The sequence below is a fragment of the Lolium perenne genome, chromosome 1 (assembly GCF_019359855.2).
Source record: "Lolium perenne isolate Kyuss_39 chromosome 1, Kyuss_2.0, whole genome shotgun sequence".
Lineage (NCBI taxonomy): Eukaryota > Viridiplantae > Streptophyta > Magnoliopsida > Poales > Poaceae > Lolium > Lolium perenne.
Genome location: NC_067244.2, coordinates 225,248,211 through 225,318,642, shown reverse-complemented (window position 1 = coordinate 225,318,642; position 70,432 = coordinate 225,248,211). Strand labels below are relative to the sequence as shown.

At 45.4% G+C, this 70,432-nt stretch overlaps 5 protein-coding genes and 1 non-coding gene across 9 annotated transcripts in view; 3 read left to right on the top strand and 3 right to left on the bottom strand.

Moving 5' to 3' along the window:
* Positions 1-21,004: 21,004 nt before the first annotated feature.
* On the top strand, positions 21,005-21,091 carry TRNAM-CAU (transfer RNA methionine (anticodon CAU)). Its single transcript is given in 2 exon segments — positions 21,005-21,042; positions 21,056-21,091. It is a non-coding gene; the product is annotated as a tRNA-Met (tRNA).
* A 3,945-nt stretch (positions 21,092-25,036) lies between these two features.
* LOC127327230 (NADH dehydrogenase [ubiquinone] flavoprotein 2, mitochondrial) lies at positions 25,037-28,735 on the top strand. The gene is made up of 10 exons (XM_051354003.2): positions 25,037-25,209; positions 25,300-25,368; positions 25,462-25,527; positions 25,909-26,025; positions 26,773-26,850; positions 26,938-27,043; positions 27,161-27,207; positions 27,376-27,453; positions 28,050-28,115; positions 28,258-28,735. The coding sequence occupies exons 1-10, from the start codon at positions 25,120-25,122 to the stop codon at positions 28,363-28,365; spliced, it is 825 nt and encodes a 274-aa protein (XP_051209963.1). The 5' UTR covers positions 25,037-25,119; the 3' UTR covers positions 28,366-28,735.
* A 607-nt stretch (positions 28,736-29,342) lies between these two features.
* Positions 29,343-35,338, top strand: LOC127327231 (multisubstrate pseudouridine synthase 7). The gene is made up of 20 exons (XM_071824592.1): positions 29,343-29,577; positions 29,676-29,873; positions 29,959-30,230; positions 30,498-30,570; positions 30,661-30,717; positions 31,168-31,247; positions 31,317-31,379; positions 31,611-31,698; positions 31,789-31,892; positions 31,982-32,084; positions 32,198-32,271; positions 32,650-32,714; positions 32,870-33,033; positions 33,114-33,181; positions 33,280-33,340; positions 33,657-33,694; positions 33,906-33,974; positions 34,206-34,530; positions 34,933-35,025; positions 35,115-35,338. The coding sequence occupies exons 1-19, from the start codon at positions 29,404-29,406 to the stop codon at positions 34,960-34,962; spliced, it is 2,106 nt and encodes a 701-aa protein (XP_071680693.1). The 5' UTR covers positions 29,343-29,403; the 3' UTR covers positions 34,963-35,025; positions 35,115-35,338.
* Positions 35,339-35,880: 542 nt separating this feature from the next.
* On the bottom strand, positions 35,881-38,426 carry LOC127327232 (uncharacterized). Of its 4 annotated transcripts, none has more exons than XM_071824601.1 (6): positions 38,171-38,426; positions 38,007-38,081; positions 37,073-37,250; positions 36,880-36,975; positions 36,738-36,801; positions 35,881-36,599 (listed from the first exon to the last, which is right to left on the bottom strand). In XM_071824601.1, exons 1-6 carry the CDS (start codon positions 38,356-38,358, stop codon positions 36,103-36,105), a joined length of 1,098 nt encoding a protein of 365 aa, XP_071680702.1. In that variant the 5' UTR covers positions 38,359-38,426; the 3' UTR covers positions 35,881-36,102. The 4 variants fall into 4 exon arrangements, with proteins under 4 accessions (XP_071680702.1, XP_051209968.1, XP_051209966.1 ...); XM_051354008.2 differs by having other exon boundaries at positions 37,076-37,250; XM_051354006.2 differs by having other exon boundaries at positions 36,880-36,981; positions 38,171-38,425.
* A 3,237-nt stretch (positions 38,427-41,663) lies between these two features.
* Positions 41,664-45,351, bottom strand: LOC127327234 (signal recognition particle subunit SRP54 2-like). The gene is made up of 9 exons (XM_051354010.2): positions 44,969-45,351; positions 44,773-44,872; positions 43,853-44,006; positions 43,620-43,770; positions 43,298-43,446; positions 42,774-42,874; positions 42,540-42,697; positions 42,247-42,361; positions 41,664-42,166 (listed from the first exon to the last, which is right to left on the bottom strand). The coding sequence occupies exons 1-9, from the start codon at positions 45,197-45,199 to the stop codon at positions 41,832-41,834; spliced, it is 1,494 nt and encodes a 497-aa protein (XP_051209970.1). The 5' UTR covers positions 45,200-45,351; the 3' UTR covers positions 41,664-41,831.
* A 24,366-nt stretch (positions 45,352-69,717) lies between these two features.
* LOC127327233 (signal recognition particle subunit SRP54 2) overlaps positions 69,718-70,432 on the bottom strand; it is a 3,926-nt gene continuing 3,211 nt past the window's right edge. The window contains exon 9 of the mRNA XM_051354009.2: positions 69,718-70,383. Coding sequence (XP_051209969.1) covers positions 70,049-70,383 — 335 coding nt within the window. The 3' untranslated portion in view covers positions 69,718-70,048. The remainder of the gene's footprint in view (positions 70,384-70,432) is intronic.

Below are 70,432 nucleotides of genomic sequence, written 5' to 3'. Positions count from 1 at the left end.
CGCAGCCAGCCCACCCGGGTTCGAATCCTCATCCGCGGTAATTTCGCAGGAGGGGCGAATAAACCGGGTTATCATCCATCCGCGTCCATCCGCGGGGAGAGTCTCATCCTACCTAACAACGTATAGCCAAGGGAGGGATCATTCCCCCGTTGGTCAACGTTTTAAGACTAAGTTCAGTTATCTTAGTTCTTTTCTTAATTGCAGGGATGAACTCAACATTGTCAAATCATTTTAGTCAAGCTTGCCTATTGGTACCTGGGTGAGGTGCAAATTTGAATTTGAAATGATTAACAGGCCAGTTGCAAGTTTTCTTATTATTTTTTTGACACGTATGTGCGTATTTAACTTAATCCCAGAAAATCTGTTGCCAGTTGCAAGCAAGTAAGTTTTGCAGTCATCGCGCAACGGGTAGTGGCGCAGTTGGCTGGCACGCAGGTCTCATGTCTAAAGCGTGAGTGATTAATTCCTCTTGAGTTGGTACACGCAGGTCTCATGTCTAAACCGTGAGTGATCCTGAGGTCGAGCCTCTCTCACCCCAAACTAATATGAGGCCTTGTAATGATGAAACGCTATGTGACAACTTGGGTCGTCACATTTCCACATGAATGTTCAGGTGACACCGAGCAACTCTGAACTTGGCCTCCTTTTTTTGTTGTTCCTGCTACCATCTGTGATGAAAACCTCTGCAACCACCTCGGAAAAAAAAAAAACTCTGCAACCATTTCCACCTGAATCATCAGGTGAAACTGAGCAGCTCTGGCCTCTTCTTTTTAGGTTCGTTTCAAATTTTTGTGTTGCTGTTACCACCTGTAGTTGATTTACACAACGAAGTTCACTTCAATTCTATGCATGTTTTACTTAATTGATGTACGAGCCTATGATTTGAGGATAACTACAACTTGTATAAGCTGGTTATATGATGTGCAGTTCCTGGGATCGAGAGTTCCAACCTCTCGCACTCACCCCAACAATTACCGGTATGACAGTATCTGAATCGTCTTTCTCTAAGAAAGATGCATACCGTTACATCATTACAAGTGCTGGAATGATTTAGCTGCATTTCTGTTACAGTATACATCAGTGCAAATAATCAAGAACTTGAATGGTCAGCAAAAGGTTTTAAGTTGAATTGAGGGCGACGGCCTGTATAAACTCATACAATCTGATTGTACGTTCTAGAAATGCGCCTATATGTGACCTCCGACAGAGAAACTTGCTGCCCTCTCCTTTGTCCCCCGCCGCAGAGGTCGGGAATGGCGACGCACATGCTTTCCTGGACTTGCGCCTCTCTGTTTTTGTCTCGTTGTAGTATAGTGCAAGAGGACCTTGTCTCTAGTGGCTGCATCAGCTAAAGTGTCCTGCAATTCGTTTGGCCTTCTTCATCCTGTCTCCACCTCGATACACCCCTTGTCGTTTATCGCGCGATCCTGGATCCTCTCTCATTCCTTGGTCCGTTGGCTTTCTTGTATTCCAGGTTGGCTGTGATCGCCAACTGCTTGGGCTGGTTGGCAAATATCTCATGAGGTTGGCTGTGCATGCCCATAGCGCCTATGATCGTAGTATATATATGGTGCCTCGGTACCCAAACTTTTCACACCCACAGTCAGACCGCAGTTGAGTAATTAGCTCTATCGCTGCCATCGCTTGCTGCTTCTCCCAGTCCCCCACAAAGCAAACACAAGCAATGGCTACGTTCAGCTCCACCAAGGTCACCCTTGCCGCCACCGCCAGGCCGCCGCTGTGGGTTGCCAGGGCCGGGAAGTTCAGGTGCGCCGCCTACTCCAAGGATGGCGTGAAGGCGTGTTCGGCTATGAATCTTTCTCTAGCGCTCCTCAAACACATGGAGGCAATGGAGCTCCGGTCGTTGGGGCCATCATGGGGCCCCGGAGTGGTGGAGGAGCGGGTGGACACGGAAGACACGAGGGTCCGGAGATTGTCTAGGGCTATGAACCCGGAGTCGCAGTGGGTCGTCGCGTGTGTCGTGAGATACATCTTCTTCAACTGTCGACGATGACCGCAAGTCCGCAACCATCTTTCTTCTGCATGCCTAAGTCCAGCGAATTTTTCTCGCCAGCTGTTTTTAACGCGAATCTTGTTGCCAGTATGAAGCGAGTTCGCGTTCGTGTTAATCTGTTTTAGCTCCGTTAAGGGACTTCTGTTTAACTGAATCACTGAATGGGGCGTTCGAAACAAGTGCATGTAGGCCACTCGTGTTAGAAATGTGGCCTTGTAATGATGAAACACTATGTGACAATTTGGGTCATCACACGGACACCTGAATCTTGAGGTGAAATTGAGCAACTCTGAACCTGACCTCCTTTTTTATCAGTCTCAGAGCTCGTCGCATGTCCATTCATGTTTGTCAACCCATGTTGGATCTCCCCAGAGCCCGCTCCCTATCCAACCTTCCCGCTTTCAGTTTTTGGTGTTCTACTTTGATCTGCATTTGATTTACCGACATCGCGATGATTGGTTCGAACCAAGCTTGTGTGTCATATATGACTCTTGGATCAATTAAGTTCCACCCCGAACCGAGGAAGCTGGATTATCTGACTACACAACTACACACCAGCTCCTTCAGTTGGTGTGGTACTCTCTCTGGGCTCTTGCTGTAAGAGCACCTTTGTTTTAGTTATTTTAGGAACACCTTTGCCCCCCACCCCCCCCCCCCCCCCACCCCCCGCGTGAACTAGCTAGTTTTTTGTGGAAAACAAGGAATAACCCAACCCGGCGAGCTAGTATTGAACTGTCACTATGCAATACCATAAGTACAAGACCGAACCAACCGAACATGCATGCATGGCCCGTGTACAAGACCGAACCAACCGAACATGCATGCATGGCCCGTGACTGCGTGTATTCAGTACTCCGCTTCTTAAATCTTTGTGAGGTTCTCTGATTATAATTTTGTATAAACCTTTTCAGATTAAGGAAGATATGCATATTAAGCCTTCAAATTATATGGCGACATAAATAATCAAGAAACAATCAGTGGTTTGCATGGTGTTGGAGGCAAATTATCTTCACGCGTAGTCGTATGGAGGAGTAAATCAACTTGTAGGTGGATAATCTGATTCAATTCTTGATGAATGTCCATCCTGTATTCTCAGTTGCACTTCTGTATGCTACAACGCTAGGCTTATCTTTACTGCTGCTGCTCAGAAAGGTCATTAGATAGTTTTTTCCCTGCACTTTCACTACATGGTCGTAGTGCAGTTGACCACCGACTTATGCTCTTAGTTAAATAAACCTCCAGAGCTGGAGGCTCGTAGCAGCACCACCGCACGAGAATGTTCTTGTTTTGATCTGCATGGATGAAAATGGTGCGTTCGCAATCATTTTTTGGGCAATAGTTTCACACAACAATTAAAAACGGGAAAGTTGTTATAGCTCTTTTTCGCCGTTAGATCACAACAGGGGTGGTATCCTGGTTGGTTAGCTGATCTCGATAGCCCATAACAGCGAGGGTTCGGACCTTTCTCGGCGTAACAGTTCCCAATAATGATGAATCGCTCGGTGATAACTTAGGTCGTCATATCTGCACTGTATTAACAGGTGAAAATCGAGCAAATTTAACCTGGTATTCATTTTTCTTTTTCTCCGCTACTGCTGCATGCGCTCTCCACCATCTTTCCGACGCGGTTGTTGTGGTGGATGTGCCACCTGCGAAAATGGCGATGCCAAGGCTTTCCTGCACCTGAATTAACACTCTCTCGGCGTAACAGTTCCCAAGAATGATGAATGGCTCGGTGATAACTTGGGTCGTCATATCTGCACTGTATTAACGGGTGAAAATCGAGCAAATCTAACCTGGTATTCATTTTTCTTTTTTTCCGCTACTGCTGCATGCGCTCTCCACCATCTTTCCGACGCGGTTGTTGTGGTGGATGTGCCACCTGCGAAAATGGTGATGCCAAGGCTTTCCTGCACCTGAATTAACAGGTGAAAATCGAGCAAATCTGAACCTGGTATTCATTTTTCTTTTTTGCCGCTACTGTTGCATGCGCTCTCCACCATCTTTCCGACACGGTTGTTGTGGTGGATGTGCCACCTGCGAAAATGGCGATGCCAAGGCTTTCCTGCACTCGCGCTTGTCTGCTTGTCTCGTTGCCAAAATCTGGTATATTACCTAGCCAGTGCAAAAGAGTCTGTGGCTACAGCTAAAGGGCACAACTCATTTGTCTTTCTTCATCGATCCTTTGTCACTACCTACATCCCTTGTCGTGTACCCATGGCTTGCAATCCTTGAATACTCATGGCTTGGTTAGTTGGATTACCTTTGAGGGACACATGACGTTGCTTCCTGGTTTCTTCCTCCAGGATTGTCTGTGATCGCTTGCTTGGCCGGACTTCCTTGCTCATGCAAAACCTCTGGCGAATTTTACAGCGGGAATCTTTGATGTCAATGGTGGCAACTGCTGAAGTACATGCAGCACTCACATGATCGACCAACAGTGTATAGACGGTGCATGGGTACACAAACTCTCCTGACCCACTCACCAAAGTTCAGTTGGCTCTCCTGGTTCCAATCGCTCGATGACAACTTGGGTCGTCATATCTGCACCTAAATTAACAGGTGAAAATCGAGCAAATCTGAACCTGGTTTTCCTTTTTCCTTTTTCCCGCTACTGCTGCATGCGCTCTCCACCATCTTTTCGACGCGGTTGTTGTGGTGGATGTGCCACCTGCGAAAATGGCGATGCAAGGCTTTCCTGCACTCGCGCCTGTCTGCTTGTCTCGTTGCCAAAATCTGGTATATTACCTAGCCAGTGCAAAAGAGTCTGTGGCTACAGCTAAAGGGCACAACTCAGTTGTTTTTCTTCATCGGTCCTTTGTCCGCTACCTACAGTCCTTGTCGTGTACCCATCGCTTGCAATCCTCAGATACTCATGGCTTGGTCAGTTGGATTACCTTTGAGGGACACAAGACGTTGCTTCATGGTTTCTTCCTCCAGGATTCAAGTTGTCTGTGATCGCCTGCTTGGACGGACTTGCTTGCTCATGCAAAACCTCTGGCGAATTTTACAGTGGGAATCTTTGATGTCAATGGTGGCAAGTTCTGAAGTACATGCAGCACGCCCATGCATATGATCGACCAACAGTATATAGACAGTGCATGGTACACAAACTCTCTGACCCACTCACCAAAGTTTAGTTGGCTCTCCTGGTTCCAACCGCTTGATGCATCATTCTCCCCACAGAGCACACCCAAGCAATGCCAACAAGCAGCGTTACCACCAACGTTGTCGTCTTCATCGCCAAACGGCCGCCGTAGGCTCGGCTGAGAGTGGCAAGGGCCGAGAGGCTGTGGTGCAGCTACTCCAAGGAAATCAAGAATGCTTGTTTAGCTCTGAATCTGTCACCGGTGGTCCTCATGGAATCAAGGGCATGGGGCTCCGGGGCTGGTCGAGGAGCGGATGGACACGGAGAACACGAGGCTCCGGCGGTGGTCGACGGCTCTGAATCCGGGGTGGATCCTATTGTATGTGGCCGGCCTCATCTTTCTCCGCCCTCGACGTCGGCGATGACCACCAGAACTGCGGCCGGCGGCCTCACGTCATGCTCCGAAAACCACCACCACTGTCTTGTTCCTCCCTGATCCGTGAATGCTTCCCTGTACGGGTCTTAAGTAAGATTAGAAAGCATGTGACAGTAGAATATCAAGGCGGTGGTGGAGTAGTTGGCTAAGCCTCTCTCGCCCCGAACAAAGCTGGTCCTATGTTGTGATGAAACGCTTTGTGACAACTTGGGTCGTCACACACCCATTCGAATCCGATTCATCGGGTGTGAAATGAGCAAATCTGAACCTAATCTCCCTTTTTTGTTACGCGATTCAAACCTCCATCTTAATCCCTTTTATTGTATTTTGATTTTTGTTTGACAGTGAATCGGAGGTGCTCTGCTTTTTCATTGAATAAGAGAGAAAAACACCACACTTACAAAATAGTTACAAGATACTAAGATGTACTCTTCTTGCTCAAGGGTGTGAAAAGAGCAAATCTGAACCTGGTCTCCTTTGTTGTAATGCGATTCAAACCTCCATCTGAATCCCTTTTTTTGTATTCATATTTTTTATGGTGAATTGGAGGTGTTATGCTTTTTCATTGAAGAAGAGGAAAAAATCCCACAATTACAAAATAGTTGAAACATCCAAAGATGTACTCTTGTTGCTCGGGTGTGAAATGAGCAAATCTAAACCTGGTCTCCCTATTTTTGTAACACGATTCAAACCTGATAGTTGCTCGAAAGCTGATCAAGGTCGTGTTCCATAAATAGAATCGTATTTCTTGCTTTATCAAGGTCGTGTTCCATAAATAGAATCGTGTCGTCGATGTATTGAAGGATAGATAACCCACCATCCACAAGATGAGGAACCACCCCTTCAATTTGCCCATCAGCTTTAGCTCGCTCTATCATGATCACAAACATATCTGCCACCATATTAAATAGAATAGGAGATAACGAATCACCTTGCCTTAAACCTTTTTTGTCTGAAAATATCGACCAACTTTGATCTGCATAACCAAAAGACAGTATCATAGTTCCATAGTTTTTGCACGTTGGCAAAAAAATAAAATTGAGCAATTACTTTGACGGTACAATTACGAAGTGAAGTTCATGTTTATTCACAACAGGGTTCTGGCGCAGTTTTGCTAGCGTTTAGATCGCTAAGTTGGAGGTAAGGGTTCCTCTCTCACACCGGCAAGTTGCCAGTAACGCTCTGTGGTAACTTGAATCTTCAGGTCACACTTAAGATAATCTGAACCCGGTTTCATCTTTTTTTATTTTGGTCGCTAGTGGGTGACACTTAAGAGCATCTCTAGCAGATCTCCAACAATTTAGAGGAGGAAACGCCACCCTAAAATTTAATTTCTCATATTTGCTCCTCTAAATTTTTTGCGCTAGAACCGAAGCCTAATAACTTAGAGGAGCAAACTTTTTTCAACATAATTTGTAAATTTGAGCATATTCATACATAACAACATTAACCTAAGATGATTCATATGTAGGATAACGTTGCATAGAAAACAAAAAATTTCCTACCGCGAACACGCAATCCAAGCCAAGATGCAATCTAGAAGATGGTAGCAACGAGAGGGTATCGAGTCTCACCCTTGAAGAGATTCCAAAGCCTACAAGAGGAGGCTCTTGTTGCTGCGGTAGACGATCACTTGCCGCTTGCAAAAGCGCGTAGAAGATCTTGATCACGATCGGTTCCGGCGCCACGAACGGGCAGCACCTCCGTACTCGGTCACACGTTCGGTTGTTGATGAAGACGACGTCCACCTCCCCGTTCCAGCGGGCAGCGGAAGTAGTAGCTCCTCTTGAATCCGACAGCACGACGGCGTGGTGTCGGTGGCGGTGAAGAAGTCCGGCGGAGCTTCGCTAAGCTACGCGGGAGATATGGAGGAGAGGGGGGCGGCTAGGGTTTGGGAGGGGGTGGCCGGCCACTTCAATGGGGCGGCCAGCTTGTGGTCTTGGGGTGGCCGGCCCCCTCCCCTTGGCCCCTCATTATATAGGTGGATTCCCAAGAGTTGGTCTCCAAGTCTTCGAATAAGACCCGAACCAAAAACCTCCCATAAAAAGGGGAAACCTAGCCCAACTAGGACTCCCACCAAAGGTGGGATTTCCACCTCCCATATGGGGGTGTGGCCGGCCCCCTAAGGGGGAGTCCACTTGGGACTCCTCCCCCACTATGGTTGGCCGGCCATGGAGGTGGAGTCCCATGTGGACTCCACCTTCCTTGGTGGTTTCTTCCGGACTTTTCTAGAACCTTCTAGAACCTTCCATAGAACCTTCCGCGACATTTTAATTCACATAAAATGACATCCTATATATGAATCTTATTCTCCAGGACCATTCCTAACTCCTCGTGATGTCCGGGATCTCATCCGGGACTCCGAACAAATATTCGAACTCCATTCCATATTCAAGTTCTACCATTTCAACATCCAACTTTAAGTGTGTCACCCTACGGTTCGTGAACTATGCAGACATGGTTGAGCACTCACTCCGACCAATAACCAATAGCGGGATCTGGAGATCCATAATGGCTCCCACATATTCAACGATGACTTTAGTGATCGAATGAACCATTCACATACGATACCAATTCCCTTTGTCACGCGATATTTTACTTGTCCGAGGTTTGATCTTCGGTATCACTTTATACCTTGTTCAACCTCGTCTCCTGACAAGTACTCTTTACTAAATCGTGGTATGTGGTCTCTTATGAACTTATTCATATGCTTGCAAGACATTAGACGACATTCCACCGAGAGGGCCCAGAGTATATCTATCCGTCATCGGGATGGACAAATCCCACTGTTGATCCATATGCTTCAACTCATACTTTCCGGATACTTAATCCCACTTTTATAACCACCCATTTACGCAGTGGTGTTTGGTGTAATCAAAGTACCTTTCCGGTATAAGTGATTTATACGATCTCATGGTCATAAGGACTAGGTAACTATGTATCGAAAGCTTATAGCAAATAACTTAATGACGAGATCTTATGCTACGCTTAATTGGGTGTGTCCATTACATCATTCATATAATGATATAACCTTGTTATTAATAACATCCAATGTTCATGATTATGAAACTAATCATCCATTAATCAACAAGCTAGTTTAAGAGGCATACTAGGGACTTCTTGTTTGTCTACATATCACACATGTACTAATGTTTCGGTTAATACAATTCTAGCATGATATATAAACATTTATCATAAACATAAAGATATAAATAATAACCACTTTATTATTGCCTCTAGGGCATATCTCCTTCAGTCTCCCACTTGCACTAGAGTCAATAATCTAGATTACATTGTAATATACCTAACACCCATGGCATTCTGGTGTTGGTCATGCTTTGCCCTAGGGAGAGCTTTAGTCAACGGATCTGCTACATTCAGATCAGTGTGTACTTTGCAAATCTTTACTTCTCCATCTTCGATGTACTCGCGAATCGAGTGGTAACGCAGCTTGATATGCTTCAGCCTCTTGTGTGACCTTGGCTCTTGTGCATTGGCGATGGCACCCATGTTATCACAGTAAATGATTAATGGGTCCAATGCACTAGGAACCACACCGAGCTCTACAATGAACCTCTTCATCCATACCGCTTCGATGAAGCCTCTGAAGCCGCTATGTACTACGATTCTGTTGAAGACTTCGCCACCGTGCAACCGCTTCGAGCTTGCCCGACTTATCGCAGCACCATTCAATATAAACACGTACCCAGATTGTGACTTAGAGTCATCAGATCGGTGTTCCAACTTGCATCGGTGTAACCGTTTACAACGAGCTCTCGGTCACCTCCATAACAAAGAAACATATCCTTAGTTCTTTTCAAGTACTTCGGGATATTCTTGACCGCTGTCCAAAGTGTTCCATTCCTGGATCACTTTGATATCTGCTAGTCAAACTAACGGCATGTGCTATATCCGGTCTAGTACATAGCATGGCATACATGATAGATCCTCTTCGCCGAGGCATAGGGATTTTACTCATCCTTTCTCTTTCTTCTGTAGTAGCCGGTCCTTGAGTCTTACTCAAGACTTTGCACTGGTAACATAGGTAAGAACCCTTTCTTACTTTCGTCCATTCTAAACTTCTTTAGAATCTTGTCCAGATATGTACTCTGTGATAGCCCTATTAGGCGTCTTGATCTATCTCTATAAATCTTGATGCCTAATATATACGATGCTTCACCAAGGTCTTTCATTGAAAAACTATTATTCAAATAACCTTTAACAACGCTTAATAGTTCTATATCATTCCCGATCAACAATATGTCATCTACATATAATATCGGGAATGCTACAGAGCTCCCACTCACTTTCTTGTAAATACGGGCCTCTCCATGACCTTTGTATAAACCCGAAGTCTTTGATCACCTTATCAAAGCGTCGGTTCCAACTTCTCGATGCTTGCTTCAGTCCATAGATTGAACGCTGAAGTTTGCATATTTTGTCAGCATTTTTAGGATCGACAAAACCTTTGGGTTGTACCATATAGAACTCTTCCTCAATGTCTCCATTAAGGAACGCCGTTTTGACATCCATCTGCCAAATCTCATAATCGAAAAATGCAGCTATTGCTAACAAAATCCTCACAGATTTTAGCTTCGCTACAGGTGAGAAAGTCTCATCGTAGTCAACACCTTGAATTTGTCGGAAACCCTTTGCGACAAGTAGAGCTTTATAGACAGTAATATTACCATCAGCATCTGTTTTTCTTTTGAAGATCCATTTATTCTCGACAGCCTTTCGGCTATCAGGTAAGTCTACCAAAGTCCATACTTTGTTATCATACATGGATCCCATTTCGGATTTCATGGCTTCTTGCCATTTGTTGGAATCTGGGCTCATCATCACTTCTTCATACGTCGCAGGGTCCTCATCATTGTTATCCACAATCATGACATTTAGACAAGGATCATACCAATCAGGAGTGGCACGTTCCCTTGTCGATCTGCGAGGTTCGCATGGTTTCCTCGTTTGAAGTTTCATGATCATTATCATTAGCTTCCTCTGTTGCCGATGTAGGCGGTACAGTGTACAACTTCCCATCTTGCGCTACTGCGATCCAACGAGTATAGATTCATCAATCTCATCGAAGTTCTACTTTTCTTCCAGTCACTTCTTTAGTGAGAAATTCTTTCTCAAGAAAGGTTCCGTTCTTAGCAACAAAGATTTTGCCTTCGGATCTGTGATAGAAAGTGTACCCTATAGTTTCCTTAGGGTATCCTATGAAGACGCATTTCTCTGCTTTGGTTTCTAGCTTGTCCGGTTGTAACTTCTTTACATAGGCTTCGCAACCCCAAACTTTCAGGAACGACAGCTTAGGTTTCTTATTAAACCATAATTCATACGGTGTCGTTTCCACGGATTTTGATGGTGCTCTATTTAAAGTGAATGCGGTCAGTCTCTAATGCATAACTCCAAAATGATAACGGCAAATCAGTAAGAGACATCATAGAACGAACCATATCTAAGAGAGTTCGATTACGACGTTCGGACACACCGTTACGTTGAGGTGTTCCCGGCGGTGTCAATTGTGAAAGTATTCCGCATTTCTTTAAATGCATGCCAAACTCATAACTCAGATATTCACCTCCACGATCAGATCGTAGAAATTTAATCTTCTTGTTACGTTGATTTTCTACTTCACTTTGAAATTCCTTAAACTTCTCAAAAGTTTCGGATTTATGTTTCATGAAATAGATATACCCATATCTACTCAGATCATCTGTGAAGGTTAGAACATAACGATAACCACCGCGCGATGCTACGCTCATTGGTCCGCACACATCGGTATGTATGATTTCCAATAAGTCGATGGCTCGCTCCATCATACCAGAAAATGGAGTCTTTGTCATTTTTCCCATTAGACATGCTTCGCATCTATCAAGTGACTCAAAGTCAAGTGATTCAAGTAATCCATCAGTATGGAGTTTCTTCATGCGTTTCACTCCAATATGACCAAGACGACAGTGCCACATATAAGTAGAATTATCATTCAATTTAATTCGCTTAGCATCAATGTTATGTATATGCGTATCACTACTATCGAGATCTAATAGAAATAAGCCATTCTTTTGTGGTGCTCGACCATAAAAGATATTATTCATAAAAATAGAACAACCATTATTCTCGAACTTGAATGAATAACCGTCTTGCATTAAACAAGATCCAGATATAATGTTCATGCTCAACGCAGGTACATAATAGCAATTATTTAGGCTTAAAACTAATCCCGAAGGTAGATGTAGAGGAAGTGTGCCGATCATGATCACATTGACCTTGGATCCGTTTCCAACGCGCATCGTCACTTCATCCTTCAGCAGTTGTCGTTTATTCTTTAGTTCCTGTTTCGAGTTACAAATATGAGCAACCGAACCAGTATCAAATACCCAGGTACTAGAACGAGAACCAGTGAAATGAACATCTATAACATGTATATCAGATATACCTTCTTTCTTCTTCTTGACAAGGCCGCTCTTCAGATCAGCCAGATACTTGGAGCAATTACGCTTCCAGTGTCCCTTCTCCTTGCAGTAATAGCACTCAGCATCAGGCTTAGGGCCGTTCTTAGGTTTCATAGGAGGCGTGGCAGCTTTCTTGCCACCCTTCTTAAATTTTCCCTTAGACTTGCCCTGTTTCTTGAAACTGGTGGTCTTGTTGACCATCAACACTTGGTGCTCTTTCTTGATCTCAATCTCAGCAGCTTTTAGCATGCCAAAGAGTTCAGGTAACTCCCAAGTCACTGAGTTTCTTCGCATGCCCGGTCATGGCGAGCATGTGCTCACTAACGGAGCTGCCTTCTTCCATCATACAGCTGAAAAAATGTTTCGATGCTTCATAGCATTCCACGGCCGCATGAGTTTCGAATATAGCTTTCAGCTCATTCATCAACTCATGAGGATCATGGTGCTCAAAACGTTTTTGAAGATCGGATTCCAGACTGCACAGGATGGCACACTGAACTTGAGAGTACCGAGTTTTCCGAGTTGCGTAAACAGCTTTTACTTCATCGGTTTCATCTTCAGGAGGGTCACCTAGCGGTGCATCTAGCACAAATTGCAGATTTCCGCCAGAGAGGAAGATCCTCACATGACGGAACCAGTCGGTGAAGTTGCTACCGTTGCTCTTAAGTTTCTCTTTCTCTAGGAACTGATTAAAATTGATTGGGGACGTCATCTCTACAACATATATTTGCAATAGTTTAGACTAAGTTTATGACAAATTGAGTTCAAATTTTAATTCAACATAATTAAAAACCTAAGTGAACTCCCACTCAAAACAATATCCCTCGCATTGTCTTAGTGATTACACGAACCAAATCCACCGCACCTAAACCCGATCATCACGAGAAAAGGTGTGATTTCAATGGCGAACACTCAAAGTGTTCATCATATCAACCATATGATTCATGCTCTACCTTTCGGTATCACGTGTTCCGAGACCATGTCTGTACATGCTAGGCTCGTCAAGGCCACCTTAGTATCCGCATGTGCAAAACTGTCTTGCACCCGTTGTATGTACTTATTGAATCTATCACACCCGATCATCACGAGATGCTTCGAAACGACAAGACTTGGTAACGGTGCTACTAAGGATGAACACTTTATTATCTTGAGATTTTAGTGAGGGATCATCTTATAATGCTACCGTCGCGATCTAAGCAAAATAAGATGCATAAAAGGATTAACATCACATGCAGTTCATATGTGATATGATATGGCCCTTTTGTCTTTGCGCCTTTGATCTTCATCTCCAAAGCACGGACATGATCTCCATCATCTTTGGGCATGATCTCCATCATCGTCGGCGTAGCGTCAAGGTCAATGGCGCCGTCTTCATGATTGTCCTCCATGTAGCAACTATTACAACTACTTTGAAATACTACTCAACATGAAATTTAAAGACAACCATAAGGCTCCTGCCGGTTGCCACAATACAATAATGATCATCTCATACATATTCATCATCATATTATGGCCATATCACATCACCAAACCCTGCAAAAACAAGTTAGACGTCTCTAATTTGGTTTGCATATTTTACGTGGTTTAGGGTTTTCGAGAGTGATCTAATCTACCTACGAACATGAACCACAACGTTGATACTAATGTTTTCGATAGAAGAGTAAATTGAATCTTCACTATAGTAGGAGAGACAGACACCCGCAAAGCCTCTTATGCAATACAAGTTGCATGTCGAACGAGGAACAAGTCTCATGAACGCGGTCATGTAAAGTTAGTCCGAGCCGCTTCATCCCACTATGCCACAAAGATGCAAAGTACTCAAACTAAAGATAACAAGAGCATCAACGCCCACAAACCATTGTGTTCTACTCGTGCAACCATCTATGCATAGACACGGCTCTGATACCACTGTAGGATAACGTTGCATAGAAAACAAAAATTTTCCTACCGCGAACACGCAATCCAAGCCAAGATGCAATCTAGAAGATGGTAGCAACGAGGGGGTATCGAGTCTCACCCTTGAAGAGATTCCAAAGCCTACAAGAGGAGGCTCTTGTTGCTGCGGTAGACGATCACTTGCCGCTTGCAAAAGCGCGTAGAAGATCTTGATCACGATCGGTTCCGGCGCCACGAACGGGCAGCACCTCCGTACTCGGTCACACGTTCGGTTGTTGATGAAGACGACGTCCACCTCCCCGTTCCAGCGGGCAGCGGAAGTAGTAGCTCCTCTTGAATCCGACAGCACGACGGCGTGGTGTCGGTGGCGGTGAAGAAGTCCGGCGGAGCTTCGCTAAGCTACGCGGGAGATATGGAGGAGAGGGGGGCGGCTAGGGTTTGGGAGGGGGTGGCCGGCCACTTCAATGGGGCGGCCAGCTTGTGGTCTTGGGGTGGCCGGCCCCCTCCCCTTGGCCCCTCATTATATAGGTGGATTCCCAAGAGTTGGTCTCCAAGTCTTCGAATAAGACCCGAACCAAAAACCTCCCATAAAAAGGGGAAACCTAGCCCAACTAGGACTCCCACCAAAGGTGGGATTTCCACCTCCCATATGGGGGTGTGGCCGGCCCCCTAAGGGGGAGTCCACTTGGGACTCCTCCCCCACTATGGTTGGCCGGCCATGGAGGTGGAGTCCCATGTGGACTCCACCTTCCTTGGTGGTTTCTTCCGGACTTTTCTAGAACCTTCTAGAACCTTCCATAGAACCTTCCGCGACATTTTAATTCACATAAAATGACATCCTATATATGAATCTTATTCTCCGGACCATTCCGGAACTCCTCGTGATGTCCGGGATCTCATCCGGGACTCCGAACAAATATTCGAACTCCATTCCATATTCAAGTTTTACCATTTCAACATCCAACTTTAAGTGTGTCACCCTACGGTTCGTGAACTATGCAGACATGGTTGAGCACTCACTCCGACCAATAACCAATAGCGGGATCTGGAGATCCATAATGGCTCCCACATATTCAACGATGACTTTAGTGATCGAATGAACCATTCACATACGATACCAATTCCCTTTGTCACACGATATTTTACTTGTCCGAGGTTTGATCTTCGGTATCACTTTATACCTTGTTCAACCTCGTCTCCTGACAAGTACTCTTTACTCGTACCGTGGTATGTGGTCTCTTATGAACTTATTCATATGCTTGCAAGACATTAGACGACATTCCACCGAGAGGGCCCAGAGTATATCTATCCGTCATCGGGATGGACAAATCCCACTGTTGATCCATATGCTTCAACTCATACTTTCCGGATACTTAATCCCACTTTTATAACCACCCATTTACGCAGTGGTGTTTGGTGTAATCAAAGTACCTTTCCGGTATAAGTGATTTATACGATCTCATGGTCATAAGGACTAGGTAACTATGTATCGAAAGCTTATAGCAAATAACTTAATGACGAGATCTTATGCTACGCTTAATTGGGTGTGTCCATTACATCATTCATATAATGATATAACCTTGTTATTAATAACACCCAATGTTCATGATTATGAAACTAATCATCCATTAATCAACAAGCTAGTTTAAGAGGCATACTAGGGACTTCTTGTTTGTCTACATATCACACATGTACTAATGTTTCGGTTAATACAATTCTAGCATGATATATAAACATTTATCATAAACATAAAGATATAAATAATAACCACTTTATTATTGCCTCTAGGGCATATCTCCTTCATCATAATGTATATAAAGTCACATAAATTGATAGCATCATCTAAACCTAACAAATTAGAAGTTTTGAAATACAAATTCATAGCATTAGTCATCTTGTTCCTCGAACCTCCTCAACTAGTCATCTTTCTCTTGAGACATCTTCCTGTTGCAGCGCATGACTAGAGTCGACCACCTATTTGTTATCGATGGCAAGGATCGACCATCTCCACTTGTTCTTTGGTTAAAGTTTACATTAACCCTTCCCAAAATTTCTTCCATGGCTTCCTATGGGAAGTATCTCAAACGAGTGTTTGATCATGCCATGTGAAGTATAAACCATTGTCCTCATCTTCAATCACTTCTCTCTCTTCTTCTTTTTGCTACAAATTTAAGTGAACAAACATCTTGTTCATCCGCCGAACTTCACCAAGTTCTTTCCAAACAAAAAAAGGGTTAAAAAAACATACCTTGCGGGTATCCAATGATCATCTTCTTCATCCGGCTGTGAAGGCGGGAGCAGGGGCAACGGCCGCAACATGTGCTGGAGGTGATGGCGGTGCGGTAGCCGATACCGGTGTCGGAGCCGGTGCAGCGTGAGCCAGAGGGGATGGCGGTGCCCACACGAGGTCCTTCAACCCTGAATCCGGCGACTAGCTGCGGAGCGAGGAAGAGGAAGCCATACCAGAGGTACGCGGCCGCGTGAATCCGGTTGTTCCTTGACAAATCCCGGCGGATTCCGGCGGTGGCGGCAGCGGTTTTGCTCGAGGCTGTGACGCTCGATTCGGTACATATAGGCTACCGGTGGCTACGTAGAGAGGGTACGAATGTTGGGGGAGCCTACGCGGAGGCGGTGGTGACCAGTTCTAAGTTCCAGACTGGTCGAGGAGCAGTCGGTGGCAGCGATGCGAGGCTTGGGGGAGGGGGTGGATGCGAAGGTGGATGAGGAAAATTATAGGAGAGCGGCCACGGGCGACGATATTTGACAACCGCGAAGGCCAATGAGGAAAATTTATGCTCCGCTAAAGCCTTTGGGGTATCGGATAGAGTCGGTTCGGGCGGTATGCTCTAAGATAATATGAACCCGGTTTCCATCTTTTTTTTATTTTTGTCGCTAGTGGTGCGCTATCTCCTCAGTCCCTCCACGAATGGACAGTTTCAGTCCATCGCCTCTCCGCCACAGAGGTCGATGCCACCACAGGAATGGCGACGCCAGGGCTTTCCAGGAATGTTTCGTCTCGTTGTGTGCCTCTAGTATATATCTAGCTACATAGTGCAAGAGGACCGTTGTTGGCTTGAGCTAAAGGCGCCAAATTGACTCGTTGCTTCCTACAGCCCTTGTCGTGTACTTATGGCTTGCAAACCTCTGATACCTGTGGCTTGGTCTGCTGGCTTTCCTTTAATCCAATTTGCTTGGGCTCATCCCCCCTGTGCAAAATCCCTGCCAAATATCTCAGGGGGAATCTCCCCATTACACCCATGATCATGGTTCATGCAATATAAATACGGCACCAGCTGAGAACCAAAACTCGCACCGACAGACCACAGTTCATTTGGCTCTTCTGCTTCCATCATCTACTGCATCTCTCCCCCCCCACATAGCACGCATAAGCAATGGCTACGCTCAGGTTCAGCGCCACCACCGTCGCCAGGCCGCCACCGCGGGCTCTGGTGAGGGTGGCCAGGGCCGAGACGTTGAGGTGCGCCTACTCCAAGGAAGGCCTGAAGGCGTGTTCGGCTATGAATCTGTCTCCAGCGGTCCTCAACGGCCTGGGTCTCCGGCGGATGTCGAGGCCTTGGGGATCGGAGCTGGTCGAGGAGCAGATGGACACAGAGAACACGAGGCTCCGGCGGTTGTCCAGGGCTCTGAACCCGGAGTGGGTTCTGGCGTGCGTGCTGGGCTACATCTTCTTCAACCCCGGACGCCTACAACGACGCTACAACGATGATCGAACAAGTCATGCGGCCTCACGCTCTGAACAATGAACACCACTATCTCCGAATCTCATTTCATTAAAGTTATGAAAGTTCGGTTATGTTCATCTGTCTCACCCAACTGTTTTTGAAGAATACCGATGTAATCAAGATCCGAAAGCACCAGCAGCGCACCTTACTAATTCTAATTCTAGGTGTGTTAAATCTCTCGTACAGATGTTCATTGTTCAATGACTTATGATTAGAAACAATAGGGGATAAGCCATTCGTGTTGCAGCTACTGCTCACCACAGAGATTTTGAAAATCTTAACAGCCTTATCTATGAATTGTGGTGTATGTATCGATTCGCTGATCCTGCTAACGGTAATGGTTGTTTCACCGACATAACACAAAGGGTTGGTGGCGCAGTCGCTAGCGCGTAGGCCTCATAGCTAATGAAATGCTCACTGAAAACTTGGCCGTCACCTCTCACCTGAATCATCACGTGAAGTTGAGCAAATGTGAACATTGTCATTTTGTCATTCTTTTTTTTTTTTGCTTAATCACCACACGACCCAACAAACGCAATTCAAAAATGTTGCCTAATCATATATATCATAATATCTCAAAAGAAACGCAATCTAAAAATCATACCCAGGTTCTACACCATATTTTCGATGAGCTATCTCCTTATATTAGGAGCAACGTTTAAAATAGAGTGCTAAAAGAAATAGCGCTGTCCCCCTCCAAACGCTATACACGTTGTATCCTGCTAATGGCATGCTATATTTCAAATACCATTTTGAAAAGAAACCAGGTATAACTTAAAAATAAAGTATTTCAGTCCAAAAGTGATAAATTCAAACTTACATAATCACATAAAAAAATAGTTCTCCAGTTTTTAGAAGTCTAGCATCAACATTCCACGATGCAACGACATATAGTATAAACTATTTATTAAGAACAATCATCATTAGTGATATTGCCTTCCCATTCAGAAGAGGACCAACAAATTGACGTTCATCACCATGAGGTGGCGCAATGTACTGGAAAGAGGTGGTCGTATATGTGTCGTACCGGCGGCTAGGGTTTGCCTTCGTGCTTATATAATGCGGTTTAGGAAGGTAGTGGGACGCAACCCACGTTCGAGTCGGCGCTGTCACGATCCAGAAAAACCGAATAGAAACGGCTGCATTAATGCGTTCGTTAATGACTCGTAATAAAATTTCTAAACAGCAAAATATTAGCTCAGCTTAACACGCGGCGCGCGTCGTGGATGAGAGGCGGGCGACGGAGGAGGAGGCGTGCGCGAGGGCTCTCTCTCTTCTCACTCACTTACTAAGACTAGAACAACTCACCTTATATACCACTCCAACTTTCTCTTAACTAGCAATGTGTTACTAAACTTTAGTCCCACCACTTGTCCTACCCACATGGGCCAAGAGAATTTCAAAATTTGTATTGGGCTATGGAATAAGGCCCCCAAGGCCAAAATTTCAACAGCTATATCAAGCTAATAGTGTGTTCTATTTTAAATAACATTTGAAAGAGAAACTGAGACATAGCCTAAAAATAAAGTATAGGGATGGAAAACTCAGATTTTTCAGATTTTTTTTATAAAGCTTAAAATACAACATATTTTCCTCGAAATTTCTACCTTGCCTTCAGAATGTTTATATGTATGTTCGTTTTAACTTCAATTTTTTGGAATCCCAGAAAAATGTTTTTCAAAAACCGGGAGCACTGAAATTTAATCCTAAAAGATTCTCATGTCAGGTGATCAAGTTATTTTACTTTAGTGGAACTTTAATCGTATTTTTAGGCTTGTAACAATTAATCTGGGCTGCCTTCCAGGAGGAAATAAAACAATGACTACAGTACCTAAGAAATTTGAGCTATCATTACAAGCTACCAGTAGAATTGCTAGCTTAGGGGACTCTTCCTCGTCTACATTGGACATCTGGGTGGAAGGTAAACGTTTAGTTGGCAACTGCTAATATTGTCTCAAAGTGATGGCTGATTGGTAGGTTATTGAGTTATTGCTGATTGGTGAAGTATGTATCTATTGCAGAATTGTTTGTATTGTTGTTTAAGATCGCATTGTCTAACATCAGCATCTTGTTTGTAATATGTAATCAGGATCTTATTTTTTAACATCACATTGAGTTATTAACTTATTATTTAAGACCAATTTCTTTCATCTTTCTTTTCTTGTTTGTAGGAATGAAGTTAACATTATCAAGCCATTTGCATCAAGCTTGCCTGTTGATACAGGGTGAGTTGCAACTTTTATATGATTAACAGGCCAGTCGCAAGTTTTCCTATTTTATAATTTTCTTGATGTGTATGTGCTGCCACTCGCAAGCAAGTTAGTTTTGCAGTCATCACACAACGGGTAGTGCCGCAGTTGGCTGGCGCGTAGGTCTCATGTCTAAAGCGTGAGTGATTCATTCCTCTTGAGTTGGTACATGCCGAATCTTTTCCTGGAACTCGTAGCATGTATGTCTAATGGAATTACAGAAACCCGCAAAAAAAAAGTCTGGCCAAACTGCTCAGTTTGCATTCCTTTCTGCATCCTTTGCTTGCTGTTATGCCAAATCTGTATGTAGTCCTTGTTGTGTACCGTGCATGCAATCTTGTGATATTCATGGACATATGGCTTTCTTTACAAACCCAAGATGTTCATTGTTGCTTCCTCCAAGAGTCCAGTTTGTTGGGATCGTTTGATTGAGTCAAGTTGGCTGGGACTTGTCCTGGTTGCTACTGACGCTTTGCCCAGCTTGTGAGTAATGGAATGCGTGCCCTGTGTTCCCTTTAGAATGAAGATATCTCACCCAGCTGTTTCAGGGAGCTCCGTTTAACTGAATGGGAAACAAATATGATGGGAAGAAACAAATATATATCAGCCACAGAGGTACTGGTCTGGATTTAGCATATCAGATATTCGCTTCTGTTGCTGCTAACAAAAAAGGTTATTATTGCGCTGCATTACCCCAACGGGTGGTCGCGCAGTTGGCTTGGGCCACCGCATCCCCATCTGATGAATCCCTGCTCGGAGCACCGCTTGAATGTCTGATCCGTGTAACTGACAGTTAATCTGTCACGCATGGATGGACGCTGAGTTACTGTAATCACTTACGAGTCACCGAAGGAAAGCTGAAACATAAGGCAGTTAGCTATGTCAGTGTTAAGCTGCTGGAATTGTTAGTATCTCACTGCCAGTATGAAGCGATTTTGGTTATGTTAATCTATCCCGTCAGTGAGTTCTGTTCAACTGAATGGGAAGGAACAAATACATGTAGGCCACTCGTGTTGCAGCTACTACTCAACATTTATGGATTTCCGGATATTAGTGCTAGGATAGCGTATCTTCGCTGCTCCTCGGAACTAAAGTGGTTATTACGTTGAGATAACACAACGGGGTGCTGGCGCAGTTGGCTAGCGCGTAGGTCTCATAGCTATTGAGAGTGATCCTGAGGTCGAGAGTTCGAGCCTCTCTCACCCCAAAAAAACCTGTGGCCTGTAATGATGAAACGCTCAGCGACAACTTGGGTCATCGCATTTCCACCTGAATCATCAGGTGACACGGAGCAACTCTGAACATTGTCACACTCTTTTTGCTGGTTCGAAAATCACGGCCGTATCTCGCATATTTGATTCCGCGTTTTTAATTCCACGTTCTCTGAACGTCTGAACATTGTCACTCCTTTTTTTGCTGGTTTAAATCATGTTTGTATTGCTGAATCCAGGGCCCTGTCTCGTATATTGATTCTGCGTTTTAATTTCCACGCTCCCTTAACTTCAATGCTTGTTTCAGCCGGTGGTTCATTAATTCAAATACACCAATATTCATTCGACATTTGGTTCCCCAAAGCCTGGTTAAATTCAGTAACACGCTATGCTCGCTTCTACCGAGGAAGATGAACTATTGCTACACTTTACCATCTTACGATGTGTGCCTCCGCCTTCGTGTTTCAGTTGATGTTGGTGCTCTCTCTTGGCTCTTGCTGTAAAAGCACCTTTGCTTTCCCCGGTGAGCCACTTTCACTATGCAAATCCTTATGTTATTGCAGGATTATACTCTCTGTCGAGGGTGTACCAATGTGTTTTAGTTGCCTTCCAACAGAGCGGCACAACAGAATGAACATGACCCGTGACTGCGTGTATTCAGCGTTGGTGCTCTACTTTCTAAATCTGAGTTAGGCAGTTGTTCATACAACTTTTCAAATTTGGGAAAACATGCATATCGCTCTTGAGAGTTAATGTCACCCGCGGTCACACAATTTGTCCCGTATGTGCACTTAAATCACACATGTTGCAAAACAAACTAACCGGTCGCACAACTTGCGAAACGTGTGCACCAAGGTCACGGAACGTTTGATGTCCGGCTTTTGGCAAAAAACGGTCACGCGCGAGCCACGTGAGGTAGACGGGACAGTCAAAATGTACACAAAATCCCCTACATCTATTGTGGGCAGCAGCGACGTAAGGCCAAACCCTAGATATTGGGGGAGGAATTAATCTTACCATGCACCGGGATCTCCTTCTAATCTAGCCTGAGACGAGGAAGGTCATCATCCAGCGTCGTCTTCACTGATTGCGGCGTCGTCGACGAGCTCGCTGTGGTAGCAGGTGCAGCGGTCGCCTCCTCCATCACTGCCAGGAGCAGCCACATCGACCGCCAGGTGCAAAAAGGCTGGACTAAAACGAATGGGTATAGAGAAGAGAAAATTATGAGGCGTTGGTGTAAAATTTGACTGAACCACACACCTCACGTGGCCTGCGTGTGATTGGTTTTTGCCAAAATCCAGTCATCAAACCGTTTTGTGACCTGGGGTGCACACGTTTCGCAAGTACTGTGACCGATTAGTTCGTTTTGAAACATGTGTGACTTAAACGCACATGCGGAACAAGTTATATGATCGCGGGTGCCATTAAGTATTGCTCTTGAAGTTTAACATCAGTGCAAGTCCTGTAGTGATTTTTTTTTGAGGTAAAGTCCTGTAGTGATTTAACTGCAAGCATAACGGTAAACATCAGGAGAAGGATTAGTTGATAGCGAACCGTTTTTCCCCTGCTCCTCTCTCTCAGCGGAGGGTGGCCAAATCCCATCTCCATCGGCGGGAGCTTTTGGCCCCTCTTCCTCCGCTTGCCGCTCCGACGGCAGGAGGGGGAGGGGACCTCGTTCCTCTGTTCTGTAGTTAGGGCTTGTCTGCTGTGGTGCGTCGTTGGGGTGGTGGGAGTTGCGCCCGGGCAAATAAATCTGCCTCAACTCCACCCCCACATCGGCGGCGACCTTAACGGTGGCGATTCGGAGTTGTTGACAACATGTGCTTGTCGATCTTTGAGGTCGGCGACTTGATCTCTCATCGCTCTTGAGATCTGTCGAGATCTGATTCTTGACATGTCGCTGACGTTTGTCGTTGTCCACAACGGCGCTGTGGATCGGGGCGAGGTGGATACTCTGGAGTAAGGATGTTGGTCCGAAGGTGATGGATTTGTCATTATTTCTCGACTTCGTTGATGGGATGCGGCGAATCTTGATCCAAGATAGCACCGGAACGTCCCCCAGTTAGAGCTGCAAGAAAAGCTCGAGGCTCGTGAGCGGCTCAAGATCGACTCGCTTTTTAACTCGATTCAAGATCGATGCGAAAAGAAATGAGCTGAGTATGAGTTGTTTTCTGTAGCTCGAGTGGAAAACGAGCTGATCTTGAGCGAGCGCCAGCTTGCTCGATTTTAGCTCGATAACTCGAAATAATATAATTATGTATAATTATTTGATATATATATAAAATAAATAGGATAATTTGCTACCTTATATGTTGTGGACATATTTTTTTCTTTCCTTCTACATGCAACCAAATCTGGAAGGTTTAAGCGATAAAATTTAGAAATTAACTGTACGTGGTAACCATCACGTGCTTATCTTTCGAAAAAAAATATTAGCACGTTTTTTTTATTGAAGACGTAACTTATTGTGTTCTGCTATGATGTCGTTGTGATTTAAAGTATATAATAAAATATAATTACCTAAGAATATAGGAATATCACTATTTTGCTTAGCTCGAAACTCGCTCGAGATCAACTTGAGATAGTTTTTTTTTTTGAGAACACAGTACAACGCAGACGCTCACAAACACGCACGTACAAACACCCCTATGAACGCACGCACGCACACCCTACCCCTATGAGCACCTCCGAGGGACTGAGCCGGCATATCTTGAGGTTGACGAAGTCACCACTGGCGCCTCGCTGTTGACGGGCACGTCACCTACCACTGAAAGCATAGCGCCGGTTAAATCCTGGAATAAATCCAGGTAAATGCAAACACCCATGTCAAGTCTAGGACTTGAACCTGGGTGGGCTGGTTCCACCACAAGGGACCTAACCACCAGAGCCAAGCTCTGTTTTGCGATCAACTTAAGATAGTTACAAGCCAAGAATGAGCTAGTTTTGTATCTCGACGTTAAACTCGACTCAGTTTGAGCTCGCTCGAACGTTTACACAAGCTGAGTTGAGCCGAGTATAACTCGGTCGAGATCAACGTGCCACAACGACATGTGCCTCGCTATTTGCAGCAGCCTGTTCATCGACTCACAAAGCCTCATTGAGAATGGTGCTCTTTTGGATCTGACAAGGGTGGAGGCTCAGCGTTTCTTACAACGGCTGTCTAGGCGGCGTTGGAGTTTGGCGGCAGCCGCTTGGTTCGGCGAGTGCAGGAAACTCTAGGGATAGTTTTGTATATTACTATCCTTTAGAGTTTTTTCTACAAAGTTTTCAGAGGTCTGCCTGGTTTTTTCCACGTTTATTTACTCATGTAATTTAATTTTCGATTAATAAAATACTACCTCTGTATGGGTTTAATAGATGCGCACGTAGTTTAAAAATTTGCTTTGACCATTATTTTAGTTAATAAAATATAGAATATATACCCGGAAATTCAATTCGGCTCCCGGGTGCGTATGCTCCCTCTACCAAAAAATCATATTTCGAAATGTTAAAAAATTTGGACAAAAAATTCTGCATGTACATCTCCATAATATACGTGTGTTCATCAAGTTTCACGAAAAACCAATATTTTTTGTGGTCTATATAAAAACGAGAAATTTTATCTTGTGAAAAAACATTTTTTTTAGTACTGAATTTTGTCTTTTTTACACACGTCACATGATAAGTCGATTTTTTATGAAACGACATATAATTTATATTTTATTCACAAAATTAATGGTCAAACTTTATCTTAAACTGCGTACGCGCGTGTTAAATCGATACAGAGGGAGTACGTGGTTACTCTCAAAAAAAGTAAACATCAGTGCAGGTAAACAAGAATTTGAATGGTCAGAGAATTTGAACAGAGACCTGCTGCTTCAAACGCATTAGAGGCTTATTGGGCTGGGCCTCGACACGACGGCCCAGCAGGCCGGTTTAGCCATTTCATTACCGAGCAAGAGGGTGTCTCCTTCTCCTGCCTCGCAGGGCTCACACACAAGCGACCACACGCCGACCACCACCACCAGCTACCTCGCCGGCCGCCATGGCCGCCCGCCTCGCGGCCCGCCGCCTCCTCGGTCTCGCCTCCGCCTCCGCTTCACAGTCCGCCGCCCGCCGAATCGCTCCTTCTCCGGTTAGCGCGTCTCTCCCCCCTCCCGAATCCATTCCCCTCGATTCTCCCAGGTCAATCCTCTGATCCCGTTCGCCGAAATTTTCCGTGCAGATCTCCTCCCCCGCCGCCGCAGCCGCCACGGGATACTTCTCCAGGACCTTCTCCTCGGCGCTTAACTACGTGAGCGCTCTCGGATCCGCTTCTACGCTTTGCCTGATCTGTTTTGCCTCCGAGGAGGATTCAGCTAGATTTATATGTTGCCTTGTTCTGTAGCACATCGATTCGCCGGAGAACAGCCCGGACATGCCGTGGGAGTTCACGAAGACGAACATGGAGAAGGTACTGCCCTTCCCCTTTTCTGGGATGCGCTTGTAGCGGGAGGACTGTTGAATCAACTTGGCTAGATTTGGACTTGTGTAATCAGATGTTCAGACAGGGTTCTTAGGATACCATTTGCACTGCTAATGTTGTTCGTCCAGTAGATAATGCTCTTGAATGACAGTCTTCAGGTTAACTTCTATTGTCGTTAATGCAAAGGGCAAAGTCTTGTTGATGTTGTGTATTCGTGTGACACCTTGAGAATAAGTAAATGCACTAACGTTAGCTTAGTGTTTCCATTCTTACAGGAGAAATGATCTCAGTGAATACTGTTGGTGCGGACTATGGACACATTTCAAGTCAGTTATTATGTGGACTAAATTTTCTGTTTTAATGTCCCAGGTCAAGGAGATTCTATCTCATTACCCAAGCAACTACAAGCAATCTGGTATCATCCCAATGCTTGATCTTGCACAGCAGCAGCATGGCGGATGGGTCCCGGTTGCAGCAATGGATGCTGTAAGTTAGAATTTGTGCAAATTTTTGATAATTACCTTCCAACTTCAGCATGCTATTTTGTATTCCATTTTCATCTAAAGGGTGAAATTGTTATAACATACGTTTGCTTATAGCTCATGTAACTTCTTTAGTTTCAAACCTTTATCTACCTGTAGAAAATATGCAGAGCCTTGTTGCCCATTGTTTCATGTTGTATCTGTTGTTTTCAGCATACTCTTGCCTATTCACTATGCCTGGAACACTTAATCAAATTGTGTATAGGTGCACAGGAAAATAGCATGTGCATATTGAAACATTTTGAAGTGACAGTTGCCGCCATTGGATAATTGCAATGTTATTCTGGATTTGATGTTCAGTAAAATTAGCCTTATTAAGAGACCTGGAGTCATTGTTTTAAGTAAGAAAGAACATGTTTGTTAGCCATGTTAACATAGTAATTGAAATCTCTTATGATCTTGTTATTTTGTTTCTGAAGTTGTTCCGTGGAAGTCTAAAAATATTCATGTGGCAGCTCACACTATTCTGGAGCATAGTATTATTATACAATGCATTCAAAGCTGGAGCATATATCCTTTCTTACCATGACTGTTAGGTTGATAATTTGATTACAATTGTCATAGTCTTTCTTAAACACTGGTCTAATATATTTTATGGTTTTTTACTTTCCACTGTTTATCCATTTATCTTGGAGAAGTTAACTCTTCTCATTTCTTACTGTTCCTGACAATATTGTTGCTTCCTTTTCAGATTGCTAAAATTGTCGAAGTTGCGCCGATCAGGGTCTATGAAGTTGCAACATTTTACTCAATGTTCAACAGGACTAAGGTACCTTGATGCATGCTGCCTACACTGTACTCATTACTAGCACTACTAGCACCTCCTTTACCATGTCACTCTTTTCATCCCATGTAGGTAGGAAAATATCACCTTTTGGTGTGTGGAACTACACCTTGTATGATTCGTGGTTCACGTGATATTGAGGAAGCCCTGTTAGAACACCTTGGAGTTAAACGGAATGGTTCGTATATACATGGAGTTATTTTGATAATTTCGAATTTGTTAGCTCAAAGATCTTCTGAACAAAATTTTCTTTTGCTGTTTCTTTGATGTACTTAACATTTTTATTCATCCGCAGAGGTGACAAGCGATGGTTTATTTTCTGTCGGGGAAATGGAATGCATGGTAACGCCGTGATCTGAAATATTTATTTTAGCTGGGTTTACACTTTCAAATGTTTAAATGTAGGAATGGTCTGTATTATGTTTGTGATGAATGATTTTGAATGCTTGGTTATGATCTACTTTTACTTTAGAAAGACACTTTTATTCACCTTTCCGTCGTATTTCACAGGGTTGCTGTGTGAATGCTCCCATGATCGCGGTGGCTGACTATTCCAAAGGTTCAGATGGTTACTCATACAATTATTACGTAAGTTTATTTTGTTCTCCTGGCAGGCATATAAAATTCAACATTGCACTACTCTGGCATCCTAATTTTTGTCCTTGAGCGTCCACACTTACTGGTATTACTAAGCATCAGTGACTTGATGCTGGTATAATGTGGTGGGCATTGTACCAGAAACACAATGAAAACTCTTGGAGCACAACCGGTTCAACCTGATTAGATACAGAACAAAAATGTGGGTAATGGAAGAACGTGATTACTATGTAGAGTTACTAGGGTGTATTGGTAGGTAAGGGGTGAAGTGATAAAGAGTGGTTTTGCATGTTCAGAACAATTGATTTGTCTAAATTGTTAAGTTCATGTATATGCATAAATCAAAACCTGTCAACTCAAGAGACAAAAGTTCTATGTCATTGCTCGTTCGTTCTGTATTATATCTTCTTTATTGGGGGCATTGGAGAGGTTGAAACTAGAATGTTGCTGTGATTATCTTTTAAACTAAGTTTCTATGCAATAGAACTACTGCATCACTGCAGACATAAAGTTGCTAACTGGATGGCTTGTTAAAACTTGTGTGCCTTTTAACTTGAGCTTCTTTTTTCCTACATTTGCCTTTACAGGAGGACCTCACTCCAAAGCGTGTTGTTGAGCTGGTTGAAATGCTGAGAAGAGGAGAAACGCCCCCTGTAAGCTTTAGCCATTTCAATAAGATTCTTTTACTATATCTGGCCACATATTTTGTTGTCTGAGTATTTTAGTATATGTTTAAGCCCCAGCATTTTGTCTTAGGCTAATACACCTATTCTGATGATTGGATAACTTTTGCAGCGCGGCACACAGAACCCAGAGCGGAAAAACTGTGGTCCTGCTGGAGGGAACCTCACCTTGCAAGGCGAGCCAAAACCTCCGCCATGCAGGGACCTCGATGCCTGCTAGGTTTGCTATGAGCTACAAGCGGATATGTATGCCTGCTAGGTTTGCTTTGAGTTACAAGCACACAAATAAGTCGGTTCGCAGTGTATGTTGTTGAAACCGCAAACAACTGATAGGCAATTTGATCTTTGTGGTCACCATCTCTTGTTTCTTTTTTATTCATTTGTGCCATCAGCTAAACTGCCACCCATTAATAGAGATAGTGCTGTTTCAAAGTTGAGGTGGCGAAACCTTTGTATTCGCCAAAAGAAACTGGGGCCCTGGGCATCCTTGGAGAATCGATCGCATTTGCTGTTATGCTACTCCTGCAGTGTTAAACTCTTGTTGTTCGTGCATTAAAGTTTAAACATGGTACCTTAAGCCTTACGGTCCAGACCTGGTACACATTGTGGGTTACAATTTGGTCACTTTGATACCAATGACTTATTTGGTCATGTTTCTCTGAACTTTTCGTCCTAGATATTCCTTCATTTTTCTTGACTACAGTACTACAGTAGTGTTTGACATCGAGTTGTGTGTGCATATGTACAATGTGATCCACGATGCAAATTACCTGCTCTATAGCACCTCTTCTCAGCCTGATGTATTTGTTCTTCCTCCACTGTGTTCATGCTTGGATTTTCTTGCACCCAGATTCCCAGAAGGATCCTAACCTGTCCTGCCATCGCCGTCCAGACTTTTTCTATTGAAAGTGTATTTGGGGCGTCTGATAGGATTTTCGTGACAATGTATGGGACAAATGATTCCATATTACTTGATGATCAGTCTCTTGAGTGAGCTAAATTAAAACAGGATTGACTCGCTACCCTAAAAGATTGAAAAGAAGCGGCATATGGTTTTTTCCCCTATTCCAGTATTCCTGCAGTAATTTTGAAAAAAAAACACGACGCATTTCAGGAACACCCTTCCGAATATTATTACCTTACCGTTGGGGGCTTGGGGCATAATTGCAAATTTCCACTCGCCATTTTCCTCCGGCTAAACCCTTGTCCATTTCCCTCCCAAAACCCTAACCCCCAAATCCGAGCCACCTCTCCTCCCATGGCGCGCTCGAGCTCCGTCACCGAGGCCGAGGTCGGCATCACCTGCTTCACCTCCTCCTCCCTCCCCGGCTTCCGCGGCGTCCTCAAGCACCGCTACTCCGACTTCATCGTCCACGAGGTCGCCCGCGACGGCTCCGTCGTCCGCCTCACCTCCCTCGATCTCCCCGACGAGGTACTCGCACCCTCCCGCCCTCGCCGCGCGCGCGGAATCCGGTTACCAGTTTCGTCGCGCATCCGGCCCCGATCTCATTGCGATTCCGTGTGTGGCAGTGCGTGGAGCCGAAGGAGGAGAAGGCGGCGCCGTCGGCCGACGCGGACCACTCGCAGGCTCTCGAGAAGTTCAGTGGGCTCTGCGGCGACGCGGACTGCAGTGCGGTTAGAGGGCTTATCGAGAAGGCTGCGGCCGGCGGCGAGGCTGATTTCCCGCCGGTTATCCTCTCGCCTGACGCCGACAAAGCTCATCGATCGGTGCGTTTGGTTCCCAGGCGCTTGATTGTTCTGTGTGGTTGAATTGGGGGAAATGGCTGATTTGGGGTGTTTATTCGTTTTGTAGGAGGTGCATGGCTTCTTCAAGAATAACTTCAAGTTCTTGGTCACGGACACGGTGGAACACAGCGACGGGGTACAGAAATGCATCAGGGTTCGTGTGGGATCTGAAGCTGGAGGAGGGCGAGGTCGTGGCGGTGGTGGTGGCGGGAGGGGCCGTGGTGGGAGGGGTGGTGGCGGGAGAGGAAGGAAGAGGAAGGACATGAATGGCTCTGATTGGGGGCCATATGACAGTAGAGGGTCGTCTAATTGGCCAGCCCATATTGGGAAGTTCATGAGGTGACAGCATCCTGTTTGACTTGATCATCTCATCATCTGTTGTCCTAGATCATAAATCCTTGTCTGCATCAAGTATTATTAACACTCATTCCACTTGTTTGACATACTTTGATTGATAGGCTTTAGTTGTTTAAATTTGGTAGCACGAGTAATGTAGCTATGACCAATCATGTATAGTTGTGTAGTAAGGGATCTAATGCTTGTGTCACATCTAGTTTTGCTGCTAACTAGTGTTGTAACTGGAATTACCATTCTGGCACTTATCAGGTTTTACCTTTGCAAAGAAAACAAGGACACACAAGATGCACTGGGTGTAATAGGAAAAATGTTAGGACTCCAGGTATATCTTGGTTGCTATTTCTTTCTTTGATGGCAGGATTCGTTACCCATCCTTTGCTAATCGACTAATGACTGACTGTGCTTTTTGCAGTCACGCGCATTTGGGTTTTCAGGAACAAAGGATAAACGTGCTGTTACCACGCAACAGGTGTTTATTCCTCATATGTATACCATCTCTGTATTTCTAAATTTACTTCATTGAATCATGGTTGCGTTTTTTTTGGATAAAATAGCTAAATTATCACACATAGGCATGGTAGAAAAATACTTCATGTGGTTTTAGGCTTTTAGCTATAGTTATAAGCAAACTATATATGTAATTATGTATGCTCTTGTGGTGTTACAACCATAAGATAAAGAATAGCTTCTGTGGTCTAGAATATTGTGTGTCAATTTATTAGTAATATGCATTAGATATTATTTTTAGTATAATTGATCAACTATACTTAGTTATGTATTTTGGTTCATGATTTTCTAGCTCTTTGATAGATTGGTTATGTATTCTTCCTGTGCATAATTAGTTTTTAATTCCTGTGCCATGGTTATACTCCTTTGCATGTAATTGCATTGGCTACTTATCTAATTCATTTATTATTAGGTCACTGTTTTCAAGGTACCAGCTAATAAATTAGCTGCACTGAATAAGCGACTGTATGGCATTAAAGTTGGAAACTTCTGGTAGGTGATCAATTAGTTTTATAGACTTTGTCCTAAACAGTAATTTAGCAACTAACTAATTCTTTCTAGTTATGTGAAGGAGGGACTTGGTCTAGGTCAACTCATGGGAAATCGATTTACAATTACTCTGAGGTACCATGTCTTCTCTTTCTCTTTATAGTTCAGAGTATATAAGTGCTCCTGCTCTCCCTGAAAGTGTATCATAGACAAGCAATTGCAGGACTTATTTGACTTGTAACTATGCACTACCATACCACTAACAGTTATTCTATAGTTCCACGCTTTGCTGTGTGGTATCCCACATGGTATCCATTTAAGAAAATTGAGCAAACAGAGAACTTATGTTTACCTACATTTCTTCAGAGGCGTTGTTGCAGAATCTGAAGACGTGATAAAGGCTGCTGTGGATGGTTTAGGAAAGAATGGATTTATCAACTACTATGGTTTGCAGGTACAAAACCAGGAACTTCTGCTTGTGCTCAAGAACTTATTTCACTGTTATTTCTGAAGCTCATCAAGTTTATCTATTTTGTCTGGTTAGCGCTTTGGAAGTGGTTCAGTACCAACACACCTCATTGGAGCTGCTTTGCTTAGAGGAGAATGGAAAACTGCTGTGAACTTGGTTCTTGATCCAAGGGAAGGAGATATCCTGAATTTATTTTGTTTGTATCTAATTAGGATTTGCTTATTATGTTGTGCCAACTTTTGTTCAACATAACTCAATACTCCGTACAGCGTGATGACATAAAGGAGGTGCGTGAACATTACAAGCAACATGGTGATATTGATATGGCACTGAGGAACTTCCCTCGCCATCTTGTAGCTGAGAGGTCTATTGTAAGTGTACTCGTTTTTCATTTACATCTACATATCCTTGTATTAGATGAACAAGGGTGCCTTGTTTCCTTTGGTTAGTTAAACTAATGTATCGATCTGTGCATTCTTTCCAGCTTCTATGTTTGAGGAAATCCCCTGATAACTACCTACAAGCATTAAAGGGTATACCAAGAACGTTAAGAATGATGTATGCTATCTATCTTTATCTTTATCTTTATCTTATTCTGATTTTTTTCTTGGTATAACTGATTGCTGCAAATTAAGGTAAACGACAATGGTTACTTCCCCAAGAAATGATAGTTATAGAATCCAAAAAGTTGCCATCTAAAAAGTAATATACATCTCTTTATAATTGATCACTTAAGATATAATCTGTCATCAACTGGAGTACATTAGCTTTACGTGTTAGTCAGCAGTATTCTGCATTTGCCTTGGTGCTTTGCTACATGAGTTATATATCACTCGCTTTATTGAAGCATTTCTTTTGTTCATTTTTCAGTGTTTTGTTGAATAATCCTCATGCTTTGTTTCTTACTTTTTACTTGTCACTGACCATTTCCTATAGGTATGTACATTCTTACCAAAGTTACCTTTGGAATCATGCTGCCAGCATGAGAGTTGAGAAGTATGGTCAGTCTACTTCATCCTTTTGACAGCAGCTCAGTTTCAGTTGAATCATTATAGTTTTGTGTTTTGGACTAACCTTTACTGTTTCTTGAGGTAGATTATCTTGTGGTGGACTTCTCCATCCCTTTTCTTATATATGCTAACTGGTCACTTGACAGGCATTTCACAGGTTATAGAAGGTGATTTAATTTATAGCAAAGAAAGCCGTCCAGAAGAAGCAACTTCCGTGGGTACCTCAGAAGCTGATGATGGCCATACAAATTCGTCTGACCTTGATATTTCTTCTGAAATACTTCCAGAAGAAAATATCCAATCCGTGAAGGTTTGCTATAAACCCAAATGCTTATACACAATGTGTTCCTTCTCAAATACCTATCCCCGCACCTTTTGTTTCTCTTGCAGATAGTCGATTCTGAAGATTTATTGAAAGGGATTTACTCGTTTGAAGATGTTGTCCTTCCTTTACCTGGGTAACAAGCAATTCACATGTGCATACATTCAGTTTTTCTGTCGTGTATCCACTTGGTAAAGATTTTTTTAGTTCTGCTTATTTGTTGTTGCAATGCAGTTCACAAGCATTGTTCCCTGGGAATGAAGTTGCTGAGATTTACCATGAAATAGCTAAAAAGGTAATACTATACTACAATGTGTATTTCATATTTATTTAGAAACTCTTGTTTGCTCTGGTCAAAACTTGTGTGCTGTTGAATTTTCTGTACATGCATTTCCAGTTTCTATTCACTGAGTAAGATACTGCAATGTTGTTGCTTTTGTACTGCTGACCAAAATATGTGTTTGAGTTGCTTTTTTTCCTTTGTGAATAATGGCTGTCCTACTGTAATGTCACATGATTTATCTTCAAATCTGTTATGAATCATACACTATTTCTTTGTGGCTTCTTCCATGACGTGTATCATAATGTTACTTTGGATTTTCATGTCTCAGGATGGCATTAGCTTGACAGAAAGTGCTCATGGTGTGAAGTAAGTTTATTCATATATCTGTCAGAATCCTTTTTAGCTCTGCACAGTCGTTGCATCAAAGGCAGCTCTAGATAGTGCAGCCTAGTGCATTGTGCAATCACAGTTTTTTTTCCCTTCTGCAATGTATTAGTAATTTCATACACATTGCATTTGCACTCTGCTACATCACAATCTAATATTTGTGTTGTATGATGCAAACATCATTTGTAAGGGAGTTTTCCATTACAAACATGAAAGGAGGTTACCGTCGGGTGTTCCAGAGGCCTATTGATTTTGAGTGGTACGTGTATTTCCGTCGACATTTTACCATATTAATTGATTAAAACCACTATCTTAACTCTCTATCCATTGAGCTTGAATAGTCTCAATCTCTTTCATTGCATAACTAGTTTTAGTGAATTAACACTGCCATCTAGGAACTCTTATTTCTTTCTGACAGAAGTCCGCAACACCGTTGTGCTTAAATTAAACATGACTGCATTGTTCCGATAAAATGCTTCAATGGTTGCAGGGAACTGATGACATACACGGACGACAGTGCATCCTTAGCAGAAACTGATCTGGATCTTTTGTCCAAAGACAAGCTTACAGATGCAAAGGTAGCTGCAAATGAGCCCACATCTACTGGAAATTCTGTCTCCAAGACAGCTGATTGCAAGTTGGAAGGGCCATTGCAGACCTCCACGCCAACTAGTGAAACTAGCGTAGTAGAAAACAAGTCGATTGGCAGCTCAGATACATTGCCAAGCAAACTGGCTGTGAAATTAACATTTACTTTACCTGCATCAACCTATGCTACGATGGCAATCAGGGAACTGCTTAAGAACTCAACCTCGGTATGTTTCTATTGGTATTTATATTATGCTTTTACTAGTATTTGATTTTAAAGACTAGTATAATTCAACCAATATCTGTGCTTTATACAGTGCCCAATGTTTTAGTTCTTCCATTACATTTGAATGACCTTGGGCCGACATGATTTCCTAGTGGCCTGCTGTTGCTTAACTAGGTCGCAGTGGTTGCAAGCGATTGCTGATAGATTATTTGGTGTGTTCAGAAGGCCATGCCACTATGGTGTATGGTTCTTTTTTAAAGAGTGTACACAACTGACGAATTCATCAATGGAGTTCTAAACAACGCATTTACACATGACAGTCGTATATGAGATATTTATTTGTATGTTATTTATGGCATGATGTGTCACATTTGTTGAATAATCTCCTTTGGGCTACTTGCAGGTCTCGTACCAGAAAACACTCCATTGCTAAGTTTTCTCTATGGGAATTGATCTGTGATCTCGAGGACGTGATATGGTTAAGCTACATGAGTAGGTATGGTGTTTCAAAGACTTATCCTGTAACACTGTATTAAATGACACTGTTTATTGGTTCTCTTAGTTCCTACTTCTGTTCTTTTGCAGTGAGAGCTTCAGTTGGATCCAAGAATCAACGAATGAGCAACCCAGTGATGCTCACGCAAACAATACGAGTGTTCGAAACTATGTACTGAGCGCAAAACTTGCGGTTCTTATGTTGTACTAGAATGGGGCATGTCATAATAAAGATTGTATGACTTTTGTAACAAAATCAGGGTATGAAAGCTGCCTGGGGTATCGAGACAAAGCTGAGATTTTGCTGGATGGCATCCCATCATGTTGTTTTGCATTTGAAGTTTCCTGCTTATTTTTGTTTCCTTTCATCATTTTATTTCCATGTGCTGCTGCACTGGGCCTAGGAATACTCTCCGTGAGGTTGTCATCGGGGACCAGTGATCCACACGAACAGCCGGGTGCACGCACGAAGATGACCCAGTCTGTTTGGTACAGGAGGAAAGAACATTCCTAGACTTTGGCAAACAATTCTTTTTTGGGGCTGAACACCTTCACTTGCACTGGACCATGCTGGACCACAAGAATATTTCTAGACTCTATTTAGAGCACATATGTATGCGCATATTCCATAAGAATCTCGTTGGAAAATAAAACAATTTCTAGACATGAATTCTGCTGTAGTTAGCCACTTTCCTATTCCGCCTGTTCCATATTATTAGATGCTGTTGACTTAGTATAAAATTATACTAAATCAGTGACAATAGTCACAAAATGGAATGGAGGGAGTAGTAAACACATTCCAGGTCAGGAATTCCTAGTTTCCTAGACAACATTTCAGGCAGAACATCACAGTAGCTGTAGGTGCATAATAACAAATCAATTATTATAACATGTTACCAGGTACTCAGCTGCTAGCTCTCTACAAAGGCAGGTGATGGAAATACAGGATACATCTCAGTATACAAGAAAACCCTAAAATCTCAGCAATTTTCAACCACCAGCAGACATTCATGATCTAAATTAAGATTCAATACTCAGCCCTCAATCTCCGATTGCCAACAATACTAGAAAACATGTCCTAAGTCAGGTTCTGGATCTTGCGCTTTAGCCACAGCGCTCGGACATCTAGGCCAAGAGAGACGAATATCTCCCGGTTGCCCTGCTGCAGGAACACGTCAGGGGCTACAGATTTCTCCACCTGCGATAGCTCAACCATGCCATTCAGGATCTGGACGCATCTCGAGATGCTGTAGCTGTCTTCCTGAGGCTGATGCTTCGTTAGCTGCCAGTCATGGTTTGAATTCTTGTTCTCCCCAGAGATATCGACCGCCCGGTCGTTCATCTGCCGCTTCGAAGACTGCCAGGAGCGGGACTGCCACTGCGACAGCGCCTGCGCAGGCAACAGGTGTGTATCTCTGCTTGAAGCCTTGTTCCGAGGTGGAGTGTGTTGGAAAGAAGATTCCTTCGATATAGGTGATTGTAGACGCTCCACGACGAAGTCATGTTCGTCCTCGCTCTGATCCAGATCCGCGCCAGTGTACAGAAAGCGCTTGCTCTCTTCCGTCAAAATACCTTCTGGAGTAGGAAATCAGTCACTAGTCAGTGCATTATGATTGTAGATGGGGATTATTTATACAGCTAAAAATATTTCATTGAGAAAAAAATGTATTCAGAAGCATTAGTTCAGTATATAAGAGAAGCATTTCTTAGTACCATTTTTTCCAAAAGGATTCTTGCAATCATCACACCGGCAAAATAAGGAGCATCCAGTCCCATCCTGTTCATAAGAAGAATCGATTTGAGAAGACATTTGTACACCCCAAATCTTTAGCAAAGTGGTCGAACTAGATGGAACCTGGTAGCAATCACAGTATTTCTTCAGGCAACTTGATTTCTTGCAATTGCAGCCTCGCCTTGGCGGAGTCGAAGAAGAAGAATTGTGCGCGTCTTCCTGCAGCTGACAGAGACGAAGTACGAATATTATTATTATGAACCAAATGAAACATTTAAAAAACTGCGACATGATCTAACTGAGTCAAGAAAACAACCACAGTTTCAGCATTAGCTTCGAGTCTTCTATTAATTTTCATAGACATCCTCTTCTGACGTGAAAGTAGCACCTTGCGGGTGGTCTGAACTGTCTCTGCAAAATCAACCTTGTTGAAACATGGCAGGCATCCGCATCTTTCAGAGCAATAACCTCCACCAGAGAAACATGGGCAATATCTGCATACGCAAATAATTAAGATCTACGTTACTGGTCCATCAGAGAATCCTTCACAAATCTTAGTTCATAAGAAAATTAGCACCAGAGAACGGCATACGGATACAAAGTGATTTTGAGCTAATAATCATATATAATGGACGAGATAAACGTTTTCATAGATAATATATAATGTGTTGCAGATTTGCAGTAGATAAGAAAAGATGACTTGAGCTTCTGAAAGACTTCCATCGTAGCTGCTAAGCTTGGTGGCATAGATATAATCTGCTCCAGGTGGTATATGGATCAAACGAGCACTAGAGGTAACTACCGAAGAGGAACTGAAATAATAATCAAGTAACACACATGGATGCTAAAACATGCAAATTCCCAGCATCGAAATTTTGATTCCTAATTTTAGGAGCATCCACAGCCAGCGCTTATATCTCGAAAATATTTTCCGAAAAATTAACTACAACCAGTTCAAATTACTGGACCAGAGAACATCCCATGGATATGTTTTAAAAAAAATTAAGCAGATATCAGACAGCGATATATCAAATTAGACCGAATCAAACCATCCCACCCTCGCCCTAATACCCCTCTCCGGCACCTAAATGGAAACAAATCTGAGCGGAAAAAATTCGTGTAGCACCCAACATTTCAAAACCGGATAAAATCCCTGCCCTGTCCGGAGGGTCGAAGCAATCGCAAGGAGAACATGTCGAGCCTAGCAACAGAATCGGTGAATAACGGAAGGGACAGGTGGGGCGGCTTACAGCTTCAAGCATCTGGACTTTTTGCAGGCGCAATGCTTGCAGCCGTTCCCGTCCGCGGCCTCCTCCACCTTCTGCCTGCGCAAACAACGGCTCTCAGATCAGCGGACCACGAAAACGCTGGAACGGAGAGGCCGCGACGAGCCGGCCCGGGCGGGGGAACTCACCTCTTGGGCGTGGAGGCGAGCGCGAGCTGGTTCATGGCGCCGGGATCCGCCTCCACCACCGGCGGCAGCGGCGGCGGGGGCGAGGGCACGGGCTCCATGACCGCCAGGGGCACCGGCTCCATCGGGGGCGGCGGCGGCGGCGCCGGCGCCGGCGAGGGCGGCTTGGAGGAGATCGGGGTGGCCTCCATGGGAGGGAGCACGAGGGGTCCGTCCGGGTGGGGGGAGAGAGGTGGCTGCCTCTTTTGAGACTGTGCCTGGGGCCCGCTCCCTTGTGTGGGGTTTTGTTTCGTGGTTTTTGGATGGATTCTTCGGATTTTTGGACGAAATCCGGTGCGTTTTGGACGCCTTTTTATGGAGGAGTGGTGGGGGTTGGTGGGATATTTGTTTTGATTTGGAAGGTTTTCAAGGTTTGGATCTGGAGGTGCCTTTCGGTTTCAAAGTTGGAAAAAAGGAAGGCGTTTAAAGTTTTACAAAACTGGTTTTCAGCCGGTTTTTTGCTATATGTTGTCTTTTTTTTTTACTCAGAAAGAAAACGCGTTGCTTTGAGAGATATCATTTTATTGTTGAAGATACAATTAGCTGGAGTACTACTGTACTAGTACTATATCCTAGATATTGCGTATCTAATGCAAAATATTGCTAGATATATGGTGAGATCTTGTAAAGTTTCGCGAAATCTGCTTTGAGGTGATTGTTATTTGCTGTTTTTTCTCTCGGATACGCGTTGGTTTAATCAATATCATTATTAGTGAGGATACAATTAGCTCGTGTGCACATAAATCAATATATGATATTGATATCTCTTAGATATCGTCTACTAAATGTAAAATTTTGCTGGATATACGCTACGATCTTGTTGTCATTTACTCTAGAATACTTTCCTTTACTCCGTGCCATTTATGGGTGTAGATACAATTAGCAATAACAGTATTTATTTTATTATACGTTGTTATGACTACGGATACAATTAGATGGAATAGTACGTGGATGCTATTTCAAGACAATCATATTGAAAAATCGAGCACATGCTATTCACCAGTGGTCTTTTGCTTTGATCTTGTGTCATTGTGGCAGTTGATACAGTTGGCCGGAAGAAACTAAAGCGTTAACTTGAGCTACGAAACCAATATAATGTCAATATTTTTTAAAAGAAAAGCCTATAAAATGTCAATTTTGCAAGCACTGATATCGCCTCGCCATTATCTCGCTAATGTGTAACGTCAACGTGTAAGTTTCTCTTAAAGAGAAATATGTGCATGTGTTTGTTAAATAAGAAATAATTTATGATATCGTGATGAACATAATCTTGTGACATCCCTTCGTTGGAAAAAGAAAAGTAATGGAAGCATGCCTTTCTATTTGCCAAGAAATATATGTTGTTATTTTTAACGAGGCAAAAGCTTTGCCTTTCATTGATATAGGAGAAAAGAGTTGGCCCGTTTATGAGAAAAACTGGCCGAAAAACCCTTACAACACGACATGACACGCCAGTCCCGAGGTTGCGCTCCACACGGGTCGACTCAACACCCTTACAACACGACAACACACGCCAGCCCCGAGGCTGCGCTCCACACAGGTCGACGACCAACCAGGTCGACACCACACCTCAACGCAACAGGCGGAGGCGAAAGACCGGAGCCACCGCTCCAACTACCACGCCGGCACCAAGGTCGTGCCCCACCTGGCCGAAGACGAACCCGCCTCCGCCGAACCACCAAAACACTCCACAAGACCGTCTATCCGGTGGACGTCCAAAGCGAGGCCCCAAGAGGCAAAGCGACACAAGAGCGCCGCCCTCGCCCGATCCCGCGAGGGATCTAGGGTTTCCCCCGGAGAGCCCGAGCGGTGATCAAGAAACACCTGCTTCGACGACGCCTTCAAGAAGGAAGCGGCGCCCACGGGCGTCACCGTCGTCGGTCCTGGCCGACCGCCAAGACAAAGCTTTCGCCCAGCAAAGAGTCCCAAAACCTCGTGCCCGCCCAACAAGGACCGGCACAAGCCACCACCTGCATCCGCCGCATCGCAACCCCCGGAGAGCCGCCGCACACACCTCGCCCCGCAGCCTCGAACGCTCGTCTTCTTGCAGCATCCTCATGGCCAACCACCAGCCGCCGCTGCCGCCGCGCAGCCCTCCCGACACCAACAGCCTATAGCCACCAGAGCACCACTGAAGAGCACCGTGGGCGCCGCCGAAACCCACATAGAGGGGGCGCCGACCAACACCGACACAGGGCTCGAGGACGAAACGCCGAAGCCCGTGCAGACATGAGCTCGGCCACCACCGCCATACTGCCGAGGGAACTGGGGACGCTGCCCCGGTGCGCCCCTCACCCTGCTCCTCCTCCCAGGGACTCCCCGCGCCCTCCCGGGCCTCCACACGCCGGCGACGACGCTCCTCCACTGCGCCACGCCCCATGCCGCCCCGCCCCAAGCAGGCCAGCACGGCCCAGATCTGGTCCGGCCACGCGCGAGCCACCCAGCCACGAGCCTCCAAACGCGCCGCCACGCAGCGCCCACCCGCCGCGACCCAGTAGCCTCGTGACCAGCCACCCGCACCGCCGCACACAACCGCCGCTCCATCGCCGTCGCGCGCAGCCAGAAGACCTCCGCTCGCTACGAGGATAGAAAAAAGGAACAACCCCGCCGCCACCTTCCCCGGGGAGCGCTTGGCTTTGCCTGCGCCCCCACCCCCTCCGGTGGCAGCGAAGCGAGGGAGACGGAGGGAGGGGGTCAGAAACGGTGGCGGCTAGGGTTTCCCCCGGAGTCGCCCAAAGAGGGCGACGGGGCGGGAAGCTGATCGACCTATTCTCTGTTTAAGAAAAGACAGTATATTCACCCCGTCAAGAAATATATGTTTGGTATTGCCTATAGTGCTCTCTTATAACTCTCTTACAGCAGTCCATATAAAAAAAACTCTCTTACAGTCTTACTTGCAAAGCGAAAAAGACGTCGGTACATTGCACCGCAAAAAAAAAAGAACTTAAGATGATTAGAAATTACTTGCATAATTCGCGTGCATCAGACAGGTGTTTCTTCAGTGGACTTAAAAGGCATCGTCCCTTGTATGAAGCTTTACGTTTTCTTTAGCGCAGTTAGTGTCATGTCGCGTGCTTTATTTGCAGATAAAACGGGCTTTATTATAAAGTATGGTGCGTTACTGCTGTCTTTATATTTTACTCCAACATGAAACGTTTCTTCCACCGAACGGCAATCTTAAAGTTATCACTGAATAGGCAATTATGAACTAAAGTTGCAGTAGAATCTTCACCTAAAAGTCATGAAATATCAGTACATCTGACTAACTCAACAGAGAACCTAATTCTCTTATTTGCCCTTTATCGAGTAAATCGTCAAAAAGTAGAACTCCTGCTGTAACTATTATACAGCAGGAAGGTTCAGAGTTAAGACTTCAAGTTTAAACTCTAAATATAATGATTCGACAAAAAACAACCGAGGAATGGAATGATTCAACAAATTCACAAAGCTATACCTGTGAGTTTGATGACTAGATGTCAGTACCACATAAACTTTAAATATAATGGAGAGTTGGTGAACTATCTTGTCAGGACGGAAATATTTTGAGGGCTGCTACATATAGCAAATTCTACAACGCAGCAGAAGCACACCACCTATGCCACAGAAACTACCTAGAGTTGCCAGACTAATCCCCATCCATGCCCATGCCACTGAGCATTTTGCTCATGTCCTTGCCTCCCATCTGTTTCATGAGAGCCTGCAGGCCACCCATGCCACCCATCTGCTTCAGCACCTGTGGCGGGAGGGCCTTGGTCATCTGCTGGATGTTCAAGTTCTGAGACAGATCACTCATCTTTCCGTTCTTCGGCATCTTCAGCCCCTTCATCTTGCTCCACATCTTGGCCAGCCGCTTGTACTCTTCCAGCATGTCCATCACGTCTCTCACTTGCCTGCCTGACCCTCGAGCGATCCGGATGACTCGTGACTCGGTCATCAGCTTTGGGTTTGTACTGTCGAGCTCTACAAAGTAGATGAGGGGGCAAGATAAGTTTCGGAGTATCATTCTTGTTACACAAAAGAAAGCATCAAGAGTTGCTTACCTGCATCTGTCATAGAATCCATAATAGTCATGTACCGCTTAATCTTCGCTTGGCCTTCCTTCTCGTGTCCTTTTGGCATCAACTCAGAATTGAATCCTGGCAACATAGAGAAGACCTGGGAAATAAAATTACGCAAATGCATGAGTACAAGATGTTACCACACAAGTATAACGAGTTGCAATCTTGCTTATGTTGTTGGATCATTTCATCTGTTACAAAAACACTAAATACAACGTACCATACAAAATCAATCAGATTAAACATACAAAAATATACTAAAAGAGATAGTTAACCTGGCCCATTGGACCCATTTTCAGAAGTTGCTGAAACTGCTCATACAAAAGTCTGAGAGTGAAGGTTCCTTCAGCCAGCTTTGCCAGAAGCTCAGGTTGTTGATCAGCAGGCATAACATCTTGTATCTTGTCCATTAAGCCACCAATGTCTCCCATGCCTGCCAAATACAATCATTAGGTAAAACAAATAAACGAATCATAAGTTATAAATAATATTAAAATGTTCTTATTCACCTAACAGACGACTAACAAATGGTTTCACATCAAAAACCTCAAATTCATCAATGTGTTCTCCAGTTCCAATAAATATTACTGGGCTTTTTGTAGCTGCAACCCTGGACAAAAGAGACAAGAATGTCAAAAAAAGTTTCCTCAAATTCTTCACCTGTTTACTCTTAACAAAAGGTATGTATGTTCTCCTTACCTCTTATTTGTAAAGCACACTATATAATAAAACTAGAGCAGGAAAAGGTTTCTTATCCTATTTGTAAAACATAAGATATACAGCTGAGCAAATAACATAGCATTTTGAACTGCTTCACACATATTGAACATGTGTGCAGTCCTCTGGAAATACACGTTAAACCGGGTTCCATTTTCCAGTTCAACTAGGGTGATATGTAACTTGATAAAATGATATGCAACTCTTAAGACTTATATATTAACACCACGACTCCACGAGAGAATGATAATGAAGGAAATATGATATAGGAAACAGAACCAGGAGGCTATGCAGAAAAAAAGGAAAGAGTACTAACGCGCTAAGTGCACCGCCTCCTTTTGCATGACCATCCATTTTCGTAACAATCACAGCACCAACAGCAGCACTTTGTTTAAATGCTTGTGCCTGATCAAATGCAGCCTGACCAATACTACCATCCATCACAAATATCACCAGGTCTGGTTTCTGCAAAGAACCACGAAAAGGTGAGTGAAATTCTCAACAGTACAACAACAACATCAAAGCCTTTCTCCCAAGCAAGTTGGAGGGGGACTAGATATGAAACGCAACAGAAGTGTATGGTGAAATTATCAATAATAGATGAATAAAATGTTGCGGGACTATAACATTGTAAGTACCGTTGCTTCTGCAACTTGACGCATTTCCTCAAAGAGCGCAGCCTCTTGCTTATGGCGTCCACTTGTGTCAATAATGATGAGATCAGAGTTTTCTTTTCTGAACCTTTCCAGCCCCTCAACAGCAATTTTCACTGGATCCGATTCCATGTAGCTGCAAAGAAAGCAATTTTACTTAGTGTAAATTAAAGAGACAAAGCTTTCAACCCATAAGTAAATCTGAAAATGTAGAGAACCTTCCGTAAAACGGTATCTTCGCCTTGGTTGCATTCTGTTTCAACTGATCAAAAGCACCAGCTCTGAATGTATCGGCACAAACCAGCGATGGTTTAAATCCCTTCCTCTGATGATAATATGCGTATTTGGTACAGGTAGTGGTTTTTCCAGAACCTATAGCGATACATCGTTATTCATTAACATCGAACATCAACAATATATTGCAGCTATATAAAAGAGAAGGCAAAGCATTTGTTGTTTTCATTTTTCAGAACTAGGTCCGAAAAAGGTAATCATGGGAAGATCTCACAACTGACAAATGAAAGAGGAAGCCAATAATCGTCAAGGCATTGGGTCTAACACCTACAACTAGCTGCTGAAATGCCGGGGTCATACAAATTGTCCACAAAAAACTTGTCTACCTTGTCATGCATCTCAGGATAAAATTGAAAACTCTCGAGTAAAACACTAATTCTGTAGTTTCCTGTCCCACAATTCATGAACTAAAGCACATAGATAGAGAAGAAGTCTATCGGTGCTAGGTGGGATAATTTTCCTACACGGCCAGAAACTATTTCAGGCCCTAGATATTCATCGGCGTGATCCAAATGACACACCGTTATACAGCTGTTATCCTGATACCACTACGCCAAATTCAACCAGGTTTGGGTCATTCATACCACAATTTTACTCAGCTACTATCAAGATAATTGGGGGGAACATGAACAAACAGCTCTCTGAGCACATCCAGGTTCTTAAACAACACATCTAGGTGCTCTAGTAAAGTAGTAATTCTACACGCAGACTGGTGCATGTATACACCTAGGCAATCCATATTGTTTTTCGATAAAGAACTAAGAAATACATATGACCATTGGAATTCAACAATATGTGTTTTATACGAAAAACGGAGCAAGCAAGCGAGGTTTGTCAGACCGACCTTGCAAACCGACGAACATGACAACGCTGGATTTGCCTTTCTTGGGGATGAAGGCCGCCTTCCCGGGATCCAGCATGTTGCAGAGCTCGCTGAAGACGGCCTGCAGAAGAAAGAGAAAAAGCATCAGCTCCCTGCCCTATTTTCCGAGCACCCGCTCGCTGGATGATTGAATCGGCGTGTGGAAGAGGTGGGCGACCTGCTGTATGATGCGTCGCTTGTTGGTTCCGGCGGCGAGGGTGTCGAGGTTGACGATCTTCCTGATGTTGGTCTGCATGTCGCGGACCATCTTGAACTGGACGTCGGACTGCAGGAGCGCGCGCGAGATCTCGTTGAGGCACTCGCCGAGCACCTTCTCGTCGATCACCGTGGCGTTGCTCATCTGCGCGAGCGCGCGGGAGATGCTCCCGCCGAGCTGGGCGAGCACCATCTTGGCTGGCCCCCGGGGGGTCGGTCCTCGGCGGCGGGGCGGGGTGGGGTTCCGGCGGCGATCGGAGGCGGCGCGCGGTCGCGAACTGCGGTAGGGGAGGGGAAGCCGGCGAGGGGACGATGTGTGGAGCACGGAATGGAAGCCGCAGCGGGCGATGTGTGTGTGGGTGGGGCTTGAAATCTTATGATTTAAAACTTAGATTAGAAATTTCAAAAAGATTTTTCACTGAGTATAGCTTCGAAACATGTAACTTAAATCTACTCAAACCTTAATACCTTCTGTCATTGGTTTGGGTACCTGACAATCTTTTAAGATCGGGATAAAAAGATCTAAGACGGGATTTGGGCCTAAATTCATCCGGTGATCTCACGCCATCCCCGGGCCCCCGGGAGCGGTCGGGGACTCCGGACGAAACAAAAGCGCGCGAAACTTGTCGGCGAGAGACACCGATCGTCGTCCTCATCGCATCGTCTTCCGCGCGCTGTAAAAGCCTGCCGCCGGTCAGTATTCGCCGGACGCGTAGCTTCCACGCGGCGAGGTTAATGACGTCGCCTCGATATCACGCGCGTCTACCTCTATTTATCGCCGAACTACCGCGTCTGCCCCGCATTCACCTCTCTCGCATTCCACCAAATCTTCCCCGAACTCGAAAGAGGTAGCAATGGCGAACAACGGTGCGGCCAACAACGGCTTCGGCCGCCGCTCTCTCCACCAATGGGAGGGACGGCTCCTCCATGCGGCGGGCTACCCGGCGCCGCCGGACTTCCGCGCACTGGGGGGATGGAGGCTGAGCGCAGGCGGCATGCCGACCCCGCCGCCGCCAATGGGTGGGGACTTACTCGAAACGGCGATCAACGAGGTGCTCGTCACTCTCAGTGATGAGCAGCGCGCGGATCCGCGGTTCTTCCCCGACAACCACGAATCGTGGATCGCGTTCTTCCGGCGCAGGTACGAACGCGAACTCCGGGCGTACGACGGCCCTCCTCCTCCGGCAAGGAATAACGCCGCCGGCCGCCGCCGATGGTGGAGCGCGCCTAGCCGCACCCTCGAGAATGTGCTCGCGCACATCGAGGACGGGAACTCCCCCGTCCTGGGGATTCCGCCGCCGGTGGCGGCTACCGTGTCACGCCGGCACGGTAGTTCCTGGATGCCGAGGAGGACGGTGGCATCCTCCTCCTCGTCTGGCTCGCGGTCGGCGTCCAGGTCCGGCGGGTCGACGCCGGCCACCGTCAAGAAGGAGTGGGCGTCTCCTTCGACCGTCAAGAAGGAACCGGCGTCGCCACCGCCGACCAGAGGGCGCAGCAGCGGCACCCTCATCATCCGTGACCAGCCTTCCTCTCTGCAGAGCGGGCGGAAGAGGAAGTCGTCGAAGAAGGAGGCCGTCGCAAACCAGCTCGCCGAGGAGGAGGCGAAGCGCGCGGAGGACGCCGCGGACCCGGGGTGGCGGAGGCGATCGCCAGGTCGCTGAAGGACCTGGTGCCCGCCGACAACAGCCTCCCCGAGGACGCCGCACTGGAGTGGTCCAGGCGGGACTGGGAGCGCCAGGAGGCGGAGCAGCAGCGGCGGCTGCTGGATCTGGCTGCCGCGCGTGAACTCGCCGCCCGCGCCGCCAGACCATCCGCCGCTAGGAACGCCGCGCCCAGGGAGGTGGTGAAGCTCGAGGAGAGCAGCGACGACGACATCTACCGTCCGTCGCCGCCACGCACCGGCGACGCTGGCCAGGGCACTAGCCGCTGGTACGAGGCGCCGCCGCCCCAGGACAACGCCGGCTCGAGCGACGACGACGACGGCAGCGACTACACGTCCTTCTACCGCCATTTCGGCATGTAGTAGGCCGCTTTTTAGTTTAAGTTTTAGTTTGCCTATCGCCGAATTCAAATATATGTACGAATTCGGCCTATTTATGTACGAACTCGCCTCTATATGTTAAATATCATTAAATTTCGCTTATGTTTGAACGAACTCGCCAATTTTGTCTGAATTCGCCGAAGTCTCCTGGGCTCGCGGCTGGGAAATTGGGCCTCGCCAGGCCAAATTTTCATCCAATCCGGACGACAATATCGCCGGATTTAGGCGTGGGGAGCCCAAACGGCTGGAGATGCTCTTAGGCCTCAACCCATAGCCCAAGTGAACTACTCCCACGTAATTTGATGAACAATTGTAAACATTGTATAACAAATCTCAAAGACATGAGTGATGGGTCTTAGAATGCCGCTAATTGTATAGCGAATCTAGATTACAAGTAGATGGAGAGGGGATGAAGACGATGAAGATGTTGATGAAGCGTTCAAGTTTCGATGGAGATAAGATCTGACCTCGGGTCCCTTCATCTTTTATACTGGGTTTGACGAGGTAGAGCTATCGATGCACCAACACATGGGTACGGTCACCTGGTACGAGTGGGCATGACCGTACCATCGTTCGTTAAGTCTTATGTTAATCGTCTCATGACTCTGGTTGACTTGGTGATGATTTCAACCCGTGACTATTCATTAAATGCCCTTGATTTCTTTCATTTTTGCAATAAACAAATAAAGTAGAAGATTTGCACATATCGTCGTTCATTAGCATTTATTAGCGGATGTACAAAGTTATTTGATGCATATTATACGAAATATTCTAGTTTGGATGGAGATAATGTGGTCGTTTTCACGAAATATTCTAGTTTGGATGGAGATAATGTGGTCGTTTTCACGAGCCATCACGCGCTGACACGCGACACGGCCCGCATGCCTCTAGGTGCCCTAGTCACATTTGATTCATGTCGACGGTCTGACTCGGCAGGCCACGCGCGGGCGGTGGCCGGAATTACTTGTAGCGAGGGGCACACGAGCGGAGGTGGTCCAAGCCATGCCACAGGAGGTCGAGAGGGAGGATGTCACGCTGCATCTCGCGCAGACTGTCTTTGGTGGACAATGGTGGAGGTGATGGCCGACGGCCTCTGATAATTTTTGATGTTGCATGCTTGTTTTACACCAATTGCTATATGTTTTGTTTACATTTCCTGGCATTTTTATGCATTTTTGGAACTAACCTAAACAATGCCAGTTCCTGTTTTCTGCTATTTTTGTATTTCAGAAAAGTTGTTCTGGAAATATTCTCTGAATTGGACGAAACAAAAGCCGAAGTTCCTATTTTTTGGTCACGAAGACGGAGTCCAAAGGGGGGACGGAGAAGAGCCGGGAGGCGGCCACACCACCCCTAGACGCGGGCCCCTGCCCGCGCCTAGGCATGGTGTGGGCCCCTCGGGCGCCCACCGACATCACCCTTTTGCATATATATTGCTCCCGACACGAAAACCCTAAATCAGTCAGCCTCCATCCACGAAAATTTACGTAGCTCCGCTGCCATTGAAGACAAGTTTCGGGGGGGGCAGAAATCTCTGCTCCGGTACCCTGCCGGGATGGGGAATTGCCCCCGGAGCCATCTTCATCGACTTCACCGCCATCTTCATCGATGTTGCTGACTCCCATGCATGATGAGGAGGGAGTAGTTCTCCCCCGAGGCTGAGGGCTTTACCGGTAGCTATGTGGTTTATCTCTCTCTCACATGGTGTGATCTTTATGTGATCATGAGCTTTGTAATCTAGTTTAATAAGTAGATGTTACTCTTCATCTATTATGCTACTCAAGTGGTTTATTATTGTGATCTCCGGAGACACCTTGTCCCACGGTGTGAAGGTGACAGTGTGCGCACCGTGTGTGTCTCTTAGGCTAAAGATCACATAAATACTTATCGTGAGTTATAATTTGAGTTGGATGTCCCTATGAAATTGTGGTGTTTGTTAGTACTGTCTTTGGATGCTCAAATTGATAGGGTGGGGTGTCCCTAGGTTTGGAACGCAAACTTAAGGAGTGCTTTTGCAGCCCTACGCGGTGAATTGGTGTTCGTTATCCAACCGGAGAGTGGTTCAGAGTAGCATAGTGAAGAGATGATATTTATGTATTCAATTATGATATCATTGTTGAGAGTGTCCACTAGTGAAAGTAAGATCCCTATGCCATGTTTCTAAGTATTGAAACACCATTTACAACCAGTTCTGGTGCATGTTTGCTTGCTGCCATTTTTATTTCAGATTGCAATTACCACTTATAATCATCCATATTACTTGTATTTCACTATCTCTTCGCTGAACTAGTGCACATATACACCTAACAAGTGTATTGGGTGTGTTGGGGATACAAGAGACTTCTTGTATCTTAATTGTAGGGTTGCTTAATAGGGATATCTTTGACCTCTACCTTCCTGAGTTCGATAAACCTTGGGTGATTCACTTAAGGGAAACTTGTTGTTCTACAAACTTCTGCACTTGGAGGCCCAACACTGTCTACAAGAATATAAGTGTGCATAGACATCAGCCTCTTTTTGATTTTTTTTGATTGGGCGATGGAGGGGAGACCCTGAGCAGGTAACCCAGAGAGGATGCTTCCGAGTCACTTTTACCGAAGGCGCCTTCTCCCGCCACTCGCGTCTTTTTTGTCGGTGGTGGCGCGATGGGGATGGAGGTGAGGGTGCCTCCGGTCAGGGTGGGCACATACGAAAAAGTGACGACTGAGGATTTTGGAGAGAGGGAGAGAGAACGAAGAAGGGGAAAATATTTGAGATGGTTTTTTGCAAATACCGACCATTTATTTTACTCAAACAAATATTGTTAGAACCATCTTAATATATACTTTCATATTGTGAGCATTTGATATATATGTTCATATTTTTCTATATAAATAGTCAAGTTTTAAATAATTGTATTTTAACCAAATACTATATTGCATCCTATTTTGGGATGGAGGAAGTCACCACGGGAAAAACAGGGGCTGCCGTGCAGTAATTTATTGCCGTGAGCCCACGCAAGGCAAAGATTTCTTTGACGTGCGCACCAAGTAGAACTCACAGCAAACCAAATGCGCACGGCAACATCTGAACGGAGCGCACGACAAAGAAACCTTGCACGGAAAAGTCTGAAGACAGTGCACGACAAAGAAACCTTCACGGCAATGACCCAACACGCCGCACGGCAAATACTCACTGCGCGGCAAAGGCTTTGATCATTGTCGTGCCACACCCTTTGTCGTGCGCACACCTTGGATGCACGGCAACGTAGCCTTTGCCGTGCGTTTTGCCTTTGTCGTGCGCCATATGACATTTTCTTTGTTTTTCTTTCTATTTTATTTTATTTCATCTAATACTTATATTTATTTTTTATTAGTTTTACTTTTTTATGACTATTTATTAGTGTTACTTAAGAAAATGTGCAATACAAAAGTACTCTCCATCTTCACCCCCCACATATATCAGGGTTTCGGAGTAATCCGCGCTTCAAAAAATCTGTTAAGTGTTATCGCCCAAATGTGAGGAAGGTCACACCGGGGACCTATTTTTGCACATTACACCTTCCACCACACTTTCACACATATCATAGGTCCACATGCAAGATTTTATGGGATTCCGGTGCTCTGGTGGTTGTTCTCCCCTCCTACCCCCAAAAACAGCGGTATGTGTGCCCCGGCGGGTCTACCCCCAAGATTTCTCCATGTGAGGTTCCACCAATGTACTTTTTCATTGTTTTAGGTTTGTTTAGGACATATACACATGGAAAACCAAGCTTGGGACCCTTTGGCACATGGTAGCCTCCGGCATACCCGCAGCTAGGCATTACCACATGAGCTGCCTTGATCTACTGGTTAGGGTTAGATTTAGGGTTTAGGGTTAGGTTTAGGATTTAGGGTTAGGGTTTAGGGTTAGGGTTATGATTTAGGGTTAGGTTTAAGGTTAGGTTTAGGATTTATGGTTTTGCAGCTCTCGTGTCAGCAGCTGCAGGTGCATTACTCGAAGCCTCCCAGTTTCGGGTTTAGGGGAGCTATTTTTGCACCATTACACCTTCCACCACACTTTGAAACATATCATAGGTCCACATGCAAGATTTGGTGGGGTTTCGGTACTCCGGCGATCATTCTCCCCCTCCTCCCCCAAAACATCGGTATGTGTGCCCCGGCGGGTCCAACCCCCTAGATTTCTCCGCGCGAGGTTCCACCAATGTACTTTTTCATTGTTTTAGGTTTGTTTGGGACATATACATATGGAAAGCCAATCTTGGGACCCTTTGGCACATGGTAGCCTCCAGTTTTATATATACCCGCATCCATTATCACATGAGCCACCCTTCTCGGTAACTTGTTCTTGAAGACAATCTTCAAAAGTGGGCACATATACCAATCTTCCCATCAAATTCTGGTGGTGGTAATCATATATCATCCATCGCGATGTCTTCAACAAGGTAGTCAACATACGCTGACGGTACTTAGGCACATTATTCCAAGAAGAACTGCCTTGATCTACTCATCAGGATTAGGGTTAGGATTTAGGGTTAGGGTTAGGGTTTAGGTTTATGGTAAGTATTTAGGGTTATAGTTAGGTTTAGGTTTTAGGTTTTGGGTTAGGGTTTATGATTTAAGGTGTTGCAGCACGTGTAGTTAATGGTTTAGGGTCTATGGGATTAGGGCTTGAAGTCTCCCCAGTTTACGGTTTAGGGTTTATGGGAGCTACTTTTGCACCATTACATCTTCCACCACACTTTCACACATACGGATGAAGCCTAGTGACCGGGTGTATACGTGAGCACGCGTTTCTTGCTTGACACGTGTCTAACGTCATTTGCTCTACCGTTAGTCTGTGAAATCAGTGCGAATCTGTGATAGATGGAACGAGCGTGTGGAAAAATAATGGCGAGCATCCGCGGCCGTTCTACAGGGATTCGTCGAGGCACATCCCTCTCCTCACCCTCGTTGGTAATGGCGACGGGCATTGGAATGCCCACCACCACGAGCACGTCCGGCGGCGGCGGCCGGGTGCAGTGGCGCGGTGGACCGACCCTCCAAGATGCCCACCACCACGAGCGCGTCCGGCGGGGGCGCGGTGGACCGGCCCTCCAAGATGCCCACCACCATGAGTGCATCCGGCGGCGGCGGCGGGTGCAGCGGCGTGGTGGACCGGCCCTCCAAGATGCCCAGCTTGCTGCTCAACATGAGCGCATCTCCACTTACAGGCTCTGCTACTAACCGCGAGCCGACCTGCACAGCGAAGCCGCTCAAGATCCTGCTGCGCCCGCCCAAGCTCGCCTACGCGTCCTCTCCACCGCCGTGCATCGTCCGCCAGCCAGAGGGCAGAGGATCTCACCCGCCGACACGACCTGGTTTGATTCGGGTCAGTGAACTGCTAGAGGCGCTCAACGCGAGTTGAATCGATTTGGGCCGCAAGCAAATCGACCGAGCGAGCTCCTTCACATCTGTCTTCGTGATCTCTCTCCTTCCCCAATGAATCCAAAAGGCAATTTGCAAGATTCTTATCTCGCTTGGTGAAGAGATGGAGCAGAGATTGAGTCGCCTTCAGCATGGGTGGACTCCAATGCCTCTCACAGATCGATGAAGCCACGAATCGACCGCTCGCTCTCAAATCGGCTGCTTCACTAGCTGCCAGACCTTCACGAAGAACTCGAGCAGAAATTAGACACCAGCGGCGAACCCTTCCATGTAGCTGGCGGCTACAAGAGCTCGCTAGGTGGCGTCTCGGAGGGGGAGGGAGGCCGGAGTCCCCTGGGCAGCGTCCATGGCGAGATGGAGGTTGGAGCTCCCTCGGCGGCGGCTATGGTGGGATGGAGGTCATCGGAGCTCCTGCCGCGGCGGCCGGAACGGCGCTTGCTTGCGCGTCAGCCTCCTTTAATTCGTCAGCGGCGGCAACCTCAATGGCTCCTCTTCTGAGCACGCCTCCAGGCGCTCGTCATGCAGATGCCTCCTCCTTTGCAAACGACCAGGGGATAAGGCTAGCGACCAGGGATTAGGTGAGAGCATTCACGTGGTGGTTGCCAGGGGAGGAGCGGAAGAGATAGGTTGTTTGCCCCGCGCCGTTTGGCTCCGTTTGTGAGGCACGCATCTTAAAGCAAATCCAACGCTAATGGATGCGTGCTCACGTATACACGCGGTTACCAAATCCACTCTCTTCACACATATCATAGGTCCACATGCAAGATTTGGTGGGATTCCGGTGCTCCCGCGGTCGTTCTCCCCCTCCTCCCCCAAAAACAACGGTATGTGTGCCCCGGCGGGTCTACCCCCCTAGATTTCTCCGTGCGAGGTTCCACCAATGTACTTTTTCATTGTTTTAGGTTTTTTATGACATGTACACATGGAAAACCAAGCTTGGGACCCTTTGGAACATGGTAGCCTCCGGCATACCCGCAGTTAGAGCCATTATCATACGAGGTGCCATGATCTATTGGTTAGGGTTAAGGTTAGGGTTAGCATTTAGGGGTAGGGATAGGGTTTAGGTTCAAGGTTAGGATTTAGAGTTAGGGTTAGGTTTAGGGTTAGGGTTAGGGTTTATGATGTAGGGTTTTGCAGCTCCCGTGTCAGTAACTGCAGTTGCGTTACTCGAAGCCTCCCAGTTTAGGGTTTAGGGGAGCTATTTTCACACCAAACCTTCCACCACACTATCACACATATCATAGGTGCACATGCAAGATTTGGTAGGATTTCGGTGCTCTGGTGGTCGTTCTCCCCTGCCTCCCCTAAAAACTACAGTATGTGTGCCCTGGTGGGTCTACCCCCTAGATTTCTCCGCGCGAGGTTCCACCAATGTACATTTTCATTGTTTTAGGTTTTTTTAGGTCATATACACATGGAAAACCAAGCTTGGGACCCTTTGGCACATGGTAGCCTCTGGCATACCCGCAGCTAGAGCCATTATCACACGAGGTGCCTTGATCTACTGGTTAGGGTTAGGGTTAGTATTTAGGGGTAGGGCTAGGATTTAGGGTCATGGTTAGGATTTGGGGTTAGGATTTTAGGGTTAGGGTTTATGATGCAGGGTTTTGCAGCTCCCGTGTCAGCAGGTGCAGTTGGGTTACTCGAAGCCTCCCCAGTTTAGGGTTTAGGGGAGCTATTTTCACACCCTCATACCTTCCACCACACTTTCACACATATCATAGGTCCACATGCAAGATTTGGTGGGATTCCTGTGCTCCGGCAGTCGTTCTCCCCCTCCTCGCCCAAAAATAGTAGTATGTCTGCCTCAGCGGGTCTACCCCCTAGATTTCTCCGCGCGAGGTTCCACCAATGTACTTTTTCATTGTTTTAAATTTTTTAGGACATATACACATGGAAAACTAAGCTTGGGACACTTTGGCACATGGTAGCCTCTAGCATACCCGCATCTAGAGCCATTATCACACGAGGTGCCTTGATCTACTGGTTAGGGTTAGTTTTAGGGTTAGGGTTAGGACTTAGGGGTAGGGCTAGGGTTTAGGTTCAATGTTAGGATTTATGGTTAGGGTTAGTTTTAGGGTTTAGGGTTAGGGTTAGGGTTTATGATGCAGTGTTTTGCAGCTCCCGCCTCAGCAGCTGCAGTTGCGTTACTCGAAGCCTCCCCAGTTTAGGGTTTAGGGTTTAGGGGAGCTATTTTCACACCATTACACATTCTACCACACTTTCACACATGCCATTGGTCCACATGCAAGATTTGCTGGGATTTCGGTGCTCAGGCGATCGTTCTCCCCTCCTCCTCCCAAAAATAGCGGTATGTGTGCCCCGGTGGGTCTACCCCCTAGATTTCTCCGCGCGAGGTTCCACAAATTTACTTTTTCATTGTTTTAGGTTTGTTTAGGACATATACACATGGAAAACCAAGCTTGGGACCCTTTGGCACATTAATCCAGGAAGATCTGCCTTGATCTACTCGTTAGGGTTAGTGCTTAGGGTTAGGGTTAGGATTTAGGGTAAGGGTTAGGGTTTAGGTTCAGGGTTAGAGTTAGGTTTATGTTTAGGGTTTAGGGTTAGGGTTTAGGATTTAAGGTGTTGCAGCACGTGTAGTTAATAGTTTAGGGTCTTTGGGTTTAGGGCTCGAAGCCTCCCCAGTTTACGGTTTAGGGTTTAGGGGAGCTACTTTTGCAGCATTACACCTTCCACCACACTTTCACACATATCATAGGTTCACGTTCAAGATTTGGTGGGATTCCGGTACTCTGGTGCTCGTTCTCTCCCTCCGCCCCAAACAACGGTATGTGTGCCCCGACGGGTCTACCCCTCTAGATTTCTTCGTGCGAGGTTCCACCAATGTACTTTTTCATTGTTTTAGGTTTGTTTAGGACATATACACATGGAAAACCAAGCTTGGGACCCCTTGGCACATGGTAGCCTCTGGCATACCCGCAGCTAGAGCCATTATCACACGAGGTGCCTTGATCTACTGGTTAGGGTTAGGTTTAGGGTTAGGATTTAGGGGTAGGGCTAGGGTTTAGGGTCAAGGTTAGGATTTAGGGGTACGGTCAGGTTTAGGGTTTAGGTTAGGGTTTATGATACAGGATTTTGCAGCTCCCGTGTCAGTAGCTGCACTTGCGTTACTCGAAGCCTCCCCAGTTTAGGGTTTAGGGTTTAGGGGAGCATTTTCACACCATTATACCTTCCACCACACTTTCACACATATCATAAGTCCACATGCAATATTTGGTGGGATTCCGGTGCTCCAGCGGTCGTTGATACGTCTCCGACGTATCGATAATTTCTTATGTTCCATGCCACATTATTGATGTTATCTACATGTTTTATGCACACTTTATGTCATATTCGTGCATTTTCTGGAACTAACCTATTAACAAGATGCCGAAGTGCCGATTCTTTGTTTTCTGCTGTTTTGGTTTCGTAAATCCTAGTAACGAAATATTCTCGCCTGTGGTCCTATTTTGCCACGAAGCTTCCGTAAGTCCGAAGAGGAGACGAAGTGGGGCCACGAGGTGGCCACACCCTAGGCGGCGCGGCCCCCCTTGGCCGCGCGGCCTGTGGTGTGGGGCCCTCGTGCCGCCTCTTGACCTGCCCTTCCGCCTACTTAAAGCCTCCGTCGCGAAACCCCCGGATCGAGAGCCACGATACGGAAAACCTTACTGAGACGCCGCCGCCGCCGATCCCATCTCGGGGGATCCAGGAGATCGCCTCCGGCACCCTGCCGGAGAGGGGATTCATCTCCCGGAGGACTCTACGCCGCCATGGTCGCCTCCGGAGTGATGTGTGAGTAGTCTACCCCTGGACTATGGGTCCATAGCAGTAGCTAGATGGTTGTCTTCTCCCCATTGTGCTTCATTGTCGGATCTTGTGAGCTGCCTAACATGATCAAGATCATCTATCTGTAATTCTATATGTTGCGTTTGTTGGGATCCGATGAATAGAGAATACTTTTTATGTTGATTATCAAAGTTATTTCTATGTGTTGTTTATGATCTTGCATGCTCTCCGTTACTAGTAGATGCTCTGGCCAAGTAGATGCTTGTAACTCCAAGAGGGAGTATTTATGCTCGATAGTGGGTTCATGCCTGCATTGACACCTGGGACGATGACAGAAAGTTCTAAGGTTGTGTTGTGCTGTTGCCACTAGGGATAAAACATTGATGCTATGTCTAAGGATGTAGTTGTTGATTACATTACGCACCATACTTAATGCAATTGTCTGTTGCTTTGCAACTTAATACTGGAGGGGGTTCGGACGATAACCTGAAGGTGGACTTTTTAGGCATAGATGCAGTTGGATGGCGGTCTATGTACTTTGTCGTAATGCCCAATTAAATCTCACTATACTCATCATAATATGTATGTGCATGGTCATGCCCTCTTTATTTGTCAATTGCCCAACTGTAATTTGTTCACCCAACATGCTGTTTATCTTATGGGAGAGACACCTCTAGTGAACTGTGGACCCCGGTCCAATTCTCTATACTGAAATACAATCTACTGCAATACTTGTTCAACTGTTTTCTGCAAACAATCATCTTCCACACAATACGGTTAATCCTTTGTTACAGCAAGCCGGTGAGATTGACAACCTCACTGTTTCGTTGGGGCAAAGTACTTTGGTTGTGTTGTGCAGGTTTCACGTTGGCGCCGGAATCCCTGGTGTTGCGCCGCACTACATCCCGCCGCCATCAACCTTCAACGTGCTTCTTGGCTCCTCCTGGTTCGATAAACCTTGGTTTCTTTCTGAGGGAAAACTTGCTGCTGTGCGCATCATACCTTCCTCTTGGGGTTCCCAACGAACGTGTTAGTTACACGCCATCAAGCTCTTTTTCTGGCGCCGTTGCCGGGGAGATCAAGACACGCTACAAGGGGAGTCTCCACTTCTCAATCTCTTTACTTTGTTTTTGTCTTGCTTTATTTTATTTACTACTTTGTTTGCTGCACTAAATCAAAATACAAAAAAATTAGTTGCTAGTTTTACTTTATTTGTTATCTTGTTTGCTATATCAAAAACACAAAAAAATTAGTTACTTGCATTTACTTTATCTAGTTTGCTTTATTTACTGTTGCTAAAATGGCCAACCCTGAAAACACTAAGTTGTGTGACTTCACATCCACAAATAATAATGATTTCCTATGCACACCTATTGCTCCACCTGCTACTACAGCAGAATTCTTTGAAATTAAACACCTTTATCGAATCTTGTTATGCGAGAGCAATTTTCTGGTGTTAGTTCTGATGATGCTGCTGCCCATCTCAATAATTTTGTTGAATTATGTGAAATGCAAAAGTATAAGGATGTAGATGGTAACATTATAAAATTAAAATTGTTCCCTTTCTCATTAAGAGGAAGAGCTAAAGATTGGTTGCTATCTCTGCCTAAGAATAGTATTGATTCATGGACTAAATGCAAGGATGCTTTTATTGGTAGATATTATCCCCCTGCTAAAATTATATCTTTGAGGAGTAGCATAATGAATTTTAAACAATTAGATACTGAACATGTTGCTCAAGCTTGGGAAAGAATGAAATCTTTGGTTAAAAATTGCCCAACCCATGGACTGACTACTTGGATGATCATCCAAACCTTCTATGCAGGACTAAATTTTTCTTCGCGGAATTTATTGGATTCAGCTGCTGGAGGTACCTTTATGTCCATCACTCTTGGTGAAGCAACAAAGCTCCTTGATAATATGATGATTAATTACTCTGAATGGCACACGGAAAGAGCTCCACAAGGTAAGAAGGTAAATTCTGTCGAAGAAACCTCTTCCTTGAGTGATAAGATTGATGCTATTATGTCTATGCTTGTGAATGATAGGACTAATGTTGATCCTAATAATGTTCCATTAGCTTCATTGGTTGCACATGAAGAACATGTTGATGTAAACTTCATTAAAAATAATAATTTCAACAACAATGCTTACCGGAACAATTCTAGTAACAACTATAGGCCATATCCTTATAATAATGGCAACGGCTATGGTAATTCTTATGGGAATTCTTACAACAATAATAGGAACACACCCCCTGGACTTGAAGCCATGCTTAAAGAATTTATTAGTACACAAACTGCTTTTAACAAATCTGTTGAAGAAAAGCTTGGGAAAATTGATATACTTGCTTCTAAAGTCGATAGTCTTGCTGCTGATGTTGATCTTTTGAAATCGAAAGTTATGCCTAATGAGAATCATCATAATAAAATTGTTACTACAGCAAATGCCATCCAAGTTAGAATTAATGAGAATATAAGATTAATGGCTGAACTGCGTGCTAGGTGGGATAGAGAAGAAAATGAAAAACTAGCTAAAGAGAAGAATGTAGCTAAAGTTTGGACTATTACCACCACTAGTAATGCTAATGTTACACATGTTGCTACACCTCCTACTATTACTAATAAAAGAATTGGTGTTAGCAATGTTTCCACTTCTGATGCAAAGCGCGAGAAACTGTCTGAAACTGCTAAAACTGCTGAAATTGCCTGTGATAAAACTGCTGAAATTTTTTCCAACATTGGGGATGATGATCCCATTGCTTTAGATTATAATGGTTTGAATTTTGATGATTGCCACATCTCTGAAGTTATAAAGTTCTTGCAAAAACTTGCCAAAAGTCCTAATGCTAGTGCTATAAATTTGGCTTTCACGCAACATATTACAAATGCTCTCACAAAAGCTAGAGAAGAGAAACTAGAGCACGAAGCCTCTATTCCTAAAAAGCTAGAGGATGGTTGGGAACCCATCATTAAGATGAAGGTTAAAGATTTTGATTGTAATGCTTTATGTGATCTTGGTGCAAGTATTTCTGTTATGCCTAAGAAAATCTATAATATGCTTGACTTGCCACCGCTGAAAAATTGTTATTTGGATGTTAATCTTGCTGATCATTCTACAAAGAAACCTTTGGGGAAAGTTGATAATGTTCGCATTACCGTTAACAATAACCTTGTCCCCGTTGATTTTGTTGTCTTGGATATTGAATGCAATGCATCTTGCCCCATTATATTGGGAAGACCTTTTCTTCGAACTGTTGGTGCTATCATTGATATGAAGGAATGTAATATAAAATATCAATTTCCTCTCAAGAAAGGTATGGAACACTTCCCTAGAAAGAGAATGAAGTTACCTTTTGATTCCATTATGAGAACAAATTATGATGTTGATGCTTCGTCTCTTGATAATACTTGATACACACTTTCTGCGCCTAGCTGAAAGGCGTTAAAGAAAAGCGCTTATGGGAGACAACCCATGTTTTAACTACAGTACTTTGTTTTTATTTTGTGTCTTGGAAGTTGTTTACTACTGTAGCAACCTCTCCTTATCTTAGTTTAGTATTTTGTTGTGCCAAGTAAAGTCGTTGATAGAAAAGTTCATACTAGATTTGGATTACTGCGCAGTTTCAGATTTCTTTGCTGTCACGAATTCCGACCTGCCTCCCTGTAGGTAGCTCAGAAAAATATGCCAATTTACGTGCGTGATCCTCAGATATGTACGCAACTTTCATTCAATTTGGGCATTTTCATTTGAGCAAGTCTGGTGCCATTTTAAAATTCGTCAATACGAACTGTTCTGTTTTGACAGATTCTGCCTTTTATTTCGCATTGCCTCTTTTGCTATGTTGGATGAATTTCTTTGATCCATTAATGTCCAGTAGCTTTATGCAATGTCCAGAAGTGTTAAGAATGATTGTTTCACCTCTGAACATGTTAATTTTTATTGTGCACTAACCCTCTAATGAGTTGTTTCGAGTTTGGTGTGGAGGAAGTTTTCAAGGATCAAGAGAGGAGTATGATGCAACATGATCAAGGAGAGTGAAAGCTCTAAGCTTGGGGATGCCCCGGTGGTTCACCCCTGCATATATCAAGAAGACTCAAGCGTCTAAGCTTGGGGATGCCCAAGGCATCCCCTTCTTCATCGACAACATTATCAGGTTCCTCCCCTGAAACTATATTTTTATTCCATCACATCTTATGTGCTTTGCTTGGAGCGTCGGTTTGTTTTTGTTTTTTGTTTTGTTTGAATAAAATGGATCCTAGCATTCACTTTATGGGAGAGAGACACGCTCCGCTGTAGCATATGGACAAGTATGTCCTTAGTTTCTACTCATAGTATTCATGGCGAAGTTTCTTCTTCGTTAAATTGTTATATGGTTGGAATTGGAAAATGATACATGTAGTAATTGCTATAAATGTCTTGGGTAATGTGATACTTGGCAATTGTTGTGTTCATGTTTAAGCTCTTGCATCATATGCTTTGCACCCATTAATGAAGAAATACATAGAGCATGCTAAAATTTGGTTTGCATATTTGGTCTCTCTAAGGTCTAGATAATTTCTAGTATTGAGTTTGAACAACAAGGAAGACGGTGTAGAGTCTTATAATATTTTCAATATGTCTTTTATGTGAGTTTTGCTGCACCGGTTCATCCTTGTGTTTGTTTCAAATAAGCCTTGCTAGCCTAAACCTTGTATCGAGAGGGAATACTTCTCATGCATCCAAAATACTTGAGCCAACCACTATGCCATTTGTGTCCACCATACCTACCTACTACATGGTATTTTCCGCCATTCCAAAGTAAATTGCTTGAGTGCTACCTTTAAAATTCCATCATTCACCTTTACAATATATAGCTCATGGGACAAATAGCTTAAAAACTATTGTGGTATTGAATATGTACTTATGCACTTTATCTCTTATTAAGTTGCTTGTTGTGCGATAACCATGTTCACTGGGGACGCCATCAACTATTCTTTGTTAAATTTCATGTGAGTTGCTATACATGTTCGTCTTGTCTGAAGTAAGAGCGATCTACCACCTTATGGTTAAGCATGCATATTGTTAGAGAAGAGCATTGGGCCGCTAACTAAAGCCATGATCCATGGTGGAAGTTTCAGTTTTGGACATATATCCTCAATCTCAAATGAGAAAATTATTAATTGTTGTTACATGCTTATGCATAAAAGAGGAGTCCATTATCTGTTGTCTATGTTGTCCCCGTATGGATGTCTAAGTTGAGAATAATCAATAGCGAGAAATCCAATGTGAGCTTTCTCCTTAGACCTTTGTACAGGCGGCATAGAGGTACCCCTTTGTGACACTTGGTTAAAACATGTGCATTGTGATGATCCGGTAGTCCAAGCTAATTAGGACAAGGTGCGGACACTATTAGTATACTATGCATGAGGCTTGCAACTTATAAGATATAATTTACATGATACATATGCTTTATTACTACCGTTGACAAAATTGTTTCATGTTTTCAAAATCAAAGCTCTAGCACAAATATAGCAATCGATGCTTTTCCTCTATGGAGGACAATTCTTTTACTTTCAATGTTGAGTCAGTTCACCTATTTCTCTCCACCTCAAGAAGCAAACACTTGTGTGAACTGTGCATTGATTCTTACATACTTGCTTATTGCACTTGTTATATTACTCTATGTTGACAATATCCATGAGATATACATGTTACAAGTTGAAAGCAACCGCTGAAACTTAATCTTCTTTTGTGTTGCTTCAATACCTTTACTTTTAATTATTGCTTTATGAGTTAACTCTTATGCAAGACTTATTGATGCTTGTCTTGAAGTGCTATTCATGAAAAGTCTTTGCTATATGATTCACTTGTTTACTCATGTCATATACATTGTTTTGATCGCTGCATTCACTACATATGCTTTACAAATAGTATGATCAAGGTTATGATGGCATGTCACTCCGTAAATTATCTGTGTTATCGTTTTACCTCGCCGGGACGAGCAGAACTAAGCTTGGGGATGCTGATACGTCTCCGACGTATCGATAATTTCTTATGTTCCATGCCACATTATTGATGTTATCTACATGTTTTATGCACACTTTATGTCATATTCGTGCATTTTCTGGAACTAACCTATTAACAAGATGCCGAAGTGCCGATTCTGTCGTTTTGTGCTGTTTTTGGTTTCAGTAAATCCTAGTAACGAAATATTCTCGGAATTGGACGAAATCAACGCCCGTGGTCATATTTTCCCACGACGCGTCCAGCAGTCCGAAGAGGAGACGAAGTGGGGCCACGAGGTGGCCACACCCTAGGGCGGCGCGGTCCCCCCCTTGGCCGCGCGGCCCTGTGGTGTGGGGCCCTCGTGCCGCCTCTTGACCTGCCCTTCCGCCTACTTAAAGCCTCCGTCGCGAAACCCCCAGTACCGAGAGCCACGATACGGAAAACCTTACTGAGACGCCGCCGCCGCCGATCCCATCTCGGGGGATCCAGGAGATCACCTCCGGCACCCTGCCGGAGAGGGGATTCATCTCCCGGAGGACTCTACGCCGCCATGGTCGCCTCCGGAGTGATGTGTGAGTAGTCTACCCCTGGACTATGGGTCCATAGCAGTAGCTAGATGGTTGTCTTCTCCCCATTGTGCTTCATTGTTGGATCTTGTGAGCTGCCTAACATGATCAAGATCATCTATCTGTAATTCTATATGTTGCGTTTGTTGGGATCCGATGAATAGAGAATACTTGTTATGTTGATTATCAAAGTTATTTCTATGTGTTGTTTATGATCTTGCATGCTCTCCGTTACTAGTAGATGCTCTGGCCAAGTAGATGCTTGTAACTCCAAGAGGGAGTATTTATGCTCGATAGTGGGTTCATGCCTGCATTGACACCTGGGACAAAGGATGAGAAAGTTCTAAGGTTGTGTTGTGCTGTTGCCACTAGGGATAAAACATTGATGCTATGTCTAAGGATGTAGTTGTTGATTACATTACGCACCATACTTAATGCAATTGTCTGTTGCTTTGCAACTTAATACTGGAGGGGGTTCGGACGATAACCTGAAGGTGGACTTTTTAGGCATAGATGCAGTTGGATGGCGGTCTATGTACTTTGTCGTAATGCCCAATTAAATCTCACTATACTCATCATAATATGTATGTGCATGGTCATGCCCTCTTTATTTGTCAATTGCCCAACTGTAATTTGTTCACCCAACATGTTGTTTATCTTATGGGAGAGACACCTCTAGTGAACTGTGGACCCCGGTCCAATTCTCTATACTGAAAAAAAATCTACTACAATACTTGTTCTACTGTTTTCTGCAAACAATCATCTTCCACACAATACGGTTAATCCTTTGTTACAGCAAGCCGGTGAGATTGACAACCTCACTGTTTCGTTGGGGCAAAGTACTTTGGTTGTGTTGTGCAGGTTCCACGTTGGCGCCGGAATCCCTGGTGTTGCGCCGCACTACATCCCGCCGCCATCAACCTTCAACGTGCTTCTTGGCTCCTCCTGGTTCGATAAACCTTGGTTTCTTTCTGAGGGAAAACTTGCTGCTGTGCGCATCATACCTTCCTCTTGGGGTTCCCAACGAACGTGTGAGTTACACGCCATCAGTCGTTCTCCCCCTCCTCCCCCCAAAAACACCGGTATGTGTGCCCCGGTGGGTCTACCCCCTAGATTTCTCCGCGCGAGGTTCCACCAATGTACTTTTTCATTGTTTTAGGTTTCTTTAAGACATATACACATGGAAAACCAAGCTTGGGACCCTTTGGAACATGGTAGCCTCCGGCATACCCGCAGCTAGAGCCATTATCACACGAGGTGCCTTGATCTAGTGGTTAGGGTTAGGGTTAGTATTTAGGGGTAGGTCTAGGGTTTAGGGTCAAGGTTAGGATTTGGGGTTAGGGTTAGGTTTAGGGTTTAGGGTTAGGATTTATGATGCAGGGTTTTGCGGCTCCCATGTCAGCAGCTATAGTTGTGTTACTCGAAGCCTCCCCAATTTAGGGTTTAGGGTTTAGGGGAGCTATTTTCACACCATTATACCTTCCACCACACTTTCACACATATCATAGGTCCACATGCAAGATTTGTTGGGATTCCAGTGCTCTGACGGTCGTTCTCCCCCTCATGTCCCCAAAACAGCGGTATGTGTGCCCCGGCGGGTCTACCCCCTAGATTTCTCCTCGCGAGGTTCCACCAATGTACCTTTTCATTGTTTTAGGTTTGTTTATGACATATACACATGGAAAACTAAGATTGGGACCCTTTGGCACATGGTAGCCTCCGGCATACCCGCAGCTAGAGCCATTATCACACGAGGTGCCTTGATCTACTAGTTAGGGTTAGGTTTCGGGTTAGGGTTGGGTTAGGATTTAGGGGTAGGGCTAGGGTTTAGGGTCAAGGTTAGGATTTAGGGTTAGGGTTAGGGTTTATGATGCAGGGTTTTGCAGCTCTCGTGTCAGCAGCTGCAGTTGCGTTACTCGAATCCTCCCCAGTTTAGGGTTTAGGGTTTAGGGGAGCTATTTTCACACATTACACCTTCGACCACACTTTCGCACATATCATAGGTCCACATGCAAGATTTGGTGGGATTTTGGTGCTCCGACGGTTGTTCTCCCCCTCCTCCCCCAAAAAACAGCGGTATGTGTTCCCCGGCGGGTCTACCCCCTAGATTTCTCCGCGCAGGTTCCACCAATGTACGTTTTCATTGTTTTAAGTTTGTTTAGGACATATACACATGGAAAACCAAGCTTGGGACGCTTTGGCACATGGTAGCCTCCGGCATACCCGAAGCTCGAGCCATTATCACACGAGGTGCCTTGATCTACTGGTTAGGGTTAGGGATAGGTTTAGGGTTAGGGTTAGGTTTTAGGGGTAGGGCTAGGGTTTAGGTTCAGGATTTAGGGTTAGGGTTAGGTTTAGGGTTTAGCGTTAGGGTTAGGGTTTATGATGCAGGGTTTTGCAGCTCCCGTGTAAGCAGCTGCAGTTGCGTTACTCGAAGCCTCCCCAGTTTAGGGTTTAGGGTTTAGGGGAGATATTTTCACACCATTATACCTTACACCACAGTTTCAGACATATCATAGGTCCACATGAAAGATTTGGTGGGATTTCGGTACTCCGGTGGTCGTTCTCCCCTCGTCCCCCAAAAAACAGCGGTATGTGAGCCCCGACGGGTCTACCCCCTAGATTTCTCCGCGCGAGGTTCCACCAATGTACTTTTTCATTGTTTTAGGTTTTTTTAGGACATATACACATGGAAAACCAAACTTGTGACCCTTTTGGCACATGGTACCCTCGGACATACCCGCAACTAGGGCCATTATCACACGAGGTGCATTGATCTACTCGTTAGGGTTAGGGTTAGGGCTAGGGTTTAGGGTCAAGGTTAGGATTTGGGGTTAGGGTTAGGTTTAGGGTTTAGGGTTAGGTTTAGGGTTTATGATGCAGGGTTTTGCAGCTCCCTGTCAGCAGCTGCAGTTGCGTTACCCGAAGCCTCCCTAGTTTAGGGTTTAGGGTTTAGGGGAGCTATTTTCACACCATTATACCTTACACCACAATTTCACACATATCATAGGTCCACATGCAAGATTTTGTGGGATTCCGGTGCTCTGGCGGTCGTTCTCCCCCTCCTACCCCAAAAACTGCGGTATGTGTGCCTCGGCGGGTCTATCCCCTAGATTTCTCCCACCAATGTACCTTTTCATTGTTTTATGTTTTTTACGACATATACACATGGAAACCAAGCTTGGGACCCTTTGGCAAAGGGTAGCCTCCGGCATACCCGCAGCTAGAGCCATTATCACACGAGGTGCCTTGATCTACTAGTTAGGGTTAGGGTTTAGGGGTAGGGCTAGGGTTTAAGGTCAAGGTTCGGATTTAGGGTTAGGGTTTATGATGCAGGGTTTTGTAGCTCCCATGTCAGCAGCTGCAGTTGCGTTACTCGAAGCCTCCCCAGTTTAGGGTTTAGGGGAGCTATTTTCACACCATTATACCTTCGACCACACTTTCACACATATCATAGGTCCACATGTAAGATTTGGTGGGATTCCGGTGCTCCGGCGGTCGTTCTCCCGCTCCTACCCCAAAAAACAGCGGTATATGTTCCCCGGCGGTTCTACCCCCTAGATTTCTCCGTGCAAGGTTCCAGCAATGTACTTTTTCATTGTTTTAGGTTTGTTTAGGACATATACACATGAAAACCAAGCTTGGGACCCTTTGGCACATGGTAACCTCTGGCATACCCGCAGCTAGAGCCATTATCACACGAGGTGCCTTGATATACTTGCAAAGCGAAAAGGACGTCGGTACATTGCACCGCCAAAAAAAAGAACCTAGTAAGATAATTAGAATTTTTTTGAAATAAAAGATAATAAGAAATTAATTGCATAATTCGCGTGCATCAGACAAGTGTTTCTTCAGTGGACTTAAAAGGCATCGTCCCTTGTATGAAGCTTTATGTTTTCTTGAGCGCTGTTAGTGTCATGTCGCGTGCTTTATTTGCAGATAAAACGGGCTTTACTATAAAGTATGGTGCGTTAGGGTATCTCCAACCGGGCGATCCAAACGGACGCGCTGGACCGTCCATTTTGGGCCGTTTGGGTGGCCGAGCGGACACCCGGACAGCGGCCCGCGTCCGCGTGTCCGTTTGAGTCGCACGCTGCGCCCAACGCGCGAACGCAGTGCATATTCAAAGAAATAGAAAAAAGAAATTTAAATTGCAAATTTAAACGAAATTTGATTAAACATATGCCCTATTTTGGGCAAATTTGTACATAGCCCTATTTTGGGCAAATAACTAACAAAATAAGCCCTCTATATGGGCTTTAAAATTTAAACTAAAAACCCTCTATTAGGGTTTGGTCGGCGGCGCGGTGGCCGCCGGTGCGCCGCCTAGCCCTTGTGGGCGTTGTCGTCGTCGTCGTGGACGACGTCCCCGGGCGGCGAGGCACTGTTGTGGCTCGAGCGCACCGGGGACTCCGGCCACGGAGACCACAGGGCCTCCTCCCAGGCCGAGTGGGGGTCCGGAGCCACCCGAGGTAGCGGCGGGCGCTGCTCCCTCTCCTGCCAGACGTGGCGCCTGGCCTTCTGGCGCCGCTCCTCCTCCGCGCGGCGCCGAGACTCCTGCCACCGCTGCTCCTCCGCGCGGCGCGTGGCCTCCTCCCGCCGCGCCGCTTCCTCCTCCTCCCGTCGCGCCTGGCTGGCCTGGGCGTAGAGCTCCCAGAGCTCGGCTTCCTCCACCGACTGCCGGGCCGCTTCCTCCATCTCGGAGGTTCGAATGGCCGCATGGAGGTGCGGCCATTTCGCGTCCTCCTCCGCCACCGAGATGAGCAGCGCGGCACGGAGGTCGGGGTCCTCCTCCGAGGACTCGGGCTTGGGCTCGAGCAGTAGCGACGGCGGTTGCGGCAATGCCGCGCCGCCGCGGGCGGCCTCTCCGATGTGGAGGTCGCCTCGGTTTCCTCCGGATGGCCGCAGCGCCGGCGGAGGACGGCGGCTGCTGCTCGCCTCGTCGTCGTTGGCTCCGGGAGCGAACCGTCGCTTCGGAGCCATGGCGGCGGTTTCGCTCGGGGAGTGGAGTGGATGGCCAGATCCCCTCCAGTCCCCATTTAATAGCCTCCCGGGTCACCGACAGGTGGTCCCAAGGGAGACGAGGCGACAAGCGCCCGGACACGAGCGGACGGCGCGTGCCATCCGCGGCCACGCAAACCTAGCCCAGATTTGGGCCGGGTTTGCGTCGTTCCGGATACCGCGGCCGTCCGCTTTGCGGTGCGTCCCCGCGTTGGGCCGGGATTTTGTCCGGCTCGACCCATCCGGACGCGGGCGCGGGATGAGTCGCCCCGTTGGAGAGCCCTTACTGCTGTCTTTATATTTTACTCGAGGAAATTGCACGTACCAGCAATCCTTGGGGGGATTGTTGCAAGGACCAGCGATTCAAAACTTTCTTTGCAAGGACCAGCGACTCTAGGTGTGAGTGCTTGCAAAGCGCTCTAATTATCAGACTACACAATTAAACAACATGTGATAGCCACCCTTGCACCTGGCTACAAAAGCGGATGTTGGTTGTGTACCACACTATGCAGATTCATCATTTTTCTTCCATATTTTGTCATAGCGATTGTAACAGTTATATAAAAAGAAAAATAATCTACGTCGGCGGCCACCGTCGGCGTCTTCTCCCTGGCCGTTGGCGTAGAAGCTACGGCGATGGTGGCGCCTGGCCGTCAGCGTTTCTTCCCGTTGGCGCAGCTGTCCCGTCACTTGCCAGGACTTGACAGCCGTTAGGAAGTATGCCGACGGCCTTGCCGTCGGCCTAGCCTGCCACGCGACCCATGAGGGCGTCCCAGTCGACTTATACGCCGACGACAGTGCCGCCAGCCTAGGTTTGAATGTGCGCCGACGGCACTGCCACGGCACTGTGAAACACATTGAGAAAAAAATGTTTGAATGTACGCCGACGACACTAATCTATTAACAAGATGCCACAGTGTCAGATCCCTGTTTTCTGCTGTTTTGTATTTCAGAAACGTTGTACAGTAAATATTCTCGGAATTGAACGAAACAAAAGCCGAAGTCAATATTTTACCGTAACGAAGACATAGTCCAGAGGGGGTCGAAGAAAGGCAGCAGGACGGCCAGACCAGCCCTAGGCGTGGCCTGGACCTGGCCCGCGCCTAGGGGTGGTGTGGCCCCCTGGCCTCCACGGACATCGCCCCTCCGCCTATTTAGTTACGATCTCGGGAAAACCCTGAAGCCCCGAGCCTCCATCCACGAAAATCAAGCCCTGCCACGGCACTGTCGTCGGCGTACATTCAAACCTAGGCTGACAGCACTATCGTCGGCGTATAAGTTGACTGGGATGCCCTCCTGGGTCGCGTGGCAGGCTAGGCCGACGGCCTTGCCGTCGGCATATTTCCTAATGGCTGTCAAGTCCTGGCAAGTGACGGGACAACTACGCCGACGGGAAGAAACGCCGATGGCCAGGCTCCACCATCGCCGTAGCTACTACGCCAACGGCCAGGGAGAAGACGCCGACGTAGATTATTTTTCTTTTCATATAACTGTTACAATCGCATGACAAAATATGGAAGGAAAATGATGAATCCGCATAGTGTGGCACACAACCAACACCCGCTTTTGTAGCAAGGTGCAAGGGTGGCTATCACATGTTGTTTAATTGTGTAGTCTGATAATTAAAGCTCTTTGCAAGCACTCACACCTAGAGTCGCTGGTCCTTGCAACGAAAGTTTTGAGTCGCTGGTCCTTGCAACAATCTCCCCAAGGATTGCTGGTACGTGCAATTTCCTCTATTTTACTCCAACATGAAACGTTTCTTCCACCGGACGGCAATCTTAAAGTTATCACTGAACAGGCAATTATGAACTAAAGTTGCAGTAGAATCTTTACCTAAAAGTCATGAAATACCCGTACATCTGACTAACTCAACAGAGAACCTAATTCTCTTATTTTCCCCTCACTGAGTAAATCGTCAAAAAGTAGAACTCCTGGTGTATTTATTATATAGAAGGAAGCTTCAGAGTAAAGACTTCAAGTTTAAACTCTTCATTCAGATTCCACAGAAGGTTTTTTGGTCCAACAAAAACCAACTGAGGAATGGAATGATTCAACAAATTCACAAAGCTATACCTGTGAGTTTGATGACTACAGTAGATGTCAGTTCCACATAAACTTTAAATATAATGGAGAGTTGGTGAACTATCTTGTCAGGACGAAAATATTTTGAGGGCTGCTACATATAGCAAATTCTACAACGCAGCAGAAGCACACCACCTATGCCACAGAAACTACCTAGAGTTGCCAGACTAATCCCCACCCATGCCCATGCCACTGAGCATTTTGCTCATGTCCTTGCCTCCCATCTGTTTCATGAGAGCCTGCAGGCCACCCATGCCACCCATCTGCTTCAGCACCTGCGGCGGGAGGGCCTTGGTCATCTGCTGGATGTTCAAGTTCTGTGACAGATCACTCATCTTTCCGTTCTTCGGCATCTTCAGCCCCTTCATCTTGCTCCACATCTTGGCTAATCGCTTGTACTCTTCCAGCATGTCCATCACGTCTCTCACTTGCCTGCCTGACCCTCGAGCGATCCGGATGACTCGTGACTCCGTCATCAGCTTTGGGTTCGTACTGTCAAGCTCTAAAGAATAGATGAGGGGGCAAGATAAGTTTCGGAGTATCATCCGTGT

Bases quoted from the DNA above. Each gene is read 5' to 3' on its own strand.
- LOC127327231 (XM_071824592.1), top strand. From the start codon at position 29,404: ATGGCGCGCTCGAGCTCCGTCACCGAGGCCGAGGTCGGCATCACCTGC. The intron at 31,893-31,981 runs TATCCTGAATTT...ATACTCCGTACA, and splicing joins CTTGATCCAAGGGAAGGAGA to GCGTGATGACATAAAGGAGG. The intron at 32,715-32,869 runs GTCAGTCTACTT...GTCACTTGACAG, and splicing joins CATGAGAGTTGAGAAGTATG to GCATTTCACAGGTTATAGAA.
- LOC127327234 (XM_051354010.2), bottom strand. From the start codon at position 45,199: ATGGTGCTCGCCCAGCTCGGCGGGAGCATCTCCCGCGCGCTCGCGCAG. The intron at 44,007-44,772 runs GTCGGTCTGACA...GTATCGCTATAG, and splicing joins CATGTTCGTCGGTTTGCAAG to GTTCTGGAAAAACCACTACC. The intron at 42,167-42,246 runs GTAAGCAACTCT...TCTACTTTGTAG, and splicing joins GGATTCTATGACAGATGCAG to AGCTCGACAGTACAAACCCA.
- LOC127327232 (XM_051354006.2), bottom strand. From the start codon at position 38,358: ATGGAGGCCACCCCGATCTCCTCCAAGCCGCCCTCGCCGGCGCCGGCG. The intron at 37,251-38,006 runs GTAAGCCGCCCC...TTGCGTATGCAG, and splicing joins AAGTCCAGATGCTTGAAGCT to ATATTGCCCATGTTTCTCTG. The intron at 36,982-37,072 runs GTTGTTTTCTTG...CGTCTCTGTCAG, and splicing joins AAGCTAATGCTGAAACTGTG to CTGCAGGAAGACGCGCACAA.
- LOC127327230 (XM_051354003.2), top strand. From the start codon at position 25,120: ATGGCCGCCCGCCTCGCGGCCCGCCGCCTCCTCGGTCTCGCCTCCGCC. The intron at 27,044-27,160 runs GTTCGTATATAC...ATTCATCCGCAG, and splicing joins CCTTGGAGTTAAACGGAATG to AGGTGACAAGCGATGGTTTA. The intron at 27,454-28,049 runs GTAAGTTTATTT...TTGCCTTTACAG, and splicing joins GTTACTCATACAATTATTAC to GAGGACCTCACTCCAAAGCG.